The 71324-nt window shown below is 46.5% G+C and overlaps 2 protein-coding genes and 1 pseudogene across 4 annotated transcripts; 1 reads left to right on the top strand and 2 right to left on the bottom strand.

Annotated features, from left to right (window-relative positions):
• The first annotated feature begins 5066 nt into the window (after positions 1-5066).
• Positions 5067-27133, top strand: EBS1 (EMS-MUTAGENIZED BRI1 SUPPRESSOR 1). Of its 3 annotated transcripts, none has more exons than XM_048718372.2 (37): positions 5067-5454; positions 6387-6764; positions 6850-7003; positions 8151-8322; positions 9207-9280; positions 9377-9473; positions 9581-9693; positions 9857-9972; positions 10811-10868; positions 13060-13212; positions 13648-13746; positions 13856-13990; positions 14844-14912; positions 16483-16571; positions 16668-16830; positions 17044-17178; positions 17255-17360; positions 17450-17544; positions 17625-17737; positions 17876-18086; positions 19026-19094; positions 19876-20021; positions 20606-20707; positions 21578-21725; positions 22642-22698; positions 22771-22901; positions 22995-23083; positions 23152-23465; positions 23541-23648; positions 24243-24304; positions 24671-24773; positions 24856-25014; positions 25141-25281; positions 25399-25442; positions 25516-25630; positions 26330-26482; positions 26575-27133. In XM_048718372.2, the coding sequence occupies exons 1-37, from the start codon at positions 5276-5278 to the stop codon at positions 26752-26754; spliced, it is 4830 nt and encodes a 1609-aa protein (XP_048574329.1). In that variant the 5' UTR covers positions 5067-5275; the 3' UTR covers positions 26755-27133. The 3 variants fall into 3 exon arrangements, with proteins under 3 accessions (XP_048574329.1, XP_048574338.1, XP_048574333.1); XM_048718376.2 differs by having other exon boundaries at positions 5068-5454; positions 23541-23633; XM_048718381.2 differs by lacking the exon at positions 23541-23648.
• A 94-nt stretch (positions 27134-27227) lies between these two features.
• On the bottom strand, positions 27228-28482 carry LOC125555421 (RNA-binding protein). Its single transcript, XM_048718389.2, has 5 exons — positions 28311-28482; positions 28104-28221; positions 27779-28028; positions 27556-27705; positions 27228-27461 (listed from the first exon to the last, which is right to left on the bottom strand). Exons 1-5 carry the CDS (start codon positions 28397-28399, stop codon positions 27337-27339), a joined length of 732 nt encoding a protein of 243 aa, XP_048574346.1. The 5' UTR covers positions 28400-28482; the 3' UTR covers positions 27228-27336.
• A 498-nt stretch (positions 28483-28980) lies between these two features.
• On the bottom strand, positions 28981-33882 carry LOC147990836 (uncharacterized; annotated as a pseudogene).
• Positions 33883-71324: the final 37442 nt, after the last annotated feature.

The raw sequence follows: 71324 nt of genomic DNA on the forward strand, positions 1-71324 counted from the left end.
GCGGCAAGCTTTCTTGGTATGCCTTGAGTGGTCTTCCCGACAAGCTCCTCTTGCCGGGGCCTTGTTTTGAGTACTTTGTTCTTGAATGGTCTTCAAAGTAGCCGCGGAGGGTCTTGGCGGCCACCGCGGCAAGCCTTGCCGCGGGATGCTGCGACTGCCCGTGCACAAGTTCGGGATACTAGGGTACCCCTACTCTAGTACACCGACAGGAGCCCCCGGGCCTGGGCCAGACACGGTGCCGAGCGCTGTTGGGCCAGGCCCAAAACAGTGCACGGGCACGCGCGGCCTAGGTCACGCCGCATTCCCCGCTTCTACCGCGCACGCACGGAACGGCACGCGTTGAATGCGGCGTCGCGGTCAAGTTCGTGGGTGGTTATTTTATTCGGAAATGCGGAACGTCCGCCCCCCTCCCCTTTTATAAGCAGAGGAAATGGGGGCAGTTCTGCACATTCGCCCGTTGCTGTTTCCAATCTCAGAAACCTCCGCCGCTCCCTCGCCTTCCCAGAGCAGAGAGAGAGAGCACCAGTCCACCCACATATCAAATTATCAAAGTAACGAACGCGAATCATATGAACGTGATGAAAACTAGCTTGACGATAATTCTCATGTGTCCTCGGGAGCGCTTTCCTTTATATAAGAGTTTTTCTAGGCTTGTCCTTTGCTACAAAAAGGATTGGGCCATCTTGTTGCACCTTATTACTTTTATTACTTATTACCCGTTACAAATTACCTTATCACAAAACTATCTGTTACCGATAATTTCAGTGCTTGTAGAGAATACCTTACTGAAAACTGCTTATTATTTCCTTCTGCTCCTCGTTGGGTTCGACACTCTTACTTATCGAAAGGACTACGATAGATCCCCTATACTTGTGGGTCATCAGTGAGCAGCCTATATGATGCAACAACAATAAGCACACAAGCAAGCAAGTGATACAACACAATATAAGCTTGCACAAGTAAAGGTGAGAGATAACCAATAGTGGAGCCGACAGAGACAAGGGTATGTTATCGAAGTTCCTTCCCTTTGAGAGGAAGTACATCTTCGTTGGAGCGGTGTGGAGGCACAATGCTCCCCAAGACACCATTAGGGTCACTGTATTCTCCTCACACCCTCACACAATGCAAGATCCCGTGATTCCACTATTGGTGCCCTTGAAGGCGGCGACTGAACCTTTACAAACAAGGTTGGGGCTCTCTCCACAACCGAATTGGAGGCTCCCAACGAAACCACGGAGCTTCACCACAATGGAATGTGGCTCCGAGGTGACCTCAACCGTCTACGGTGCTCAAACACCCAAGAGTAACAAAATCTACACAAGAAAGTATGGAGGAATCAAGTATCCTTTGGTGGAAGTGTAGATCTAGGTCTCCTCCTTCAATCACTAGCAACTCAACAAGTTTGAGTGGCTAGCTAGAGAGAGAGAGAGATCGGGCAAGAAAGCTTGAAGGGAATTAATAGTGGAGAGAAAGAGGCAAGAGGTGATAGTGGTAGGTGGAAGAACCTCCCTTATATAGCAAACCCTAAAATCCAACCGTTACTGCGAAAACAGCACTGCAGTGGTACAATCGCTCCTCATCCCGGTACAACCCGAACTCACGGGTATACTGCAGAAACCCTACCAAGCGGTACAACCGGACAGACAAGCGGTAGTACCGGTTGTGAAGAACAACCGCTCAGCCACCGCTCAACCACCCCTTTGAAACAGAAGGGAGTCACCCCTGTGAGCGGTGATCGAGCGGTACTGCGTCGGTGCAACCGCCTAGCCCTGGTACCCCGGGTGGCTAAGTCCTTGTGGTAGAACCGCTTAGGGCACCGGTGGTACTGGTGTGTAGAGTACAACCGGAACAACCGGGCCACCACCGCCCGAGTACCGCATCAAACTAGAACCATGTCTGGTAGTTGAGCGGTACTTGGCCGGTTTAACCGCCAATGAGCTCCGCAGATACTTTTAAGCGTGGTGGCGGTACCACTGCCCAAGGGCAGCGGTACAACCGCTTGGTCATATACTGGGAAGTTCAACCCCAGGGTATCACCCCCAGGGGGGAGGTTGGGCCGGTACCAAGGGCCAGCGGTACAACCGCTCGAGCGAGCGGTACAACCGCTGAGAGATCACAACAACGGTTGAAAACTAAGGAGAGCTCTCTCTCAAGCAAGGAACAAAAGGCCAAGGTGGGTGGGGAAAATGTGTACGTGCAGTGATTCACCCAACTCCTTCCGATGTGGATTCCCTCTTAATAGTACGGGTTTCCTACGACCAAAGAGATAAACACATAGACAAACACCGTCTTCGATCTTTTCCTTCCAGAGAGAATAACTAAATGATGCAAGCCTAATCACCGAGAACCTGAAGCACCTAACACAAGATTAGACCAACGGAGAGTTGTCATTATCATCCAAAACACAAAGTAGGGAAATGACCTTACACAGAGGAACAAGACGTTGGGTTTCTCGCATAAAACTAACTTCTAGAGCATCCATGTCCCAAAACCAAGCAAGAAAGATGGATTCCACCTCCTCCATCTCATGATTGAGTTCAGCACGGATCACCAAAAGCTTCGCATGACAAGCAGAAACAATGATCATATCCGCAAGTGGGTAGAATCTCATGGAGAAGCAGATTATAAACTTAGAGATGACTTCTTTCGCATCCAGAGGGACATTGCGACGATCACCATGAAAGAAGTCATCGATGAGAAGGGGATGTTCCACCACGGCCCTATATCGCGAGCTGACGTCCGAACTCGCATAGGCATGCAACGTTGGGACCTCACGCCATTCAAGAAGCTAGGGTCCATCCTCGATGATATGGAAGGATGGAACTACTAGTGATCTACGATGCTGATGATGATATATGTCGGTTGAACTTGTATACTTTCTGCAGCGATGAAACTTTGTGATGTCTACGGTCCATGCCGAACTTGCGTAACACTACTTTGTTAGTTTGGGTACGATGACCTACGTACCTCTAGTTAATTAGTTTGCGTACTATATGTTGCATCTAGTTGCTAACCCTTTCTTTTTCGTGTTGCTCTAGTATTTTTTGTTGCATATGATTGTACATTCTCTAGATGAAGATGCATCTCTAACAAGTACCTAGATTTTTGATGATGAAGAAGCAATGCTATGTTGTGTACAAAGGGAAGGTTCCAGGAGTGTACGACGAGTGGCCTGAGTGTCAGGCACAAGTGGATGGGGTCTCGGGCGCCAGCCATAAAGGCTTCAAAAGCAAATAAGAAGCAGAAGTAGTTACTTGAGGTTCACGCTAGCGCGAGAGAGGACTCATAACCGTCGCCTCATGTACTGCATAGTTTCACTCTCACTCATAGTGATAGCTCTTCTCGCGTATATCATTGTTTAGATGGATGACGATGTAGTTGCAAGTATTCGAGACTTGTATCGCTATATTCGAGATGATGACGAGAGACGACTTTGTGTTGGATGATGATTATGATGATGATATGATTTGATGAGACTATTTGTATGTATATGCTATAGTTACATTTGTATGTGTATGATATGATAGAGATTATTGTATAAAGCCCTAAAAAAATTCAGCAGCACAAAATATGGAGGAGAAAAAGAAAATTCAGAAACTAATAATAGTAGCGCGGGGTATGACTTTAGCAGCATCGAGTTCTTAGCAGTAGCGCTCTTTGTTCAAGGGCGCTACAGCTATTAGCAGCAGCACGTGTTGGAGACCGACGCTGCTGCTATCCCTAGATAGCAGTAGCGCGGGTCAAACCGCGCTACTGATAAGCGTTAGCTGTAGCGCCGTATGAGTAGCATGGCCACCCGCGCTACTGCTAAGCATTTAACCCGCGCTACTGTTAGGCTTTTCACTAGTAGTGCTTGAAGACTTACCTGAGTGATTGGGCGAGAACTAAGTGACCTTAACTCAAGGGGAATAAGGTGAAGACGTGGTCTTCTCAGTTCAATCTCAGCCTCCCTAACCAGACGTATAGTTGTCACAACAGCTGGAATTGGTCTACCAAATCTTTGTCTTCGTCAAGCAACTGGTTCTGTCACTTCACCCTTTACTTACAGTTTAGCTTCGTGAAGTCTATGCTTGTCTGTTCCATTTGAATTCATTGTGTGAAGACTATCATCTCTGTTTGCATAATTGGCTTCATAATGTCTTCCTATTTTGATCTGCCCTACCTAGCTGCTATCTGTCTTCGTGCTTTCATTGTACTGTTTCCTTGACTGTAGCATGACCAGTGTAGGTTATCCTCCGCTGCATCCTGTTTAGGTATTATTTGATTGTCTATCTTCGAAGACATTGCTTGTCTTGAAGACTTTCATAAAAATTGCCTATTCACCCCCTATAGTCGATAACTAGTACTTTCACTTTGCCAGCGGAAGGGCTATGTTTTTCAGATGTTTCTTCGAATTATGTTAGGGTTTGTGCCCTGTTCAGGAAGACGAGACGATGGTGGCTCCCTGAAGATGGAATAAGGTCCTCCCCGTCCAGCTCCGTGCCGGTGGTGTGTCTAGCATTGTCGGTGGGGCGTGTGGAGATGTGTCTCTGGTGGATCTGTCTTTGATGGATTTGCTCAAATCTAGTCATAGTTCCTCTACATTCGTGTGACTTCAGTTTGGATCCTTCCGATCTACACTACTCTTCATCGGCGACGGTTGCTGTTCTGCTGCGCTGGTCCTATGGGGCCTTAGCACGACGACTTTCCGACTGTCTACTACAAACGTTTTGTCCGGCTCCAACGAGGAAGGGGCGATGACGGCGGCGCACCTTCGGCTCGCTTCAGTGATTGTAGTCGTCGCTAGATGGTCTACGGATTTAAATGTAATTTTTATTATTTCTGGTATTCATTTTACTGTTATGATTGAAGATAAGTAGATTGAAAGTTTTCTGTAAAAACATGACATTATTCTGATGAGTTTTTTTTCGGTGAGTTAAGTTTTTTTTAGGAAAAAAGGGTAGTGATGATACGGAGGGTTAAATTTTACACGTTAAATTTAGCAGAAGGGCCCAAGATGCTCTTACCGTCTCAAACTAAAGATCTTCTGTTCATCCTCGATCCAACGGCGGTGGTCAGTCCTTATTTTAAAGCTTACTAACCCCACACCACCACTCCCCAGCCCCCGGGTCTCCGGCGAAGTCTCCTCGCCCCTCGCGCTCTGCATCTCGTCGGCGACGAACCCAAAACCCTCACAAATCCTTTCCTGATGTGCGGTTCACAGTCCGAATCCTCTGTCGTGTAGCAACTCCGATCGAAGCGGCGGGAGGGCCTCGGGTCGAAGCGCACCTCCCCCATGGCGACGACAGGAGGGTCCCGATCTGGGGTTTCGTGGGCGGCGTTCGCTCTGCTAGCGGTGGTGCTCGTGGGATGCCTCGGTGGTGGCGTCTCGGTTGCCGAGATCAGGCGACAGAAGAACGTGCAGGTGGCGCTCCGGGCCAAGTGGGCCGGCACGCCGCTGCTGCTCGAAGCCAGGTGAGTGGTTTCCGGCACGATATGCTGGTATACTTGTCCTTGTTTGATCGAGATTTTTCGTTTTGCACCGATTTAGTGGTCCTCAGTAAGTTCATTCTGTGGTTTGCTGGTTTACCACTGGGACCTGGCGATCCTGGAAACTAGTAGCGAGCCATTCTGCCGATGCCTGGTTAATTAATATGTTTAGCTAATTGTGCTAAGAATTCAGTCGTTTCCTTCTAATTGTTAGAAGCGTATTAGTATAGTATGTTGTCGAACAGTCATGCGCACTATGCAACACACTAGAATACCACTCACCGGTCAGTAATATGCACTCGTGGTTCAGTAACACACATTCACCAGATGAATTATGGTGTTTATAATAAACCGAATCCTACCAAATTACAAAATTATTGCAGTGAGAGATTAATGAGGTTTTATGTTTCATAAACTATTAGACTCTAATGTGACAGATAAGAGCACCATGTCTCTTCTGTTCACTTGAAGGCTGAAACATTTGCTTTCGTTGCGACACTTGAAGGCTGGTAGTAAATTTATTTCATTGTTCTTGACTCAAGATTATCTTTGTGTGCTATTGTAGCCAAATTTATTATATGTAGTCTAATGTGACAGATAAGAGCACCATGTCTCTTCTGTTCACTTGAAGGCTGAAACATTTGCTTTCGTTGCGACACTTGAAGGCTGGTAGTAAATTTATTTCATTGTTCTTAACTCAAGATTATCTTTGTGTGCTATTGTAGCCAAATTTATTATATGTAGCCAGATGCTGTACTGGTACGTTTTAGATCTAATCGAGAAATATCTTTCCATGAGGAAACATAGATAAATGTAGTACATGCTAATGAATATTTGCATCACTATTGTTGTTGGCCAATATTACTTGTTATTTTTTCTGGAAATACCTAATCCTGTCCGTTTACTACTTTGATTAGTGAACTGCTTTCAAAAGAATGGAAGGATTATTTTTGGGATTTTATTGGCCATTGGAAGGAACTGGACAAAGGATCTGAATGTCTGACAGCTAAATGTTGTGCCCAGAAGATTGTTGAGGATGTTCGCTCATTTCTCAGCGAGCCACTGGCTTCAATTTTTGAGTTTTCTCTTACACTTAGATCAGCATCGCCAAGATTAGTGCTTTATAGGCAGCTTGCAGAGGAATCTTTATCTTCAGTTCCTGTCAAAGATGATGCACTAGAGCAAATTTCTGGCAGCGGTGCTGTGGAAGGAACTTGCTGCTGGGTAGATACAGGAAACACTCTGTTTTTCAACTCAGATGATCTACATAAATGGCTCGAGGGATCAGGCGAAGGGTAAGCATCTTCATCTTTTATTTCTTAGTCACTTCGTTTAGGGCTTCTGGCTACAGGGTTGAAACTCAGAACTTATGTTGAACAGAGCTACGGACTCCACTGGACAACCTGAACTATTTGACTTTGACCATGTATATCCTCGCTCAAATATTACTGCTCCAGTTGCTATATTTTATGGCGCTGTTGGGACAAAATGCTTCAAAGAGTTGCATGTTCATCTGGCAGAAGCATCAAAGCAGGTGACATACTCTTGACTTGTTTTCTGGTATATTTCAAGGCATCCGAGGTCTTGAGAAAACAATGAACCATGGAAAGTAAGATACATGGTCTTATACAGGGGCATTGTATATCAAATACCCATTAATATATATGGTGTTAGAGCGATACTTTTAATGAGTGCTTAGCTACCATGTCAACATATGGACTGTTTGTATTGGAGCCCAAGTGCGCCATGCTAGATTTTGGTATTACCAGCCACTTTTTGCTAGGTTTTGCTCTTAAGTCATCGTTCAAGCCGAATATTTAATTGTGCAGCTTCAGTTGAATCAAGGAACAGAGAATTATCTTCCACCAGCCTGTTTTGCTTCCATGTCGGACCTTAAATTCCTTCCCACCTTCTCTTGAATTTGCTCTGTAGCTTCAGATGTAGCTGCCATTCTTTTAGTTGCATGTACCTCGTTGATTTCCTTGCTATTCACACATAACTAACATAGATAATAGAGAGTAGAGAATAACTGTGGTTGTTTTAAGTCCCAGAGTATCTTTGGCTCGTTCATGATTCTATGTTGTAACATGCATGTTGATGCATGGAAATGTTGGTAGTCTATTTCTTTCCAAACCAGTAGCCTATGCAACTTTGCCAAGTACATCTAATTACCAAAATACATGGCTTGCCAATATTTTGTCATGGCAACTTGGGGGTGAACAAACCAAACAGCCTCGTAATCACTGATAGCCTATTGCTTCTTGCTGTTTCTAGTTGATAGTCCTAATAACTGGAAGTTCATCTTCCACATGGTAATAGAACTTAGATGAATGTAGTCATATCACTGGTAATATTTGTGAGCAACTGAACATATATTGTTTCAATGAATCATGTCAAACCTCTGCATGATAGTACTTGGTTATCCTACTATTTGGATCCTGAATAATTTGTATATGTATTAACCTCTTCCTGGACAGCAACCGCATATGTAATGGTTTTAACTTTGAACATGTCTGTAGATAGTCAAATGTGTCTTATTCTAATGGTGAAATTGATTCTGTTTTTATTAATCTAGTTTTCTTTGCCATCATATCACACTTTATGTCTTCTTTTGCTTCTCTAATTTTGCTGCATTGGCTGTAAGCTGCAAATGTCTAATATATAGTATATGTTGTATTCAGGGAAAAGTCAGATATGCACTGCGCCCTGTTCTGCCATCTGGATGTCAGGCTACATCTAGCTTTTGTGGTTCCATTGGTGCTGCAGATGCAGTCACTTTGAGTGGTTATGGGGTGGAACTCGCCCTAAAAAACATGGAATACAAAGCCATGGATGACACTGCTATAAAGAAGGGTAACTCTGCTTGTGCTAGGTGTTTTATTTGCACCGAGCATGCACTCATCTCCACTCAGCTCTTAATAAGCAAGAATTCCAATATGTGATTTAGTAAATCTGCTGCATCCCCTTGAAAATGACCAAGTAAAAATAACTTACACACACCTCTTTGTCTGAAATAAATCAGTTGGGAAGACGAGTTCAACCCTTTTTGTCTTTTGGCTGCTTGATGCTGTGTGCGTACGGGTGGGTGGCTGAGCTGGGCATCGTAGCTGGCAGCTATATATGTTCTCTCTTCTTGTAAGGTGTGAGATTCAGCATGTAGGAGTAACTACACCGGGTTGAAACCTCTGTCCTACAACCGAGTGTAGGTACTCCCACATGCCAAACCTTAGGGAGTAACTACACTCCATTGAAACCTTTTTCCTACAACCAGGTGTAGTTATATTGACATGCCGAATGTCACAACTTAGAGAGTTTGTAGCGGTAGTATGTAAAATCACCTAACCACACTCATTTGTAAGATGCATTTTCCGTATATGTTTGAACATAAAAAGGAGTATGTCCAAAAGAATGCATACCACCTAAAAAATAGTAACTATATACTACCTACATGGCCTTACATACTTTGTATTGTGGCCCGCACTCCACAGTGTGCTATATACTCTCTAGTCTCTACATTTTTAGAGTCGTATCGTGGGCGCGCACTCTACAGTGCGCTATATACTCTCTACATTGTTAGAGTTGGCACGTGAGAGTAGCCACACCTGGTTGTAGGAAAAACGTTTCATATATATATGTATGCATATTTCAAATCTTAATGATCCTTATTTTGTTCTTCCGTATAACACACACTCAGTCACAAATTTCATATCTTAATGATCCTTACTATGTTTTTCCAGGTGTTGCACTGGAAGATCCTAAAACTGAGGACCTCAGTCAAGAAGTCAGAGGGTTCATATTTTCCAAGATTTTGGTTCGTTTAGTTTAGTCATAACAATAACTATGGTGACTATTTATTGCATATGGAGAAAGTATTCATCTTTTTTTATCCTCGTCTATTGTTCTCTAGGAACGCAAGCCAGAGCTAAATGCTGAGATAATGTCCTTCAGGGATTATCTATTGTCATCAACAGTATCAGACACACTTGAAGTTTGGGAACTCAAAGGTATTGTTGGCCATTGTCTTGATTCTATCTGTCCTACAAGTTATAACTGTGCATCATGTGATGACATAGAAGCACCTCTTTTATATATGTTCTTCTCCACACTACAGATTTGGGTCATCAAACAGCACAGAGGATTCTTCATGCATCAGATCCTTTACAGTCAATGCAGGAAATCAATCAAAATTTCCCAAGTGTAGTTTCTTCACTATCACGAATGAAGGTAAGTGCCATATCTGGAGCTCCCTTTTAACCTTCAGCTATGCACACAAGTAATGACATTTGAAAAAAAGTGAGTTGTAAAGGTGTTGTTTGTAAGGAAGTTCATATGAACTACTTCCACTGTTCCAGGTTCAGATTATTAACAACTTTTTAATATCGTACAGGTTGACGATTCAATCAAAGATGAAATCATAGCAAACCAGCGAATGGTGCCACCTGGCAAGTCATTAATGGCTTTGAACGGTGCTTTGATTAATATCGAGGATCTTGATCTCTACCTGTATGTTCTACCATACTTCCTGGATAATGGTGTTTCTGATTATTTACTTTGTTTCCTCACCTTGATGAGCTAACTTCAACTTAATTTGCCTTTGTGTTATGCCCAATGTGGATTTTAATCAGTGTATCCTGGCAACAACTGACAACTAATTTTTTGCTTCTACTTGTCATTAGAAACCTGGCAACAGAGCATGCATTATCACAAGTGACAGTTTCGAAATCATAATGAAAGAAGATTGTACAAATAATAGTGTGTTGGCTCTTTTCAATTTACTCAGAGAGAAAAATGTCGTGTTTTCTCCCAAAGCGTGGCATACACCATTTATCCTGTGTCTGATAAGCCCCTCTCCAACTGCAACAACACTCAGCTATAACCAAACAAGAAAGAAAGAGCAAGCGCGCAACCAACTGATTAGAGAATTTTAGTCAAGAAGATTATAACAAATATGGCTTTTATTCCTATGATTTTGGGAGCATATGAAGACAATGATGGACATGTGATTTGCTAGTTGCAATTCCGGTTCACTTATGTAGCATATAGGGGTTTGCTAGGTTTTGCGGTGGGGTTGGCATAACCGTATAATAGTTATTATTATTGAAGCAGATCAATTTGGGATTCATTTCATTTCTCTACTGGTCTACTTCCTTCTCCATCAGCTCTTTGTATTTCCTGACTCTGGCCCTTTTTCTTTCTTTGCTCTGGTTTTGGGCTCTACTTGACATTACATCACTAACTTCAAAAGTTTGTGTTAAAATGCTCATTGATTTTACAGTTTGACATAAATATATTATATATAATAACTAGCAAAATAGATATTTAACTATGATTTATCTGGCAGGTTAATGGACATGGTCCGTGAGGAATTGTCTTTAGCTGATCAGTTCATCCGATTAAAGGTGAATTTTATTTAAGTGTACTATTAGATGTGTTACCTGGCTAGTTCTTTTTGTTTGTTAGTATTAGTAATGGACAGCGCATCAGCACCTATCTGTATATTATTGGAGAAGCTAGTTGAATCTCGTTGTTGAAAAAAGGAAATCTAGTTTGGCCAACTTGATTAGGGCATCTCCAACGTTATCCCCCAGCAGACAACCCCTAATTGTCTGCGGACACGTCAACCGCTAGGAGTGCAGTTACCCAACGCTAAACCAATTTTTTTTACCCGGTATCCGGACATTTAAACGATTTCAAACTAGATTCAGATATAGTTCGGATATATTACATCAAACTTAGTTCAAATTTACATAAAACTTAGCTAAGCTACTCTAATCTACCTAATGAACTGAACTTGGATCTCCAACACCATCTGGGTTCTGCCGTTGCCGCCAACGCTGCCGTCATCGTTGCTCCAGTCGCCGCGGCATCCGTCCTGGGCTGCGGCGACACGCTCGTGGCGGAGCGCCTTGGCTTTCTCCTCCGCCCGCCGGCCGGCCTCGCGCTCGGAGATGAGGATCCCCTCCCGTGGCGCCTCGGTGTTGAGCCGCCGGTGGCGACGGGCGTCATATTCCTTGGTCATCTTCGAGTGGTCGAGCGCCCACTCGATAGCACGCTGTGGGTCGGCGAGGATGTGCGGCGGCGCCACCTGCCACATCGCGAAGGACATCGAGTGTTGCGAGGATGTGACCGCTCCGCGCTACGAGCTGCTTGAGCCGTCGAGGACTATTTCACGGCGGCAGGGAGGGTAGGCGCTGACTCTGAGGAGGTGGGGGGCGCGGCGGCTGGGACGACAATGCATGAGAGGAGCCGCGGCCCTGTGGGGGCGGCGTGTTGAGCAGCGAGGCCTGTAGCGCCTCCGAGAGCTGCTCGCTGACCTCCCTCTCGATGTCTGACCAGTTGATGTCGTCCTCCTCCTCGCCGGAGCTTGATTCAGCCCCGTCCAGGGACGCGGGCGCCACCTGGGAGGAGGATGGCTGCGGGATAAGGACAACGATCGCGCGGACGAGAAGGGTCCCGGTGACAGGCGGCGGCTTAGGGGTGCGGACAGGGTCAACCATGTTGGGAGCCCGATCCGCCGTCGCGTCGAGGCGGCAGCTGATCGGACCGGAAGGTGCCGAGCAGCCACGCCATCTGGCAGCGCTCCCGCAACTCCTTGGTTATCCGGCGGGCCATCGCAGGGGTACACGGGGTGGTGGTTGGCCGCTAGGGTATGGGTGGGCGGTGGAGAGTTGAGAGTGGGAGTGAGGGAGAGGGGCCGGGTTAAAGAAAGGGGGGAGGGGACTGGGCTGACGTGGCGGACAGTCCGGACCCCCCCCCCCCTGCGCCCCCAACACACACATTTGGGACTGGACATGGGATATCGTACTGCCCGGGCTGAAATGGTGGAGCCCGTTGAATGGCATTTTTTGTCCGGACCGGACAAATAGGGGCGGAATGGGGGAGCCTGTTGGAGATGCGCTTATAGTTTTCTTGTGAGTTGTGAAGCCTTCACATGAAATGCCGAGTAGAAATGCAGAATGAAATATGTGGGTTATATACTTCCACCTTTGTTGCTCATTCTAGAACCTTTATACCACAAATACTTTTTAGCATTGCTGTCTATATACATTTTCTTACCGTAGCTTCCGGCATTTGATTTTGACTAAATAAAAGGCTATCAGAGCATTTCTGCTCCACAGTTAGGTTGTATGGAGTATTTCTTGGCGATATCCGAATGACACTTTCATTTCAGCAGCTGTCCTTTTATAACCAATATTTACCAAATGCTAATACATTCAACCTTTTAGATTATTACCGTGTTATGAGTCAACAGAATTATATTATCTAGCTAATGATTAAATAGATGTGCCATATCCCTCTATTCTGAACATGTGATTGTTCGGCTGGTGCCTGGGGACTCCGTGAGCTGCTCCTAAGGTCGCTCACCCCAGACACTTAGTCCTTCTCCTGGGCGAGCTGGTCATGTATATTTGTGTCTGTGTAACAATCCTTTACTAGCTTATTTCAGTGTGTGTGGGTGTGGCGTGTGTGTTTGAGGCGAGGGTCTTTATGCCCTCTCCTCTGTACATTTCCTTCAACTTAATGAAATAACAGGCAGCTCTCCTGCTTGTTCTATTATTTACTTTGCTATTGTTGTCAAATGCCTTCCAGTTGCCTCAAAGTGCTGCCCGCAAGATCCTGTCAGCAGCGCCACCAGCAGAATCTAATTCATTCCGCGTTGACTTCCGGTCTTCACATGTTCACTACCTTAATAACTTGGAGGAAGATGCCTTGTATAAAAGGTGGCGAAGCAACCTCAATGAGGTCTGTTCACTTATCTTTTATCAACATATTGAACGGAGATTGTCATTTGACCGTTGCTTCTGTGGCAAGTCAAATGAGGAACTTGAATTCAAATATATTATTTTCATGCTTTAGGGGCATAAGGGAATTGCATGTATGTCTTTAAATCTTGTCCATAAGATATCTTAAACAGCAGTATCGCCATGGTTTCACTTATCGTCAATTTTTTCTAGCATGGTTGCTATTGGTTTGTTGCAATGCTGTTACGTTTTTTAGTTTTCTCTATCATCTATGGAAAAGTTCATTGACTATCTCTGTTGGGGTTCTAACTGTAAGTAGTTTATGCAATACACCATTTATTTGGCTGTTCCTCCCCATACCCTGGTTAAATTGTATCACATAACTACTTGCAATCTTTAATGATTATCTCTTCTTTTTTTACTTCTTTCTTTGTAGCTATTGATGCCAGTGTACCCTGGTCAGATGCGTTACATCCGTAAAAATTTGTTCCATGCTGTGTATGTGTTCGATCCAGCTTCAGCCTGTGGTGCAGAGGCTAGTCTCTTTCTTACCTTTTCTCTTAGTACGCATTTGTTTTTCACACACTCTTTATGCTGTGCTCATTTATTGGCTTGGTATTTCCATTTCACTTGAAACTTTACAGACTATTGACACAATCCTGTCTCTGCACCAAGATAGTGTCCCTGTAAGGTTTGGTATCATAATGTACTCTTCTAGACTCATAAATGTTATTGAAGAAAATGATGGATCCAAGAGCGATGAAGACACTTCCACTTTGGTAATCATGTTTTCTGTATTTCATTACTGTGATTTGTTGGGAGCTCTTTGCTTGGATGTATACAACAGCAAATTGGTTTTACATCATTGCTACCTATGTCTGGGACAATTTCTACCTCTCTTTTTCTAGCCCTTGTCATTACTAGTGCTTTTTGGGTACATGAAATAATAGAAGCACATAATTACACTCGATTGCATATTATCATCATGATGTCCAGCTTTTTCACAGCAAGGATTTGTATCATAATACTATATATTAAAGCAACATTAATATGGTCTTCCAGCTTCACATAGGTTCCTTTCTTACACTTGTAGGGTGATACTAGTGTAAACTTGATATTTGGGATAACTACCTTGCAGAGGATGGCTACACACCCTCATAGAATGAGGAGATAAACTAAACTGGGATGATGAAATTTAGATGGGATATGGATAATTCTTTTTGCTTGATCTTGTAAGTTGCCATAGCCATTATAGGCATGCTTGATTTATCCCTTAGGACTGAACTTGATCTCACTCAAAACTCTCAAGCATAACTTTGTAACCAACTAATAACCTATCCCTTTAACCATCTAATCAACTAACTAATCTATCCCATTTCCGTGCATGCTATTTTCACATGTGCAGCACATGGCACATGCTGGACTTAGCACGTAACTAGAAAGGAAGAACATTGGGCCAGTGTAAAACTTATTAATCTATGTTATATTCCTGTGACACAATTCTCTAAAACTTACACTGGATTATGACTACTTAATTGCATAGCGTCATTATTCCTGTGACATAATTCTCTAAAACTTGCTCTCCTATCCATTCATACCGCGCCCCCAACTAATGTATTTTCTTTTGTACAGATAATGAGGCTTTTCTTGTACATCAAGGAGACATACTCGACACAATTGGCATTCCAATTCCTAAGCGATGTGAGTTAGCTCACCAAATTGAATCAGTTATAAGCTTAACGATTCTAGCCTGTCTGCTGATAATCTTTTGCGTTGCTGGGTTATGTGCATTTTTATTATTCGCAGCGCTGCTATCTGTTAGACGCGTGTATATTAGCTGTGTGATCACCATTGTATAAGGGGTTTCTTGCATACATGCCTTGTGTCATTTATACATTTTGGTCTAGAGCCACATAATGGATGAAAATGCTATTCATAAGTTATAACATGGTATTGTAGAAATGTAGAATTGCATGCACCAACCAGTTCACCCAAAAGTTCAAGCTGATGGTAAAAGGTGGGCACTGCGCTTATACTTCAACACCCCCTCTCATGTGTGGCTATGTCAGGTCTAAACGCGGGTACCAGCCAGTTCACCCAAAAGCTCAGGCTGAATAACTGATGGGAAAAAGCGGGCAATGTACTTATCCTTCAACAGGTATAAGAGGGAAACTAGGGCTTTCTCCCGCCCTAAGGTTTCCTGATGGCAGCCACGGATGCTCCTCCCACCACCATCATCATTACACTTGCGCCGCTTGTTTTTTTGGCCACTACCATCAGATCGATCTCCGCCGCCTTCATTGTTTTAGCCTCGCCAATCTCTGCTGGCTTTGTCTGGCCAGGCTCATCCCCAGCTGGTGCTCTCCCCAACACCATTGTCCTCTCATCCTGCAGAGCTCCCCCCCCCCCCCCCCCCTCACTAGTTTCGTCCTTGCTAGCTCCAGCTCCTAGGGTTTTATTGTTCTCACCCCCACTGGCTGCCTCCATCAGTCCGTGCCACCTGCTGCCTCCTTCTCAACGGAATACATCTTTTGTTGTATTACTAGATCAGTGCTTGTTTTGAGCACGCCGCGCTACTGTTTGTAGTGGTTTCATTCCATATCTTTAGGCATGCAAATTTGGAACCTTTAGGGTACCCTTCGGCCCTACTTAGTTCAACCAAATGAACTAAAATTTCAAAAATATGTGAATTCCGAAAATTTAATTTATTTAGTTGAACTAAGGAGGGTCGGAGGGTACCCTCAAGGATCCAAATTTGCATCATCACATATCTTCCTACGAGTACTGAAACCAGCATTAATATTGCAGATTCTCGATCTCATTAGGCTGACATGGCAAAGCTAAAAAATGTAGACCAGGCTCCTGCATTGCGTTGATTTTTTTTGCTGACATGGTTCCTTTCCTGATTTTATCGCTGAAACTAAAAGTTGAGATTTGTTCCATATATCCTGTCAATGATTCCTTTGCATAGCTATATATTTGTTTCTTCAGAATTTTTTGCGATGGGTGGTGGACTTATGTCAGGCATAGCTTCTTAGAAATTAGAATATAATGGCATAACTTTAGGGTCATGTTGAATGTTTTTCATTGTTCCCTTCAACAAGGTAATTGCAGTGTGTTACAACTTGAAACTTGTCGTTATATGGTTAACATTACCATGATCATGGCCTTTGTATCCTTTTTGGTTAATAATCTGGCCGCCAAATGGTACTCTGTCTGTAGATATCCTGAATTTCATATAGCTGAAGTGCAGTGATATTTTCTTGTTCAGATACATAGATTGAGGAATGGTGGTGATGACTATAGTGAAGAGCCCGTAGAAGTTCATCATGTGGAGGAAGCATTTGTTGACTCATTATTGTAAGCATGTTCACTAAATTTTATATATTGTTGGTTCTAAATGCCCAAACAAAATCAGTGTATTTACTTATGTTACTTGTATTTTGTAATGCGCAGGTCAGGTGCAAAATCTCACCCTCAGGATGTGCTGCTAAAGTTGCAAAAGGAGAACTTGTACAAGCAAGATGCTGAAGAAAATTCTCGTTTTGTTCACAAACTGGGCTTGTATAAGCTCCAGTGTTGTTTATTGATGAATGGACTCGTTCATGATCCTAATGAGGTAATAATTGGCTATCTAACTTAAAAATTGTCAAAATTGGAGAAGCATCAAGCCTCCATAATATATAAATTTAAGACGGTAAATTCATCTTTTCTACATTAGAATGTTTCTTTAACAGCAGTAAATTCGCTGGTACTAAGGAAATTACACAAAAATGCTGAAGCAATAGTAGTAGCTAATGTCGTGCCTTTCTACTACTCTTATATTCTAAAGGACGCGACCATGAATGCTATGAACGATGAGCTTCCTAGGATACAAGAACAGGTCTATTATGGGCATATCCAGTCCCATACAGATGTTTTGGAGAAATTTTTGTCGGAAAGTAGTTACAAGCGGTACAACCCATCGGTAAGTACCAATATTTCTAAAAAACTGTGGCGGCATTGGCTCTTGATTTACTTAACCATATAATATTTACCCTCAGATTACTGGCAAGAGCACAGAGAAGAAGAGATTTGTCTCGCTGTTTGCATCGTATCACCAGGAAGATTCTGTACTTCATGATATCAGCTACTTACATTCCCATGGAAGTATGCTTCCTACTATTCTGTGCCTGTACCTTGTCATCTATCGTCAAAGTTCGCTGGTGTTGAAATGTAGTTGTTAAATCTATTTGCAGGCGGAGATGATGTGAAGCCCGTAACTCATCTACTTGCTATTGATCTTTCTTCGGTGACCGGGACCAAGTTGCTTCACGAAGCCATACGTTATCTGGTAGATGAAGCAATTGCCTATCTAACATGCTATTTATATTGTTTTCTTCTGATTATGTCCCTTTATTCAACACGATGCAGATGGACGGGTCTAATAGAGCTCGTATTGGTCTACTACTTTATGCCCGCAGTGATAGTATTTCCACTATTTTACTTATGAAGGATATCATTGATAGAACCATTTCTTCTTTCAGGTTTGTTCCTCTTTTTCTTTCCTTTTTTTGTCCATTTTCCAGTAGAGATTCAGAATGGTTTAGTCTATCACTTTTTCTTTCCTCTCATCATTGAATACATCAAGCTTGTCTCTGATCTTGTGAGTCATCTTGTTCTAGTGGCAAGGAAAAGGTACTGGACTTCCTATATGGGCTCTGCAAATATTATGAAGGTCAACATATGGTTGCTTCTTCTGCTGCTGGTGATACGCTTAGTTCTATTAAGGACAAGGTGTATAGCTTAGCTGCTGAGACTGCCTTGCCTGTTGATGATTATAAAGCATGGCTTACAAGTTTTTCTGCTGATACAATTCTCGAAGGGATTGATAAGGTCTGCATCTGAGGACTGAGCTTTCTTGACCTCTTTGTGAAATTCTCTCTTTGCACTGTTAGTATGTGTACTTTGTAGTTTTAACCTTTAAGTGTCTTTGAAACTTAACATACATTAAGGGACTGAGCTGGGTTCAAGCAAACCCTATCAAGACTTGATTTTTATTCTGCTCATTTCATGTCTCAGTTTAATTTGTCTATGAGATTGATTGATCATGTCAAGCTCACCATTATGGAAATTGGAGCTAGCTAGAGTTTGGCTTGAACGAGCATATCAGCTGTAGAATTTCCAGAAGTTTTAGCCATCATAACTTAATATTAGCTTGGCTAACATAGTAACATTGTGCTTGGCTTTTAGCTTAAGAGCCCCTAGAAACTGCAATGCATATGTACTTGTTGGTTGTAGGTGTTTAAGTTAAGCTTGAATTGAAATTGATGTTAGACCCAGTATTAACTCAATTTCTGTAAGAAACGAGCCCAAATTTGAGCAGAAACCAGACTATATTTTAGTACTCCCTCCGCCTGGAATTACTTGTCGTAGAAATGGATGTATCTAGATGTAGCATCCTCTCAGGACTCATGACAAGCATACTAGGTCATCACTACTTGCTTTGTGCCAGTTGGCCACTGTCTCACTCATTGTTCAAGACGAGTTTAGCCTTTCATATGAAAGCCACTGTTTATTTTTTTCCCATTTCTTTATACCTTAACACACACACACACACACACACACACACATGCAGCGCTCCTGCATGCTCTAAAAAATAATAACAGACAAAACAGTACAAGGTAACCTACTGTAAACAGGCAATTTTTCGGTAAGAACCACAAAAATGATTCACAATCTTTTCCTATGTTCAGTTTTCAAGTCAATACTTTTCTGCCAGTTTCCTAACAATATTGTTCAGAACTTCTCACGCATATTTATTCGGTTGTGCAGTTGTCAGACTTTTTATTTGGGCAACTGGGGCTTGAATTCGGTAGCAATGCTGTGATCACCAATGGACGAGTAAGACTATGTTTCCCTCATTTTGTTTCTGTTCATATCCAAACTAGTTCCATGGTCTTTGTCCTTTTGGTGTCTGGCAATGCATAAATACTCCCTCTTTGTCTCAGTACAAGTCATCAGCACGGTCTCCAACTTGACTCTTTCACCCATCAATTTCTTTGATGGTGCTTCAAATAAAATTTGTTATATTTTTAGTAGGGGGGAGCCTGACTGACCATATATATATTAAATAAAGAGACAGAAAACGTATTTTGATGCGTAGCAGTAAGTGCGAGCTCGACTGAGCATGCATCAAATAAGGAAAACAGGAACAAATCCATAACAATTATACATTATGAAAGTATATTTTTTTCATCGGCCTTGTAATATGAATTTGATTTTGTCAATGCTGTATTATTTTGTTGTCTGAAATTTGAATATGAGAATAATGATCGAGAATATATACAGTATAATTTATTGTATTGGAGTATTATATAATTGTATTTTTTATATAAAATATAAGCAATATTTCTCGTGCATGTTGAAAGAAATAAGAAGTAGTGGGATTGGTGAAGTGAGATGTGTGCATGTTGAGAAAATAGTATAAGTAGCATTTTCCATGTTGAGAGAACAAAAGTAGTGGAGTTGATGAGGTGGCATGTGTGCATGTTGAGATAAATAGAAGTAGTGGGGATCAACTACTTAAGCATACTAGATGATAAGAATGTTTGTGTCCTCAAGGTTATTTCCACCTGATTTGTAAGCTGCTTCTGTAGTTTATGACTGTTATTCCACCTTGCAGATTTTTGTTGTGGATGATGGTGACTCGTTTTTAAACGACGATTTAGGTCTCCTTGAGTCTATGGAGTATGAGTTGCGAACAAAATACATACATGAAATAATTGAGGAGGTTGAATGGGGAGGAGTTGACCCTGATTACCTGACAAGGTAAGATGTAAGCGTGCAATGGTTTCATTGGCTTTCCTATAGGGGTTTAATTATTTACAATTGAATGATTAGTGTGAGGTACATATTTGCACTAGCAGTAGTGCCTTTATCTGTTCATCCCTTTTAATATATTAGACGACAAGCTCTGGATAAGCACATTTTTTAGGTGACAGCTAAATACGGATATATATATTTAAAAGTTAACAGGTTATGCGTCTGAAGTAGTAATATTTTTCCGACAAAACCCAAAAAGCTTTGCATCTCAATGTATTGATAGAAGAAAAGTTATGTACAAGCCCAAGGAAGGGCAGAATCCATAATCACAATGCTGCACTAGTGCTGGGCGCCACTAGGAGCAACACTGCTAGACCCACCGCCCCTGTTTTCGCCCACAATCGAACTTCGGCCTGATTGTGTCGAGCAAGCTTGCAATGTTGGGCTGCACGTCGTCGAAGATACACATTGCCTCGGCTCTGATATGTGCCTGAAGGAATAGTTATATCCAAAAGGCTTATAATAAAGATATAATGCTAAAACCTTCCATTTTTATTTAAAAAATCCTAACTGATGCATCCTATTTGCAGCAAATTCTACAGCGATATTACCATGTTGGTCTCATCATCAATGTCTATACGTGAAAGGCCATCTGAAAGAGCCCATTTTGAAATTTTAAATGCGGAATACAGGTAAACTACCTCTTCTTTTACATGTATAAACATTCTGCTGGAATATATGTTGCTATGAGGTACCAGGCACATTACACATTCTGGCCATTGTTCTGCACTACAACTGACCTTCTATTGACTAAAACTACACTTTAGGAAGGAACTTATAACTTGGCTACAGATAGTTTCTGACTAACTCTGGAATCGTCAGTGAGAAATTTACCTCGTCATGGATCATTTTAGCTTGGAGTAATAATCCTGCTTTAAAGTCTTAAACATCTCGTTTGAAATAACTGGGTGTAAGTATTTCTTGCTGCCTGCAGTTTAATGTGCATGCCAGAAGAAATAATGTGTGCGAACACAAGTTTCATCTATCCTGGTTCATATTTTAACTGATCCATCCCATTCATTTGTCAATATCATGGCCAGATATTATGCTGTCATGCTGGGTTTTGTAACTTTGTTGTTTTAATAATAATATATGCTGATGCTATGATTTGAAATGCTAGGAGTATGTTCAAACTTTATTCAACTGTTTTGAGCTTGGGTTTTAATTCTTAAGTCACCCATCACATTTATGATTTATCTATATATGCAAGGAATTTTCAACTTGAAAGCAGTGAAGACAAACACAAAATGTTGGGTCTTAATTCTTAAGTCACCCATCGCATTTATGATTTATAGATATATGCAAGGAGCTTTCAACTTGAAAGCTATGAAGATAAACACAAAGTAGTCACACACACGGCTCAAATGCATGTCGCGTCCCTGTTTAGCTAACTGTAAATTGCAAGCACTGAGTTTTCACTTGAACCTACTTAAAACTTGGACTATTCTTGGATTTATGATAACTTCAGACAGTTTGATCTCATTTTGTTCTCTATCATGCAGTGCAATTAAGCTGAATAGTATGAATTCAAGTGTTCACATTGATGCTGTCATTGATCCTCTAAGTCCTGCTGGGCAAAAACTTTCTCCACTTCTACGCATTCTCTCTCGACAGATTCAGCCGAGCATGAGAATTGTCCTTAATCCAATTGTATGTATATTTTATCGTTGTTATCAGTTAGCATATGTTCTGCATCTAAAATTAATTGATATCTGTACCCACTGCTGCTGGGTAATTTTATTGTTTTGAAGTTCTGAAATATCAGTATGAGAAATGAACCAACTAATCTAACAGGGCATCTGATCTTTTTCTACCTGTTGAGGCTACTGAACACATTAAGTCTTTTAACTAATTATAGTCATTTAAATGACTCAGTTGTTGCCAAGGTTAGATGATGCACCTTAATAGTCCAGAGGCCTATCTCTGTTCTTGAGCTATCTGGTTGTGGTCATACTTGCAATCAATTGATTCAGTTCAACAATTGGAACATTTTAACCAACTTCACGAGCTAGAGATTTGCTGGCATGATCCATTCATCATTGTACGCAATCATATTTTTACACAATTTCATGTTATTGCAATGACATGCCTCAACTATAGCAAAAATTAGTCTGGTATGCATCTGTAGTGACCACAGCCCTGTAAAACAATTGTTTTTATCCTGTTAATTATTCAGTTCTTTGTGTGTCTTGATTTGATTAAATCATGCTCAGTTCATCTCCATGAGCATTTTTTTCATGTTTTTTGTTTGTCCTATTGATCGTAAGAAAGTACTCCCTCCGTCCAGAAATACTTGTCGAAGGAATGGATGTATGTAGACGTATTTTAGTTTTACATACATCCATTTTTATTTATTTCTCCGACGAGTAATTCCGGACAGAGGGAGTATGATTTACCATCTCTATTTGAAATTGAAGTCTATGAGTAGAGAAACTATGGTGTGATGTATTGTTTGAAGCCTTATTAGTATGTCTAGGTGGATCATGGATGGAAATGCTTCTATTCTTGAGCTTGTGCTAGCTGCAATCCTACAAATTTCATGCTAACATTTTCTGATTATTTTCAGAGTTCTCTTGCGGATCTTCCTTTAAAGAACTACTATAGATTTGTTCTTCCGTCGATGGTAAGAGTACACATATTTACTAGCCAGAACGTCCCCACTACCTACAATGATGCTTGACCATTTGATATGCAGGATGATTTTAGCAGTACAGATTTTTCTGTACATGGACCTAAAGCTTTCTTCTCAAACATGCCGCTATCTAAAACACTTACAATGAACATCGATGTTCCTGAGCCCTGGCTTGTTGAGCCTGTCGTTGCCATGTAAGCCAGCCACCAAGTATTAAGAAAAATATCAGAATTTATATTCTACAGTAGAGTCTAATCACATTATTGTGGTCGTTTTCTGTGTTTCAGCCATGATCTGGATAACATTCTGTTGGAGAATCTCGGTGATGTTAGGACATTGCAAGCAGTATATGAACTTGAAGCACTTCTTCTTACAGGTATAATCATTTAATAATCATCTCTTTGATTGTGGTGGATTATTTAGCGAACAGAATTTGTTTTTCAGGTCATTGCATGGAAAAGGATCGAGAACCTCCTCGTGGTCTGCAGTTTATCCTTGGCACCAAACAAAGACCACACCTGGTAGACACACTTGTCATGTCCAACTTGGGATATTGGCAGATGAAAGTCTCCCCGGGGGTGTGGTACCTACAACTCGCTCCTGGGCGGAGTGCTGATTTGTATGAGTTACCTTCGAAACTCATTGCCATAGATAGCCTGAGGGGCAAACTTTTACATATTGAAGTGCAAAAGAAAAAGGGCAAGGAGCATGAGGACTTGCTAAATGCTGATGATGACAACCATGTCCAGGAAAAGACGGTCTGTTTTTATTAATTTAGTTGTAAAACATATCAATTCTAGACATTCTTTTTTCCTAAATGCTTTTTAATGCAGGATAATAAAGGGTGGAATACCAACCTTTTGAAATGGGCTTCTAGTTTCATTAGTGGGGATGCCTCGTTAAAAAAGAAAGCTGAGAAAAACACTGTTAGTATTTCTTCTGTGAGTTATTTAATTCCACTGCATGTTATTCCGATCAGGCTACAGAAACAAGCTTTGGTCTAGGAAAATTTGATTGTCCAATTTTTCATGATTTTCTTGCTGGGGTGGACCCAAAACTTCCAGGAATATTGTGTAGAGATCTACTCTAGTGTTATGTATGGAAGTACTTTGCTACGGATTCTAGACCAGCCTATAAACTGTACAGTGATTCCTTGGGGAAAAACATGACTGAAAGAATGAGATAGTTTCTGAAAACATAGATTATGTTACACATTTAATTTTACTGAAAGGGAATTACACTGCGCATACAAAAACCTAAAACACTTGGGAAAACTGAACTTTGTTAGGAAGTCTGAATATATCTGTTTGATGAAAGGTATCATGGAACTGTTCCTAGTTACACCTTTGCTCTTGCTAATGCCGATGAAGATATTTTCTGTAATACGCATATGTAGTAATTTGAGTAGAATAATGGTTCTACATGTAAAAGTTACAGGGTAGTTCATGCATGTTTGTATCTTATGTTACTGGTTACATACTCCACATTAGTTGCTTAGAGAAAATCCAACGGTTTTGCTTTGCACTTCTATTCAGGACCTTAAGGATGCAAGACAAGGGGAGACAATTAACATTTTTTCTGTTGCTTCTGGTCATCTGTAAGTGTCCATTTCGTGAAAATATGAATTGCATTCTCTGTGGATGCCTATGCTGTTCATTGTTGGTTATAGTTTATCGTGCTGACACTTCTCACTTATGCGATTAACCTTGAGAGCCATGTTTCGTGTTAGCTGCTAGCACTGTTGCCTTTCTTTTCCTTGAACTACTTGCTGTCGTTATTAGAATAACACATGTTTTTTGCAGTATTCTGTATACTGCACAAATAGCTATTCTTGCACTCTAGTCTAATGTTGCTGCAGCAAATCCTAGTTACACATCATACACCATTTTACTCTTGGAAGAATATCATACCGAAAGGTATGACTTGAGAACATGTGATTTAGCTGCAAATTTTCATGTTGCAGGTACGAGCGTTTCCTAAAAATTATGATCTTGAGTGTTTTAAAGAAAACACAAAGGCCAGTGAAATTTTGGTTCATAAAGAATTATCTATCTCCACAATTTAAGGTAAATGAGCTGCTTTTGAGTCGATTAATTAATGAGCAGATGGAAGGTGTCTCTGCTGTTATCTAACCAGTAATCCTGCCAGGATGTCATACCCCACATGGCTCTGGAATATGGATTCGAGTATGAGCTTATCACGTATAAATGGCCAACATGGTTGCACAAACAGAAAGAGAAGCAACGAATTATATGGGCATATAAAATCTTGTTTCTGGATGTTATATTTCCACTTTCGCTGAGGAAGGTACTTTTGTCTATATTACAATTACCTTATGATCCTGCTTCATGTAACCATGTTCTTCAGTAGGTAGAAGCAGTTATAGCCTGATTGAGTTCTAATGGTATTCTTTTTCTGATGCTTTGTAAATAGGTTATTTTTGTTGATGCTGATCAAATTGTGAGAACAGACATGGGAGAACTGTATGACATGGATCTGAAGGGCCGTCCCCTTGCGTATACACCATTCTGTGATAACAACAAGGAGATGGATGGCTACCGATTTTGGAAACAAGTTAGTTACCAACTTAGCACAAACCATACTACTGCTGTAGACCCGATTATTCATGGCAGGTTAAAGATGTTCTCAAGTTGTCTGCTGACTCCTGTTCTTTTTCCCGTGTGTTTAAAGGGTTTCTGGAAAGATCATTTGCGAGGAAGACCATACCATATCAGGTTGTTGATCTGTTGCATCAAGTATGCTTAAATAGATTATTGCTGTTATTTTGTAACATGATCGTTGTTTCAGTGCCCTTTATGTTGTTGATTTGGCGAAATTTCGACAAACTGCTGCTGGGGACAATCTACGAGTTGTTTATGAAACACTCAGCAAGGACCCCAATAGTCTATCAAACCTTGATCAGGTACATCTATTTGTTCCCCTTTACGCGTAACATTTGATGGAGTGGGTCACAGCCTCACAGGCCAGTGCTGCATGATTAGTGGCTTCACTGCTACAGTCTACAGACCAGAGTTCATGTTGCTGATGAACTGGATTTCTTGGAAAGGCCCAATCTTGAAAGATATAACTTCATTATTTGATTCAAACATGATTTCGCGCAATATGTATATGTGCAATTATCGTTTTTAATTGAATTTATATTGATAATTCAACAACAACAACAACAACGAAGCCTTTAGTCCCAAACAAGTTGGGGTAGGCTAGAGGCGAAACCCATCAGATCTCGCGACTAACTCATGGTTCTGGCACATGGATAGCAAGCTTCCACGCACCCCTGTCCATAGCTAGTTCTTTGGTGATACTCCAGTCCTTCAGATCAATTTATATTGATAATTCAAATATTTAATTTGAAAGTTAAAAAGCTGCATTGCAAGAGGCAAGTTCCGTAGCCATATCAGTTCTTTGTATTCATGAAAGCTCGAATAATAATAATAATATAGGTGCAATATTTTTCTAGTGGTTACCATTTTCAACTTGCATCGGGATGAGCTGGTTTCTGTTTCCAACAGTAGAATGCTATATGTAGAACCAAGCTCCAGACTACAAAATAGTCATATAAGTGAAGATGAGTGCAATGCTTACTTGTAGCACTTTTATCCAGGATCTCCCAAATTATGCTCAACATACTGTGCCCATATTCTCACTCCCACAAGAATGGCTATGGTGTGAATCCTGGTGTGGAAATGCCACAAAGGCAAGAGCAAAGACCATTGATCTTTGCAACAATCCAATGACAAAGGAACCAAAGCTTCAGGTAAAATTGTGATTTGCCATGATCTGTTCCCTATTGCTTTAGTGTAGCACTAAAGGTTTGGCTATTCATAATATTTTCCTCGCACTCTCCAGGGTGCTAAGAGAATAGTTCCAGAGTGGGTTGATTTCGACGCTGAAGCTAGGCACTTCACCGCGCGCATCTTGGGGGAGAATGTGGAGGAGATTGCAGAGGCCACTCCCCCATCCTCTGAGTCTGATGCACCAAAGCCTGATCATGAAGACTCAAGCCAGGACTCGAAAGACGAGCTATGAGCACCAGCTGAAACCTAGCTTGATCATTTTCAGGAAAGAACAAAACTATACTTACTGGTTTGACGCCCCAGCAGAAAACATGGTGCAGAGGATAACCAAGCACAGGCGCAGGTATCAACCCAATTGTAGACGGGCCATACCCGGAGGCCGGGGCATATTGACTGCGTCCCTGAGGAACTCTTCAACATCAGTAAAGCTTTTTGATACACCCGTAATCCCGTAGGGATAGGGGTCTAGTAATCAATAGCAAGAAAGCATTGTAACAGTCGACAATTTATGTACTTTATGATTATGTTTTCCATGAGGCACCATAAACTATTTTTGGCATCTGATTGATGATCGAGAATGTACTTGGAAATTTTTGACATGATTTTTCTCACGAGCCATTCTCCAAAGCCACACGGTTTTCAACTCTGCGTTCCGTCTTATTTCCATAATGAATTGCAGGAACATTTTAACGCAGGATAACGTCGTCTGGAATTCGAATAAACTAGACTGTTTTCATGGAATTTTACATTACACATCACATCTTGCAAACTGGGGTCTGACTGACATTCGAGTCGAATGCAAGCTCTGCGGCGGCTAGTGCCACTCCATGCCGCCGAGCGTGATGGAGCCCATGCCTTCCCACATGTCATCGGTCCACCCGACCTCCTCGCCGTCGACGCCCTCCTGCTCGCCCTCCCACAGCCCACCGCCGCTCGCGTCTGGCAGGCAGCCAAAAGCACCACCAATCAGCTCAGCTCATCGCTCCCCACCGTTTACTCGACACAGAATGAATTCGGCGAGAGATCATCTTACAGTGGTTGTACAGGCCACGGCTGCCCTCGCCGCGGCCAGCGAGCCTTCCCCTTCCCCTCCCCCTCCTCGTCGCCGGCGGCCTCGGCTTCGGGTCGTCCCCGAGCACCACCACGTGCCCGGCGTTGCTGCTCGTGCGCCCCTCGTTGCCTCCTAGGGAAGAGGCGAGTGAGATCAGTGCCGTGATAGCATGAAGAGTAACTCTGCAAATGGAGGGCGCACGCACCGAAGGGGCTCTTCCGCTTCCGCGACTCCCAGCGGCGGCCCCCCGCCGCGATGTCCTCGACGTCGAGCCGGACGCCGCCATCGCCGTCGTCCGCGTCGCCCCCCGCCTCCGCAGCGGCGGCGCCACCGCCAGCTCTCGCCGCTGGGGGCGACAAGCCGTTGAACCGCTTGAACACCGCCGCGTCCAGAGCGCTCGCGCCAGCCCCGCGCTTCGCCGAGGAGCCCACCGACGAGAACGCGCTCGCCTTCTCCTGCCAGGTCCCGCCGCCATCAAGAACGGAGAAGCGTGAAGTAAGGGGGAAGAACAAGGGCAGAACGATTGATACCCTGATGGTCTTCTTGGTGACCCTGACGATCTCCCGCTTCGGCGGCGCCGGCGGGGAGTTCGGAATCTCACCGTCCTCCGCTACCGGCGGGTAGGGATTTTGTTCCCCATCGGCGACTCTGGAGGATCCAAGAAACGAAGGCAAGGGTTAGAGAAGCAGAGATCCAAGATGGAGCAAATTTCGGAAGAGGAAAAGATTCCCCTCCACCTGGGCTTGACGAGGAACGATTGCAGGGTGGTCTGGCCGCCGGACGATCGGATCCTGCTCGGGTACGTCTTCTTATTCTGCTTCCTCATTCCGCCTCCCCAAGATTTTGGTCCTCTGTCTCTCTCCTTTCTCCTTTCTCTCGTAGATAGAGTACGAGTGCTGTACTGGACTAGACGAGACTAGAGTCCGCCCAAATTTGTTGGCGCCAAAGTTCTTAAAAATGCAAGCGCTCCCGCCAGAATTTTTGGGGATAAAATCACTAGGCGCAGCCCGCTACCGCCTTCTTGCCAAAGGCCTGCTCTTACGAGTTAAGACTAATATCCACTAAAAAAAGGTTAAGACTAATACGACATAATGAGGCTACGATTAATCATACTCCTACATTCCAAATCTTAAGAGATCAATCTGATGCAAAACCGCAAGAGCACAAGATAGTACTATTAGCATTTCTTGGCAGGAATGTGTTTATACTTTATCCTGGACAATCGCAGCAGCGTTGCTTGCTTCCAATCAATTAAGCGAATTAGCGTGATGCAGCCCCAACGGAGTTCAACACAAACAAGCAGAAAGCAAAAGATAACAACAAGTGAGACACCAGAAAGGAGCAAAGTATTAGCATTTCTTGGCAGGAATGTTACAAGTGCAGAACTGGAGTTAACATGTTGGCCGCCTACTTTTGGTTCAGGAGCCTGCGGTACATCCAGATGATGAACAGAAGCTGCGCCACAGAGACGACAAGGAGGACGATCACCAAAACCGGGCTGATGCTCCACGTGTTCCCAGAGCTGTGCTTCGCCCTACGGTGGCGATGACGACGGCGGGAGGCCATCCTGTGGTGGTGCTGCATCGAGCTGAGGAACCGAGCTCGCAGGGTGTCCGTGTCGGTGTCGGCCCAAATGGCGGTGTACACCTTTGGTGCCTGATGCGAGTCGTCGGCCTTGATGTCGATGGAGAAATGAGCATTGTCGTTGTCAGCGTAGCTGCTGGTGTGGTGTCTGTATGCCATGGTTGCTTCAGTTGTACCAATGGCACAATACGGTGTGCACGCGGGGTTCGAATGTGGATCGGTGTTCTTGGATGCTCCAGTAGATGGATGTTCCATTGGCCCAGCCTTGCTTTTGTAGGTAACTTTCTCCGAGGTTTTGTTTGTCATGCGAGGAATTTTCTTGATGGATGCGCCTATGCCACCGCCTGCACCTGCGAAACTGGCTTCTTGCTTCTTCAGTCCCCGTTGCTTGCGCCAGGCTAAACTTGCAGGCAACATGCAAGGCTCTGAATCGCACGTGGTTTCAGTAGCGCTGCATGCTTTAGATTCTTCATGATTTGGATTGGCTGGCAAACTGATGCTCCTGTCCTCCATATGACCACCAGTGTTATCAACACCAGTACAAGTAGAATCTTTAGTAATACTTACTGTGTGATGAACTTCAAGGATTAAACTGCTATCAATAGTGCCAACAGATTTTGGTGCCACTTCTCTGTCTGCTGGAATTTCTGGCATTGTTGTCGCATTTGTGCTTGCACTTGCAGAAGTTGTTGTCACTTTTACCTTGCCGACATTCTTCTGATTAATTGTGTTCGGTGAATGTACATCGGCGTCAGCATGATCGTCTTCTCTTATGTTGAATGTTACTTGCCTGGAGCGAGCCATGATAGCAGGTGAACTATTTTCAGTTTTATCATTACCAAATACTTTAGAGTCACTGCCAACTACTTGTGTTGGCACCTTACTTGCAGTGTCATGAACCCTCCTGGTCTGTTTACTGATGTTAGCAAAGTCCTCTCCTTTATTCAATGTGCATTCCTCGCTTTGACGTACACTGATGTTTGAATTTTGATCAGTTTCAGTACAGTTGATTACTCGAGATCCTTCACGGACCAAGTTATGACCAACTGCAGCAGCAGATTTGCTAACAGAAGAATCCCCAGCAGCGCCAGCATCAGTATGAACATCCTCTCCCATCTTTGACCTTCTTCGCCTAGTTGCATCAGGACCAGTTTCTTGAGGGGTAACTTTTGACAGCAAGCCTGTATCGTTATTGCCACTACGATCATCTTTAACAACAGGACGCTGTTTCTCCACTCGTGAATGTGATTTAGCTCGATGATCAGGAAAGAGCACAACTGAATCTGCATCTTCCTCAGCTTCACCCTCCTCAGGAATAACTTCTGCCAGCTTATGCATGCGACGTTGGCTATTTCTCCTTTCTGTGTTCCTATGGGTCACATTTCCTTCAGCCATGGGAGCTCCTTTTTTCACTGCTTTTGAGTCAAAGAAGCCACTGATGTGCATATAACCAGTACCTGAAGCTGTAACCCCAACATCTTGATTGGCATTTCTGTTTTCTGCCGACGCCTCGTCAGCACTATCAGAAGCAGCAGTTTCAACGTTTCCTTGAGCATTCACATTGCTATCGAAGATGTAAGGGCTCTTGGAATAGTATATGTAATCACCGGAACCAGTCGTCGACCCGTGTACCTGTACAATGTCCTTGATCAGGGGCCAGTCTGGGCCATCCACCAGGCACCTCTTGAGCAGTTTGATCGTGCTTGTGACATCCAGCGAGCGCAGCTTTGCCGCACGTGCCTCGATCCATCTTGGGATCTCCTGCAACTGATGATCAAATATGTGCACTGCTCGCAGGCTGTCGACGTTCTCCAGAGTCTGCAACACTGGGCAGTGGGATATGCTAAGGTCTTCAAGGGAAGGCATGTCTGATAACTTCTTCAGATCAGGTGCGTTCCAAACGCTCAATTCTCTCAGTGCAATAATGTCCTCCACAGCCTCGAGACTCGCCATGTCCACTATGCGCAGCTCCACCAAGGATGTCACGTGTCTGAGGCCGCCAGGCAGGCGTCGCAGCTCAGGGCAGCTCTCGAGTTGCATCGCCTGCAAAGAGGGCAACGTTCCTGCCTCGATATCCATCCATGTTTCAAGCTTAGGTAATCCTTGCAAGCGCAGGTTCTCGAGCTTTGGAAAAGGTACCTCAGGGTGGTGGCATTTGCCCATGAACTCTGCATCGATTGACGTGAGAGCTGAAGAATCGACAATGCTCAACGATCTCAGCTCTGGCATCAGGCCTAGTGGAGGGAGGGACTGGCACAAGTTGCACCCGATGATGTCGAGGCGGCGAAGATTTGGGAGGGAAATGTCTGAGAGCCAGCTGGGGAACTTGGCTCCAAAATAGCCAGCAATCTTTAGCGACTCGAGGCACGGTGGAGGGTTGAGCTCTTCCAGCACATCCTCAATCTTCCTGACCGCCGTTGGTGTGTGCGGCAGACTGACAGTGTCGTCGCTGGATGACAGCGCGAGCTCCCTGAGGCTCATCTTGCTGGCAAGTGCCACTTCAGCCGCCTCAGACCGACCGGGAGCCCTCTGGAGCTTATGCACATGGAGTATCCTCAGCTGGCACAAGTGCTTGAGCTCAGCCAGAGGCCACCCACCCCGGTCCTCTTTGCTGGCCACGGCGAAGCACTGGAGCGACGTGAGGCTTCTCAGCTGGCCTACCCTGAACGCGGCAATGTCGATCGTTGTTCCAGCAAGATCAAGGTCTCTGAGCCCCCTCAGGTGCTTCATGCCTTTGGGCAGAGCATGCAGTGACTTGCACTCCCTCAGCAGCAAGAATTTCAGGCTCCACAGGTTGCTGATGGACTCTGGAATCGCCTGTATCCCTGTCCGGGACAGGTTGAGGAGCCTCAGGTGAACCATATTCCCCAGAGTCTCTGGGATGAGCTCAATTCCTGTTTCACTCAGGTCGAGGACTCGCAGTTGATGATGCAGCCTCGTGAAGATGTTTCCTTCGGTTGCCAGTGGGTTCCTGGGAAGCAGCAGCGTCCTTATCATCTCCGAATTCAGGATGCTCTCTGGTATCGTAGCCATGTTTCTTCCTGGAAGGGAGACGCGCCGTGGCCTGAAGGAGGTGTCGCCGTCGTCGGGCAGCCGGTGGCCGTCGCCGGTGAAGCCCTCGCCTTGCAGGAGCAGCTGCGCCAGAGCATGCAGCGCTTCGTGCATCGTGCATCCGCGCACGTCTTCCTGCGTCGTCTGGAGAAGGTTCCTGCCAACGAGCTCATCGTAGTACCCCTCGGCTACCTCCTCGACGGAGGCGCCGCTCCTGGTCTGCACCAAGCGCTCGGCCATCCAGTGCTGCACGAGCACCCGCCTCTCGACGGCGAAGCCCGGGGGGAACAGCGAGCAGTACAGGAAGCATTGCTTCAGGTGGTGCGGCAGGTCATCGTAGCACAGGTACAGCGCCTTCATGGCGTCGTCCGGCAGCCCCTTCACCGACCACGCGGGGCTCGCGAGCACCTCGCCCCACACGTCGGCGCTGGCCTCCCGTGTCCTCAGCACGCCGGCGACCGCCTTGATGGCCAGAGGGATGCCGCCGCACTTCTCGACGAGCCTTTCGCCGACGCTCTTCAGCTGGCTCTCGTCGTCAGCCACGCACGCCGCCGTGCGGAGCAGCAGCCAGCCGTCGTCGGTGCTGAGCCTCTTCACCCGGTGGACAAGGCTGGCGCCCATCTCGCGGGCAGTGCTGCCGCGCCGCGCTGTGACCAGCACCTTGCCGCCGCGGCCCAGTGGGTTCTGCAGCACGTCCTCCCACACCCCGCCGTACCACACGTCGTCGACCACGAGCAGGAACCTCTTGTTCGCCACCAGGCCTGTCAGCATTGCCTGGAGGTCGGCGACGCTCTCGCCGCCCTTGGTGTCGCCCCCAAAGGCGTCGATGACCTGCGAGAGCAGGCCGGCCTCCGTGTACCCTCTGGAGAGGCGAACCCATGAGGTTGTCCCGAAGCTGCAACGCACCCTCGCGCTCTCGTATACCATCCTCGCGAGCTTGGTCTTGCCGAGGCCGTCCGGTCCGACGATGGCGACGACTTCGCATGTGGCTGGCCTGCCCGTCTGCGTCAGCCGATCGACGAGCAGGCGGGCGTCGTCCTCGATCCTTGTGCCGACGATGCCGGGATCAGTTGGCTGGCGCCTCAGCAACGTCCGCGTATGGACGGTGGGATCGGCCGCGTACGCCGCGTGGAGCTGCAGCCGGCGCTGCTTCCTCAGTATCGCCTGCAGGTTCCGGTTCACGCGCTTGAGGTCGGCGGCGATGTCGCCGTGGGGCTCGGCGTCCTCGCAGCAGGAGGATAGCAGCCAAGGCAGAGCCTGCACGCCATGACGAGAGCACAAGGTAATAATTAATTAACAAAACCTGCAATGCAATGCAACAGTGTGATCCTAGTTTGTTCAAGTCAGAGGCAGTAATCTCGCCTGCTGCTGCTGCGGCGGCGGCGGCTTGGGTTCCCTGGCCCCGAGCCGGCGCGCGGCGACCCTGCACCGGTCGACGGCGCCGTCTGCCTCGTAGGCCGCGGCGCGTACCTCGGCGAGCCACCGCGCTGTGGCCTCGTCCCCGCCCGCCGCCTGCGCCTCGGCGTCGCCCAGCACGGCGGCCACGCTCTCCAGCCTCGCCGCCAGCTTCCTCGCGGCCGCCGCGACGCCCAGCTCCTGCGCCACCCCCCCTTCCACCACGCCGCGCCACCGCGCCGCGGTGTGCGGCACGAACGCGCCGAGCACCACGGCCATGTCAACCGCCTCCGATCACGACGTCGTCTACCCTCGCCGAGACAGTTGTTTCGTTCGTTCGTTTGTTTATTATGGAATTGATTTGTTCATTGGATGGAAGAGAATAAAGAGGATCACCTACGCACGAAGTCAACTACTAGGAACTAATAATTCAGAATGTAATTGCGCCCCGGGGATCGCGTCATGATGAGCATACACTTGGAATAGTTCCAGCCTACCAAGATGAGGGCCACGCTGTATACAAGGAAATGACCTTTATATTAAGGGACTGGATATGTGCGAGTCGACTGAATTTCAGAATCGGGTTAGTCGTCAGAATTGTAAAGAGGAAATAGAAACCGTCTGACCCCAAATTCAGAGGTAGTCCATCAAACCCAGGCAACTTCTGCGCCCTCTAACTTTTTATTTTCTTTTGCATTTCGGCTTTCTTCTGCCTTCTTCTTTGGAGTTAACGGGCTCGACCCGTTAACCCACTTGGATCGGGAACTCAGCTTCAACACCGCACGCGCCTCCATTTCCTTCCTTTTTCCACCATACGCCTTTTTTGTTAGAGAAATTTCATAGAAATTCTAGACGATAGGATTTTTATAGAATTTTTTTTAGAGCCCTTTGGTTCATAGGAATGGATTCCTATTCCTACATAGGATTGATTCCTATCCTCCACATTTCATAAGAAAATAAAAAAGAGCCTAGACTCAATGGAAAAATTCCTTTGGTATCAACCAAATGACATCTTGTTTCCTATTCTTACTCATAGGATTTGAGATACATGTCATCTCATTTCTTACAAGATTCATATTCCTATGATAATCTTATCCTATGAATCAAAAGAGGCTATCCTAATAACGCTGCCATGGAGAACTTAGATCCAAAACAGAAGAACAAGATCTCCGTACTACTCCGCCCCTGGTAAATCAACTTCTTCTCCTTCAAATTTTGTTCCCATCTGTTGATTTCCTTCTTGAGATCATTTCAGGCCAGGAAAAAAAAGGTTTAGTTCAACTATTCCAGATCTTGAAATCAAAAACATATAGAGTAATCCCTTGAATTGCACACATTATTAGAACAATAATATCATTCGCAACGACCCTAAAGAAACAATTAAATCCTGAAACTAAAAAAAGATAAATGTTTTATAGAGTTGAATGAATTGTACCGAAACCTGTTAAACGTCCTAAGTACAAAAACAGTTACTGAATTCAGAATACAATTTTTTATAGAGTTGAATGAATTATATGGTAACTTGTTACCCTTCCTAAGAATAAAAGCATAGACTGAAACTACCTAAAGACAGGGAACCCTGTTCAACAAACTAAAGACAACATAAATAACTAAAACTAAAGTAAACATAAATGTTTTCAAGAGTAGAATGAATTATAGGGAATACTGTTACCCTTCCCAAATACAAAACCTTAATCTGAAACTAAACAAGACAGAAATGATTTATAGAGTAAAATGAATAACAGGGAAACTAGTTACCATACTTAAAACAAAATCCTAAACTGAAACTAAATAGACAGAAATGGTTTCTTGATTAGAATGAATTAGAGGGAAACTTGTCACCACCTAAAGAAAAAATCAGTAACTGAAACTAATAGTACAGCTACAAGAGGTGCTTACATGAATAGTAGACGAATTTGGACAAAGTGCAAAGCACAATTGCCCCAATGAAGTGCTCGCAAGCACACTGCAAAAAGAAAGCAAAATTATGCAACTCAACAATGAAAAACATTTGCAAAACAAAGCAATGATAGAAACTAGAGAAGTAATATCATTTTACAATTTTTACCTGTTATTGTAGAAATGTTATCATTTTTAGTTGTGTCCCACTAAACAATATTTACTTTCATTGCTTAATTGGCAGATTCCAGATTTTGCAAAAAACAAGGGACAAACAAGCAGCAGTACGGCATCAAGATTAATAGGCTAATCGTCTGTTCATGGGCCGACCATAACGGGCCGTTAATAGGCTGAGGAGTATAACGGGCTCGTTTCTATCGACAGGCATAACGGGTCGTTAATGGGTCGTATTTGATGATTCTATGAAAATGGCCCAACGGATTAACGGGCCACCAACAGGCCGACTTAAACCATGTGCTGAATTTGGCCCACAATCGGAACAGGCCAGTAACAGATCGTAAGTAATCGAATGCTGCAAATCAGCCCAGGAATAAATGGGCCCTGAGAAGGCCGAAAGATAACACGGACTAGAAACGGCCCAATGGAATAATGGTCCGTTAATGGGTATGAAGCGACACACTGTTCATTACGGGCCAGTTTCACCACCGGTCGTTAATGGGCCAAGAGTTACAAAGGGCCTCATATGGACCGAAAGACGTCATGGACCATACATGGGCCGGAAGTTACAACAGGCTCGAATCATATTGGACGGCCCAGATGACGCTACTGGGCCTAATTCGGATAGGCCATAATGGGTCGTGAGTTAGCAGGCTGTAAATGGGTTATATGCGAACATGTCGCTAACATGCGTTAAGTGGGTCGGCCGTTACCTTTTGACCAGGTCAAACGGGACGGCCTTTTGACCTGAATGGGGCACTGTTGGGTCGAGCCATGTGTCAACGTATCATAGGCGCGTCCTGTCCATTCGCTGGATGACAACGGTCCCAACGCTGAGCCGACACGTGGATCCGCCGGCGAATGAGAATTTTACACGTGAAAAATCCCCATTGGTCCGGGCTGTTAATGGGTTATCGGATCCTAACCGGAACCCGATAGCTTAACGGTGAATTGTTACGGTGGATGCCACATGTCGGTTACCGTTGACGAAAGCTCTTCCATGACGCGCCATTTATCGCCATGGAAGTGGACACTTCTGTGATTATATTTTTGGTATTGTCATCGAACACTCCTGGTGAGCGCAGCCAGCTCGACATGCCCGATGGCGTTTGTGTCGACGCGCTGCGCGACGGGGAAGCCGCTTGCGCCGCAAACTGCCTCGCTAACCTCCGCCTTTCTGACAAGCTTGCGCCCGACGCGGGAGCAGCCAGCTCCGAGAGCTGCCTCATCGACCTCCTTGGCAAGCTCCACATCACCAACAAGCCTGCCTTCGACCTGGAGTCCGTTGGCTCCACCGACCCGATGCTCGTCGACTTCGACGCGGCGTCCCCTGATTTCTTCCACAGCAACGTGGTGATCATCGACGACCCACTCTCTCCTACGGTTAGTAACGCAGCGCTAGAACCGTCATGGAGGTGCTAGTCATTAGCCATGATGGAGCCTCCGACGGGGCTGGCCACGACCCGCTGCAGGCGGCAATGCGGGGCTTATCCGCGCCCATGGCGGAAAACGCCAACGGAGCAACGTTGGAAACATTCTGCGTCTCGCTCCTCGACATCGCCAACAAGCTGGTGGCCATTAAGCGTCTCACTGAAGCCTACCAGCGCGAGATCGATCGCGTCGTCTACGGCACGCCGGCTGCTGGCGAGCCCAGTCGAGTGGGCACTGTTCGGCGGCGTGGCGCGACAGTCGCCAGCATGCTGGGGGCCGACCGTCCTATTTAGACCATCCCGATGGAGAACCTGTGCGCCGCCCAGGTGGCGGCAGACGAACTGGACCACCTGAAGGGCGAAGAGCATCGCTGCATGACGGCGCGCCTCCAGCAGCTCCTCGACGCGGCCACCACGCAGCAAGAAGCCGGCCGCCGCGTGGTAGAACCCGGCGTGCAAGCTGAGAACCACCCCCCGCTGTGAGCATGGGGCGACCTCCCGATCGCCGATTGGCGGTGCCCGTGATCGACGGGACCAAGAGCCGGCTGCTAGCCGCAGCCACACACACATCACGATTGAGTGCGACCAAGATGGTCGCCCACGAGCAGTGGAATGACGGGGCGATCGACCGCCTCCCCCGCGCCGGTAGAGGCGCGCCTCCTTGCCGCCTATTGAGCATCCGACTCTCGGAGGCCGGCTAGGCCCCCATGAAGGAGTCGGAGAGAAGGACACCTGCCACCGGATCGACCGACTGGCTCGATCCTTGGCAATGGAAGAAGAAGATGCAATCGGCTCGGCCTGTTTTGGCCCCCGCATTCGCGACAAGCCCTTTCCCAAAGGGTTCTCACTCCCTCGAGACACTCCCAAGTACAACGGCTCCGTGAAGCCGGAGGATTGGCTGGTTGACTACTCCACAACCGTCAGCATAGCAAACGGCAACAAGCGCGCTGCCGTGAAGTACGTTCCGCTCATGCTCCAGGGCACGGCACGAACATGGCTGAACAGCCTCAAGCCTTACAGCGTCAACAACTGGTTGGACTTCGCCGATGTCTTCATCTGCAACTTCACCAGCACCTACAAGCGGCCGCCCAAGCCTCGCCATCTCTCCCTCTGCGTCCAAGGCCCGACTGAGTCCACTCGCGACTACTTGACGCGGTGGGCTGAACTGCGCAACTCCTGCGAGGGGGTGCACGAGGTGCGAGCCATAGAGTATTTCACTGCCGGGTGCCGAGATGGCACCCTCCTCAAGCACCGACTCCTCTGCAACGAGCCGGCTACCCCGGACGAGCTGCTAATCATAGCCGACAAGTACGCTACAGCCGACTCCTCGATGAAGTCGGAGCTCCGAGTGGACGCATCTGGAAAGGTGCTCCCGCCGGCTTCTCAGACGCCGGCTGGTGACTCCACTCGGCGCCAGCAGCCTAACGACAACAAGCGCAAGGCCCCGCAACTGACTTCCGCCAGCCGGCAGGTGGCGACAGTTGAAGACCAGCAGCCAGAGGGGCAGCTCGGCACCAAGCGTCAGAAGGGCGGCAAGCCTGCTTGGTTGCCTGCCTTCTCCTTCGAGCAAACCCTTGATGCTCCCTGCAAGTTCCACAGCGGCGCGAAGCCGTCTAATCACACCACCCGGAAGTGTCACTGGCTCATCAGGATTGCCAAGGGCTAAGGCCTGCCGCCTCCAGCAGTCGGCCCGGCCCTGCCACCTCCTCCAGCGCCGGCTCCCCGTCCAGTCGGCGCCGTCCAAGATGAGTTCCTCAAAGAGCACGGAGCCTGGGTCGTCTTCACCAGCATGGCCGATGACAGGCACAGCCGGTGTCAGCAGCACCGGGAGGTGAACGCTGTTGCTTCAGAAGCCCCGGAATTCATGCACTGGTCTGAGAGGTCCATCAACTGGAGCCATGCTGACCACCCGGGCGTGATGCCATTGCCGGGTGCCTATGCCATGGTCTTTGACTCAACCTTCTCAACCGAGAGGCGGGCCTGCCGTTTTTCCCGGGTCTTGATAGACGGCGGTAGCAGCATCAACATCCTCTACCGCGGCACCATGGAGAAATTTTAGATCAAAGAGAAACAGCTCCAGCCTAGTCGGACTGTCTTCCACGGCATTGTACCCGGCCTTTCCTGCTCTCCAATCGGCAAGATCAAGATAGACGTCCTCTTCGGAGACAAAAATCTCTTCCGCCGCGATCCCATTTGGTTCGAAGTGGTCGACCCGAAGAGCCCTTACCACGCGCTCCTAAGCCGGCCTGCTCTGGCCAAGTTCATGGCGGTACCTCACTACGCCTACCTCAAGATGAAGATGTCGGGTCCCAAGGGCATCATCGTCATCACAGGCGACTACCAGAAGTCGGTCGCATGTGCCGCCGCCAGCAGTCGACTGGCCGAGTCCCTCGTCATCACCACACAGAAGCGACTCCTTGACCGGGTTGTGGCCATGGCCAGCAAACAACCGGACATGTCCCCTGACCCCCAAGAGTCGGAAGCACAAGCCTCCTTCCAGCCGGCCAAAGAAACCAAGAAGATACCCTTGGACCTGGAGCACCCGGAGAGGCACGCTGTCATAGGGGCCAACCTTGACAGCAAATAGGAAAGCAAGCTCGTCGATTTCCTCCATGAGAATCGGGACATCTTTGCATGGTCTCCAAATGACATGCCCGGTGTTCCAACGGATTTCGCCGAGCACAAGCTACATGTCAGGCCGGATGCGAAGCCGGTCAAGCAACCCCTCCGCCGCCTGTCAGAAGAGAAGAGAAGGATTGTTGGTGAAGAGATAGCCCAGCTGCTGCAGCCAGCTTCATCATGGAAGTGTTCTACCCAGACTGGCTTGCCAATCCAGTCATTGTGTTGAAGAAGAACAATAAGTGGCGCATGTGTATTGACTACACCAGCCTCAACAAAGCCTTCCCCAAAGATCCGTTTGCTCTGCCTTAGATAGATCAAGTGATTGACTCCACAACCGGATGCGAGTTGCTGTCCTTCCTTGATGCCTACTCCGGCTACCACTAGATCAAGCTGAACCTGGCCGATCGGCTGAAGACCGCCTTCATCACACCATTCGAAGCCTTCTACTACCTGATCATGACGTTCGGCTTGAGAAATGTCGGTGCCACATTTCAGCATTGAATGCAGAATTGCCTCCTCAAGCATCTCGGCAGAAATGCCCACGTCTATGTAGACGATATTGTGGTGAAGACGAAGAAGCGTGACACCCTCCTGGACGATTTCAAGGAGACCTTTGATAATCTACGCCGTTTTCAAATCAAGCTCAACCCAGAGAAGTGTGTCTTCGGAGTCCCAGTCGGCCAGCTCCTTGGTTCCTTGTCTGTGAACACGACATCGAGCGCAACCCCATGAAGATCAAGGCCATTGAGTAGATGCAGAGATCTACCCGGCTGCGAGACGTCCAGAAGTTCACTGGGTGCTTGGTATCCTCAACCGCTTCATCAGTCGGCTGGGCGAGAAGGCTCTTCCCCTATACCAGTTAATGAAGAAAACCACTTGCTTCGAGTGGAACGACAAGGCGGACGAGGCTTTCCTCCAACTCAAGAAGATGCTGACCACGCCGCCTGTCTTGGCGGCTCCGGCTACCAAGGAGCCCATGCTCCTCTACATCGCCGCCACCAGCCGGGTGGTCAGCACCATCATCGTCGTCGAATGCCCAGAAGATGGCAGAGCACAGCCGGTCCAGAGGCCTGTCTACTACTTGAGCGAAGTGTTGTCGGCCTCCAAGCAGAATTACCCCCACCACCAGAAGATGTGTTACGGCGTGTACTTTGCCGCCAAGAAGCTCAAGCAATATTTCCAAGAGCACTCCATCACGATCGTCTGCACTGCCCCACTTGCCGAGATCATAGGCAACAGATATGCATCAGGCCGGGTGGCGAAGTGGGCCATCGAGCTAGCTCCCCACACCATCCTCTACCAACCCCGCACCGCCATGAAGTCCCAAGCACTGTCCGACTTCCTCGTTGACTGGGCCGAGACCCACCTGCCGCCAGCGCCAGATTCCACCCATTGGCGGATGCACTTCGATGGCTCGAAGATGCGTACCGGTGATACGTCTCCAACGTATCTATAATTTTTGATTGCTCCATGCTATATTATCTACTATTTTGGACATTATTGGGCTTTATTATCCACTTTTATATTATTTTTGGGACTAACCTATTAACCGGAGGCCCAGCCTAGAATTGTTGTTTTGCCTATTTTAGGGTTTCGAAGAAAAGGAATATCAAACGGAGTCCAAACGGAATGAAACCTTCGGGAACGTGATTTTTGGAACGAACAAGATCCAGGAGACTTGGACCCTATGTCAAGCAACCAACAGGGAAGCCACGAGGTAGGGGGGCGCGCCTACCCCCCCTAGGCGCGCCCTCCACCCTCGTGGGCCCTTTGTTGCTCCACCGACGTACTTCTTCCTCCTATATATACCTACGTACCCCCAAACGATCAGAGACAGAGCCAAAAACCTAATTCCACTGCCGCAACCTTCTTTATCCATGAATCCCGTCTTGGGGCCTGTTCCGGAGCTCCGCCGGAGGGGGCATCCATCACGGAGGGCTTCTACATCAACACCATAGCCTCTCCGATGAAGTGTGAGTAGTTTACTTCAGACCTTTGGGTCCATAGTTATTAGCTAGATGGCTTCTTCTCTCTTTTTGGATCTCAATACAATGTTCTCCCCCTCTCATGTGGAGATCTATTCGATGTAATCTTCTTTTTGCGGTGTGTTTTTTGAGACCGATGAATTGTGGGTTTATGATCAAGATTATCTATGAACAATATTTGAATCTTCTCTGAATTCTTTTATGTATGATTGGTTATCTTTGCAAGTCTCTTCGAATTATCAGTTTGGTTTGGCCTACTAGATTGATCTTTCTTGCAATGGGAGAAGTGCTTAGCTTTGGGTTCAATCTTGCGGTGTCCTTTCCCAGTGACAGTAGGGGCAGCAAGACACGTATTGTATTGTTGCCATCGAGGATAACAAGATGGTTTTTTTATCATATTGCATGAATTTATCCCTCTTCTTCATGTCATCTTGCTTAAGGCATTACTCTGTTTTCATGAACTTAATACTCTAGATGCATGCTGGATAGCGGTCGATGAGTGGAGTAATAGTACTAGATGCAGGCAGGAGTCGGTCTACTTGTCTCGGACGTGATGCCTATATACATGATCATACCTAGATATTCTCATAACTATGCTCAATTCTGTCAATTGCTCAACAGTAATTCGTTCACCCACCGTAAAATACTTATGCTCTTGAGAGAAGCCACGAGTGAAACCTATGGCCCCCGGGTCTATCTTCATCATATTAATCTTCCAATACTTAGTTATTTCCTTTCCTTTTTTACTTTGCTTTTATTTTACTTTGCATCTTTATCACAAAAATACCAAAAATATTATTCTATCATATCTATCAGATCTCACTCTCGTAAGTGGCCGTGAAGGGATTGACAACCCCTTATCGCGTTGGTTGCGAGGTGTTATTTGTTTTGTGCAGGTATGAGGGACTCGCGCGTAGCCTCCTACTGGATTGATACCTTGGTTCTCAAAAACTGAGGGAAATACTTACGCTACTTTGCTGCATCATCCTTTCCTCTTCAAGGAAATCCAACGCAGTGCTCAAGAGGTAGCAAGAAGATTTCTGGCGCCGTTGCCGGGGAGTCTACGCAAAAGTCAACATACCAAGTACCCATCACAACCCTTATCTCCCGCATTACATTATTTGCCATTTTCCTCTCGTTTTCCTCTCCCCTACTTCACCCTTGCCGTTTTATTCACCCTCTCTCTCTATCCTCCCTATCTTTCTCTATTTGCCTCTTTTGCTTGTTTGCTTGTGTTAGCATGTGCCTTCCATTTGCTTGCATCTTTGATTGCTAATAATCTATTGATATGGATCCACTTAAAATGTTCTACTTGGATCATCTTCGATCCTTATGCGCTCGTGCTGAAACCCCAACTAGCCTAGTTGACGGGAAATCTTTAGATGAGCATGCTCATTTTGTGCGTCATCGTTTGTCTGAAAAAGGGAAGCTCTTATGGTATCATATAAATAGTTTGCTATGCTATGCTTGGAATCTTTGTGAAATGTGTGATTTTACTTGTTGCTCTAAGAACCCTAAAAAACACCTTCCGTACCTATGTGAGTTCAATGATAATGAAATCTTATCTTCTTATGCAAAGGGTGTTTATAGTTACTATGATATCGAACAAATTGAAGAATTTGTTGTTTTTAAGGGTGCTCATGAAGTTGCTTCTTTGATTGAAAAGTATGATTTTACTCTCAATAAATCTGAAAATTCTGTCATACTTAAATATTGCAATGAAAATTTTGCTCATAATGTCTATATCCAAGAATTTATTGAAAGAATGACCGTTGCTTTGGAAGAAAATAATGATATGCATGAATCTATAGATAATGATGATTCCAATGATTTGAATGAAATATCCCTCGATGAACATGATGCTTGCTATTCTTGTGGCCATGATGCCAATATTTATGAAGAAGAATTTGCTATAGTTCCTTATGTTAAACATGAGATCGTTGCTATTGCACCCATACTTGATAGTTCCTTCGATGAAAAGCATGATTGCAATGATGTTATTAAAAATTCTCTTAATGTCAATTGTGTTAATGATATGCAAAAACCTAAGCTTGGGGATGCTAGTTTTGCTATGACTACTATTTGTTGCAATGATCATGATTGGGGTGATTCTTCTTTTGATCTTGAAAATCTATTTAAGCCCCATGATGAATATGAGATTGATAATAGTGTTTGCAATATTATTGAAAGTGGGTTTGGAAGAGTGTCAATTTAGATCACACATATTTGGAGAATGTTCAATCTTATGAAGTTTTTAATAAAAGTGGGTTTGGAGAGGTCATGACTTTAGTTAATGTTAATCCCACTATTTTGGAAGAGTGTCAACTTTGCATGCCTGTGGATCGTGTTGAAAATATTTTATGTGATAGCTATTTTGTTGAATTTGCTTATGATCCTACATGTAATTATTATGAGAGAGGAAAATATGGTGGTAGAAATTTTCATGTTACTAAATTACCTCTCGTTATGTTGAGATTGCTATTGTTTCTTTCCGCTTCCTTGCATATGCTAGTTTTTGCTTGCCTTGATAATGTGTTTGCCTATAAGATGCCTATGCATAGGAAGTGTGTTAGACTTAGATGTGTTTTTCATGTGTTTTATGATGCTCTCTTTGTGCTTCAATTCTTGTCTTTCATGTGAGCATCATTGAAATATTATGCCTAGCTAGGGGCGTTAAACGATAGCGCTTGTTGGGAGGCAACCCAATTTTATTTTTATTTCTTGCTTTTTGATCATGTTTAGTAATAAATAATTTATCTAGCCTCTGGTTTGGTTGTGCTTTTTGTGTTTAATTAGTGTTTGTGCCAAGTAGAACCGTTGAGAAGACTTGGGGAAAGTCTTGTTAATCTTACTGTAAAAAACAGAAACTTTAGCGCTCACGAGAACTGCTGCCATTTTTATTTGGAAAGTTCTATTTAGTTAAATATTTTTGCAGATGATTAATAGATAAATTCCTCACGTCCAGAAATTTATTTTAGAATTTTTGGGGTTCCAGATCTTGCGCTAGCTACAGATTACTACAGACTGTTCTGTTTTTGACAGATTCTATTTTTCGAGTGTTGTTTGCTTATTTTGATGAATCTATGGCTAGTAAAATAGTTTATAAACCATAGAGAAATTGGAATAAAGTAGGTTTAACACCAATATAAATAAATAATGAGTTCATTACAGTACCTTGAAGTGGTCTTTTGTTTTCTTTCGCTAACGGAGCTCACGAGATTTTCTACTTTAAGTTTTGTGTTGTGAAGTTTTCAAGTTTTGGGTAAAGATTTGATGGATTATGGAACAAGTAGTGTCAAGAGCCTAAGCTTGGGGATGCCCATGGCACCCCCAAGATAATATAAGGACACCTAAAAGCCAAAGCTTGGGAATGCCCCGGAAGGCATCCCCTCTTTCGTCTACTTCTATCGGTAACTTTACTTGGAGCTATATTTTTATTCACCACATGATATGTGTTTTCCTTGGAGCATTTTGTATGATTTGAGTCTTTTCTTTTTAGTTTACCACAATCATACTTTCTGTACACACCTTTTGAGAGAGCCATACATGATTTGGAATTTGTTAGAATACTCTATGTGCTTCGCTTATATCATTTGAGTTATATAGTTTTGCTCTAGTACTTCACTTATATTTTTTAGAGCATGGTGGTGGATTTGTTTTATAGAAACTATTGATCTCTCGTGCTTCACTTAGATTATTTTGAGAGTCTTAAATAGCATGGTAATTTGCTTAAATAATCCTAATATGCTTGGTATTCAAGAATAGTAAAAACTTTCTTATGAGTGTGTTGAATACTATGAGAAGTTTGATGCTTGATAATTGTTTTGAGATATGAAGATGGTGATATTGAAGTTGTGCTAGTTTAGTAGTTGTGAATTTGAGAAATACTTATGTTAAAGTTTGTGATTTCCGTAGCATGCACGTATGGTGAACCGTTATGTGATGAAGTCGGAGCATGATTTATTTTTTGATTGTCTTCCTTATGAGTGGCGGTCGGGGACGAGCGATGGTCTTTTCCTACCAATCTATCCCCCTAGGAGAATGCGCGTAATACTTTGCTTTGATAACTTGTAGATTTTTGCAATAATTATATGAGTTCTTTATGACTAATGTTGAGTCCATGGATTATACGCACTTTTTCTTCCTTCCACCATTGCTAGCCTCTCTAATACCGCGCACCTTTCACCGGTATCATACACCCACCATATACCTTCCTCAAAACAACCACCATACCTACCTATTATGGCATTTTCATAGCCATTCCGAGATATATTGCCATGCAACTTTCCACCGTTCCATTTATTATGACACACTCCATCATTGTCATATTGCTTAGCATGATCATGTAGTTGACATCGTATTTGTGGCAAAGCCACCATTCATAATTCTTTCATACATGTCACTCTTGATTCATTGCATATCCCGGTACATCGGCGGAGGCATTCATATAGAGTCATATTTTGTTTTAAGTATCGAGTTGTAATTGTTAAGTTGTAAGAAAATAAAAGTGTGATGATCATCATTATTAGAGCATTGCCCCAGTGAGGAAAGGATGATGGAGACTATGATTCCCCCACAAGTCGGGATGAGACTTCGGATGAAAAAAAGAAGAAAAAAAAGAAAGAAAAGAGGCCATAAAAAAGAGAGGAGAAAAGGCCCAAATAAAAAAATGAGAGAAAAAGAGAGAAGGGACAATGTTACTATCCTTTTACCACACTTGTGCTTCAAAGTAGCACCATGATATTCATGATAGAGAGTCTCTCATTTCGTCACTTTCATATACTAGTGGAACTTTTTATTATAGAACTTGGCTTGTATATTCCAATGATGGGCTTCCTCAAAATGCCCTAGGTCTTCATGAGAAAGCAAGTTGGATGCACACCCACTTAGTTTCTTTTGTTGAGATTTCATATACTTATAGCTCTAGTGCATCCGTTGCATGGCAATCCCTACTCAATCACATTGATATCTATTGATGGGCATCTCCATAGCCCGTTGATACGCCCAGTTGATGTGAGACTATCTTCTCCCCTTTTGTCTTCTCCACAACCACCATTCTATTCCACATATAGTGCTATATCCATGGCTCCCGCTCATGTATTGCATGAAGATTGAAAAAGTTTGAGAATGTCAGAAGTATGAAACAATTGCTTGGCTTGTCATCGGGGTTGTGCATGCTTTAAATACTTTGTGTGGTGAAGATAGAGCATAGGCAGGCTATATGATTTTGTAGGGATAACTTTCTTTGGCCATGTTATTTTTAGAAGACATGATTGCTTTGTTAGTATGCTTGAAGTATTATTATTTTTATGTCAATATTAAACTTTTATCTTGAATCTTTCGGATGTGAATATTCATACCACAATTAAGAAGAATTACATTAAAATTATGCCAAGTAGCACTTCGCATCAAAAATTATCTTTTTTATCATTTACCTACTCAAGGACGAGCAGGAATTAAGCTTGGGGATGCTTGATATGTCTCCAACGTATCTATAATTTTTGATTGCTCCATGCTATATTATCTACTGTTTTGGACATTATTGGGCTTTATTATCCACTTGTATATTATTTTTGGGACTAACCTATTAACCGGAGGCCCAACCCAGAATTGATGTTTTTGCCTATTTTAGGGTTTCGAAGAAAAGGAATATCAAACGGAGTCCAAACGGAATGAGACCTTTGGGAACGTGATTTTTGGAACGAACGTGATTTTTGGACTTGAGCACCCGGCCAAAGGGCCGCCAACACCTCTGCTCCAACGCGCTGCAGGCGGCGGAGTGTATGATGAGCCGGCTGCAGGCGAACCTTGACGGCCAGAAGCTGCTCGCCAAGATTGCGAGGCGCGTTCGGCGGAATGTCAACAACCGCCCTCCTCCGCTGATCGTGTCGCGCCTCAATGGCCTGACTAACAGCGACGGAGTGATCAGGAAAGAATTTTGTACAAGAAGAAACATCAAGAAGCGTAGAAGCCAGAAGCCGTCTCCTGCCTCAACCGGCAGCTGTGTAAAAGAAGAAGCAACTTATCGCCGATCATGTCCTGGATCTTGTCGTAGCCGTTGGACAGGAACTTCTCCTTCTCGGCCCAGTTCGAGCGCTGAGTCTTGAACTCGGCCATGAGGTGAGTCTCGTTGTCCTTCAGCTGCTGCACCTCCGCCTTGTGCCACTCCACCTGGTCCGCCAGCTCCTTCGCCAGGCGGTCGCACTCTTGAGCCGCCTGGCTGCACTCCTACTCCTTGGTGTGGAGCACGGACTCAACCTCACCCAGGCGCTTCCACAGATCAGTAGCAGCCTCTGCCAAGACAGGGAAAAAGAAAAATGTCAACACCAACCAAAGACAAGTAGTTGCCGGAAGATCCGGCCCGACTGCTCAGGAGTCGGCCCGAATCTCAGGGGCTACACCCAGCGGGTGCGCTGACGCGCCCCCGTGTGAAAGAAGACGGAATGCTTACTCCGGCTCTGATTCAGGTAGGTGGTCCGCTTGGCCAGCTCCTGGACCTCAGAGTTGTAGGCGGCCGCGCGGATGTTGTGGTAGTCCTGCAACGAAGACAACAGAAGAAAAAAACAAGTCAACACTCAGAACTCACCTTGAAGTTCCGAGTTGCCTGCTCAGCAGTCGGCCCGAAACTCAGGGGCTACACCAAGTGGGTGCGCTGGCGCCCCCCCCCCCCCCCCCCCCCCCACGGAAGATCACAAGAAATGAAAACAAGAAGTAAGAAGCGTACCCGGACGACCGTCCGCGTTGCCAAGAACTCCTGCATGTATTGCTGGAGAGCGGTGCCTTGGGCGTTGAACTGGGCCATTATGTCTTGCACGGCCACATTCAGAACACCCGAGCCATCCCCAAATGTCCAATCCGGAGGGGCGGCACTAGTGGCATCTGTGTCGAGCGCCCACGAGCTCAATGCTCCGATCTCCAACGGCCTTGGCGCTGAGGCCGCCTTCACCGGGCGCTGGCACGCCGGAACATGGACCGCGGGAGTCAGGCCCACCACCAACTCGCTGCCAGATGGCGGCACCGGCGGCGCTTCAGGCTGACTACCTGCGTGTCAGCAGTCGGCACGCGTGGAGGCACCTCCGCCTCCAAGACAACGGGGTCCCCTCCCCTCTCCAAGGCCGGCTGGTCGACACCAGCACCTCCAGTCAGCGCCCACCCTTTTGGCGCCGCTGGCTCCGCAGATTGCGAACCGATGGACTCCGGAGCTCGGCTGCGGGACGGCTCCTCCTCCCGCGCCTTGGCGGCCGCGGCCGCCTGCTCCTTGGCCACCGCGTCGGCCTGCGCTTTGGCTGCTGTGTCGGCCTGCGCTTTGGCTGCCGCGTCGGCCTCCGTTCATGCCGCCTCCGCCTTCTCCTGGGCCGCGGCCTCCCGCTCCTCTTGTGCCTCCCGCACATTCTTTTCCGTCGCCTCCCGGAGGGCGGCGAGCGGGTCTGCTCGGCGGGCTCGGCGGAGCCGTCTGCCGCCCCAATCACCGAGCCGGACGGGGCTCGCGACAGAGAGAGCGGGGCTCTACGCACCGAAGAAAAAAGAAGCTAAGAAGATTGCAATAAAAAATGAAAAGCAAACACAAGACAAAACAACGAAGATGCTTACACGGACACCGTCGGGCGCGGCTTCGGGATCTTCCAGAAGGTGGCTACCTACAGGGCCTCTTGCCACTTGGTCGCGGCGGCGGACTGCTTGGCCTTCTTGCTTAGCCGGGTGTCGAGCATCCCGGCGTCAGCTCAACGCTTCGAGGAGCCGGCTGCTCCAGATATCGGCCCCGCCGCCGAGAAGTCGACCCCAGTCTTGTCAGCGCCCGCGACACGGTGTGGCTCGTCGCTGCCTTCGTCATCGTCTGGCCACCCCCGAACGTCTCCTACCCCGCCGTCTGCTCTGCCGCCACCTTCCCCGGTGTCGTCGTCCTCCTCCAGCGCGGCCGCCCCTAGCTCGGGGTCGCCTATGTCGCTGACCTCCCGGTCCGGAATCCATCGGTGGTCGGGACTGACGACGCGCTATGCAGCACCCGGACAATCAGACTCGACAAAGGTCATCACAAAAACAAAGAGAACAGAGAAGAAGGCCGGGTTCTGACCCCAGGCGGCGGGTTGGCCCGTCTGTAGGGCTCCTTGACGAAGCTCCAGCTTCCCACATCGAGCTGGCTGCCGGAGATGAAGTTGACACGATGGGCGTCCTCATCTGCCGGCATCTCCTTGGTCGACGTCCGACTCGGATCTCGGCGGCCGCCCATTTCACAGATCAGGTGGGGCCAAAATTGTAGCAGCAGCACCCGACGCTAGATTAAGGCGGCCAACAGGTCCGCCGGCTGGAGGCCCTCCACCTCTGTCATCACGTCCAGGCATTCGAGGACGCGGGTGACACCAGCCGGCAGCGGCCTCGGCAGCTGCTGGCCCCAGTTGGTCCGTGGCTCAGCAGGCGGCCCGACCACGAAACCCGGCAGGTTGATGTAGTTGCGAGTCGGATCCAAGTTGCGGACATAGAAATATGATTTCTGCCACAACTTGTCCGACTCCAGTATCACCACAACCGGAAACCGGGTTCCACCGCCTGTATGCCGCACGGCGATGCAAGCGCCACACTGAGCCACATCGCCCTTTGCTGCGGTGCCAAGCTTGAGGTAGAAGAAGCGCCCCACAGCTCGAGCGTGGGTAAAACTCTGAGATAGCCTTCGCAGAAAGTAACAAAGGCAGAGAGAAGTACCACAATGTTGGGGGTGAGGTGGTGCGGATGCAAGCCGTAGAGGTTGAGGAAGGCACAGAAGAAACCGCTCGCCGGCAAGCCAAAGCCGCGGAGAAAGTGGCTGTGAAAGACCATGAACTCGTCGGGCTCCGACGCCGGCGAGATCTCCTGCTCCAGTGGAATCCGCGCCCGCACGCACTCTTTGCCGGGAAGCCTCCGCGTCGTGCGAAGATACTCGACTTGGACGTTGGAGCCATCCCAGTCGCCGGAATGCCCGTCACGCGCCATGGCCGCGGTGGCTCTGTGGCGCGACGGTGCGGCAAGGACGAAGGCGCGGCGGCGAGCTGCGGTTGTGCTCCGGCGACAGCAGGAGAGAAGAAGAGGGAGGAGAGGATGAAGGGCGAGGAGGGCATGCGTGCGCTCTGCCGCCCCCTCCTCCCCCTACTTATAGGCTGTAGCGGCAGAGCCGAGGGGGCGAGATGTGGGGGAACGTGGGATTAACTGTGCCCACTTCCCGCACGCCCCCGCGCCTTCCGCGCCATAACAGCGCAGAATTACTGCACCCCAGAAGGGCAACCGCCAGCCTCGCCACAACGGATCTGCGCGCGCATCGATGCCCTATAGTGGCGATCCCAGGCCTACGGCAACGTCCCGTCATGCGCGTGGGTTGGAAGGCCGGCCTGAACTGCTGGGGCCGTGTGGCAAGCGAGCAACGGGCGGCAAGCCTACCACCCGAATGGCGCACCACCCGGCCTCTACCCCGATGTTTCGAATTCACCAGTCGACCGACCGCTCCTTGGGCGGCTCCTAACAATTGGCGTTACCAGACCACTTAGAGTAGGAAGCTGCTGAGGCTCCTCGATTTTCATCTGTAGTGCCCCACCAGCTTCGGGGACTATTGTCGGAGTAAATGACCACGGGTAGACTCATCATCCCCCCATGGTATTTCAAGACATCGGGGCCGGCTGCGCCCCTCACACCTCACGCATGAAAGGCCGACCCTTCGGGCCGTCTGGTCTAACGATCGACTGTCAGAAGACGGCGTGCCCCCAATAGACGGGCCCCCATGGGGCCGGCATCTAGTATGCGGCCCCGTGCCACCTCAAAGTTTGCACCCATTCATAGCAATTAGACGGGGCATGGCTACAATACAACCTGCCACCCCCGAATATAGGGCTGAGCGTGGTCACAGTAAGAGTGTACCATGCAGACACCCCTCACCCGGTGGGGCACTATTGCCACGCAGCCCGTGACATCACCTACAACATAGGGAGCAATGTTCCCACGATGGGCGATCGGTACGGCCCGTAGGCACTGGGCCCTACCTATCCGCGAGCCACCAGAAGGCGGCAAACCCCTAGCATGCGACGTCATGGGTGGGCCGACTCCTAGCAGGTGGCCCTCCCTCCCCTCAAAGTCTATGCGCCATTAACCAGATGAGACGAGGTGTGGCTACAGTGAGCGCCCGCCAGGCGGCGGGTGTGTAGCCATGCTCCCCCAGACAAAGCCTCCATCATCAGTAGTAAGGCTACAGGATAAAGCAATCAGCAAGACCCGCAAGCAGCGGGCCCGGCCTGTCGGTCGAGTACATGACAGCCGGCGGGACCCACCAAGAGGCGGGCCTGAGCAGCCAGCGGAGAAGTCGGTGCCCAGAGACGCTGACGGCCAGGTCCTACACCTGGCCGGATTACCATTGTATCCCTGGGGGTAGGCCTATATAACCCCCTAGGCTTCCCCATGCAAGGGGTTTAGAACCCTAGCCATTAGACACACACCCATAGAAGGAGAAGTTAGGGCTAGCCTTGCTCTTCTTCCTCCTCTAGCCGAAACAGTTCAAGGAGCAAACTTGTAGCTACTCTATTGACGATAGTCACCATGTAGAGACCCCGCAGATCAGGACTAGGGGTGTTGTCTCCACGGAGAGCCCCGAACATGGGTAAGATTCGCAGGCGTATGTGGTCTCGCTCACTCCCGCTTCTAGAGCCCGGCGACGTACTCTTGTCCCTCTCCATGATAAGCCACCCCCTGGCATATGTTGCTACATGTCCCCGACAATTGTCACCACAGGTATCCACATGCAAGACATGCATCAAGTGATCTCAAATCAATATTCAATGCGATAATAATGAAACCTCAAAGGGAAAGACTCAATTCATCACAACAAGATAGAGAGGGAAGAACACCATATGATCCAAATATGTAGATAGAGAGAGAGAGATCAAACACATAGCTACTAGTACATACCTGAGCCCTGAAGGTGAACTACTCCCTCCTCGTCATGGAGACCGTCGGGACGATGAAGATGGCCTCCGGTGATGATTTTCCCCTCTGACAGGGCGCCAGAAAAGGAATCCAGATGAAATCGCTTCGAAATAGAGGCTTGCGACGGCGGTGTGGGAGTTCTAGGTTTGTTTCTGGGGGTTTCCCGATTTATAAGAATTTTCAGCATTGGTTTCACGTCACGGGGAGTCCTGAGGGACCCAAGAGCTTAGACGGCATTCCATAGGGGCGCCATCCAGGCTCGTGACTCCCCTGGACTTCGTCTGGCCCTCCTCCGAAGCTTGGTGGGTCTCTTGTTGTCCATAAAAAGTCACCATAAATTTTTATCGCGTTTGGTCTTCATTTGGTATAGTTTTTCTGTTAAACAAAAAAATAGCCAAAAAACATAAACCGGCACTGGGCACTAGGTCAATGGGTTAGTTCCCAAAAATCATATAAAAGTGCACAAAAACCATATAAAATTGTTGTAACATGACATGAATACTTTATAAATGATAGATACGTTGGAGATGTATCATTCCAACTCCAATCGGCCGACCCAAATGGACATGCAATGTATCCGCTTTTTAAATGTTTGGGTCGCCAGTTTGCCGACGTCCGCCTTTTGTCCGTGTCAATCTGATAGTGTGCCCAACTGGCCAACCCAATTAGTCCGCCTTAGACGTTTTTCCACAAAATCATCCCATAGCATGTAGATAGCAAAATAAATTTAGCATTTTTGTATAGTACCATATGCCATGCTAGCATACAACATTCTACCAAATGGATCACTGATACATCTCCAATGTATCTATAATTTTTGATTGTTCCATGCTATTATATTATCTATCTTGGATGTTTTATATGCTATTTTATATGATTTTTGGGACTAACCTATTAACCTAGAGCCCAGTGCCAGTTTCTGTTTTTCCTTGTTTTTTGAGTTTCGCAAAAAAGGAATATCAAAAGTTATGTTTCTCCCCCTCTACCTTCTTGTAATGGATTGAGTTTTTCCTTTGAAGTTATCTTATCAGATTGAGTCTTTAAGGATTTGAGTACACTTGTTGTATGTCTTGCATGTGCTTATCTATGGTGACAATGGGATATTTACATGATCTACTTGGTGCATGTTTTGGTGATCAACTTGCGGGTCATGTGACCTTGTGAACTTATGCATAGGGGTTGGCACATGTTTTCATCTTGACTCTCCGGTAGAAACTTTTGGGCACTCTTTGAAGTTCTTTGTGTTGGTTTGAATGGATGAATATGAGATTGTGTGATGCATATCGAATAATCAAACCCGCGGATACTTGTGGTGACATTGGAGTATCTAGGTGACCTTAGGGTTTTGGTTGATGTGTATCTTAAGGTGATATTTTAGTACGAACTCTAGGCTATTTGTGACACTTATAGGAATAGCCCAATAGATCGATCAGAAAGAATAACTTTGAGGTGGTTTCGTACCCTACAATAACCTCTCCATTTATTCTCCGCTATTGGTGACTTTGGAGTGACTCTTTGGTGCACGTTGAGGGATTGTTATATGATCTAATTATGTTATCATTGTTGAGAGAACTTGCACTAATGAAAATATGAACCCTAGGCCTTGTTTACAAGCATTGCAATACCCTTTTCACTCACTTTTACCACTTGCTACCTTGCTCTTTTTATATTTTTCAGATTACAAAAACCTACATCTACTATCCATATTGCACTTGTATCACCATCTCTTCGCCAAACTAGTGCACCTATACAATTTACCATTGTATTGGGTGTGTTGGGGACACAAGAGACTCTTTGTTATTTGGTTGCAGGGTTGTTTGAGAGAGACCATGTCGGTGTCAAAACCGGCGGATCTCGGGTAGGGGGTCCCGAACTGTGCGTCTAGGCGGATGGTAACAGGAGGCAGGGGACACGATGTTTTACCCAGGTTCAGGCCCTCTTGATGGAGGTAAAACCCTACGTCCTGCTTGATTAATATTGATGATATGGGTAGTACAAGAGTAGATCTACCACGAGATCAGAGAGGCTAAACCCTAGAAGCTAGCCTATGGTATGATTGTTGTTCGTCCTACGGACTAAAACCCTCCGGTTTATATAGACACTGGAGAGGGCTAGGGTTACACAGAGTCGGTTACAATGGTAGGAGATCTACATATCCATATCGCCAAGCTTTCCTTCCATGCCAAGGAAAGTCCCTTCCGGACACGGGACGAAGTCTTCAATCTTGTATCTTCATAGTCCAGGAGTCCGGCCGAAGGTATAGTCCGGCTATCCGGACACCCCCTAATCCAGGACTCCCTCAGTAGCCCCTGAACCAGGCTTCAATGACGACGAGTCCGGCGCGCAGATTGTCTTCGGCATTGCAAGGCGGGTTCCTCCTCCAAGTACTTCATAGAAGATTTTGAACACAAAGGTAGTGTCCGGCTCTGCAAAATAAGTTTCCACATATTGCCATAGAGAGAATAATATTTACACAAATATAATCTGCTGACGTATTCCGTAGCGTGACATCACACCACGGCCAAGTGTTTATTCGAATCGTTTTACTGTCCCACCTCAGCTCGTTTAGCGAGGCGGTTTCCTTGGCACGTCTTGTTAAAGCAGAGATCGTGTCCCCTTATTCCGGGATTCTCATCAATACGGGCGTGGGTAACCCAGTCGTACCCGTTGGTATGTTTTCTCGATCAAAGGCGAGTCCCAAACGGTCACGGGGAGGGCCCTTGGTATTCAACCTCTTATAAAGAGACCAAGGCCTTACTCCTTTCTTTCAATCTCAAACGAGTTCGCCCTTCGCCTCGAGTTCCAACACCCAAGGCTCCAGATTTCAGGCGCTTCGGACCTTCGACAATGTCCGGTTCTGACCTTCGAGGCCGATGGATGCCCTCCTCCGTCATGGAGGAGGACGTGCTGAAGTTGAGAGAGGCCAGGTTGTTGACCGGCAAAATCTTGCATAGGCTGCCTGCTCAAGGGCAGGTCATTCCCACTCCCAAGCCTGGTGAGAGTGTGGTGTTCATGTCTCACTTCCTTCGGGGGCTAGGCTTCCCGACGGATCCCTTCGTGAGGGGGCTCATGTTTTATTATGGGCTGGAATTTCATGACTTAGCTCCGGAGTCCATCCTCCATATTTCCTCATTCATCGTCGTGTGTGAAGCCTTCCTTCGTATTACTCCTCACTTCGGACTATGGCTCAAGACCTTCAAAGTAGAGCCAAAGATGATCGAGGGACGGCACGCGGAGTGCGGAGGTGCTTTTATAAGAAAGAATGCTGGTGCTCCATGGCCCGAGGGCTCTTTTCAAGGGGAGTCCAGCTTATGGCAACGAGAGTGGTTTTATATCACAGCTCCGAGGAGCACCAAGTGGGTGGCGCTGCCTGCTTTCCGCTCGGGTCCCTCGCCACGACTGGCGTCATGGGTTAATAAGGGGCTGGACTGGGGGTCGGCAAAAGATGTGCCCCTGTTGCAGGGCCGCATCCGAGATCTCCTAGAAAGAGACATCAGTCTGGTTGTGGTGACGCAGGTTATGTTAATTCGCCGAGTTCTTCCCTGCAAACGTCGCCCCCTTCGCCTGTGGGAGTTCAACCCGGAGGGACCACGAGTTCTCCAACATTCTCTTGGCATGATGCCCGTGGAGATGTACAAATTGTTCTTCGGACCACAAGTAGTGTGTCTGGATTCTACGGAGGACGCAGGTCTGAGCTGCAATCGTCCGGATACTCAAGTAAGTAGCCTTGTGCCCGGACTCGCTATCCGTATATTTATCATAAAATTGCCCCTAAAAGAGCTGTCCTTTAAACAGGAGTGGATAGCAAAAGCAAAGCTAATCAGGTGTCCGGCCCCCCTCCCCGAGACCATGTCGGATCCCGTGCTAGTCAGGATGTTGGAGGTTGTGCCTTCGGAGGAAAGCGAGGGAGGGGACAAGGAAGCTACGGCCTCCTCGAAGGAGGCCATTTGGAAGGGAGGAATCAAAAATTCCTCTCCTCAGGGGAAGAAGAGGACCGCCTCTGACGAGCCGGAGACCATGGCCTCAAAGCGGGGGAAGAAATCTTCGTCAGAGGATCCTATGCCGGGGGATACTTCGGCCGAATTATGCCCTCAAGGGGATCAGCCCTCCACCAAGCCGTAAGTAGAGAGGAGTTTTTCTTTTTAAGAAATGAGAGAAATCCTTGCATTATATCTGAGAAGAGTAATCGAAAATTTACCTTGTAGCTCGGACCTTAGCCCTTCTCAGCAGAGCTCATCTTCGGGGGATCTTCTTCCGGAGATGATGGAGAGCGGAATGCCTCCCCCTGCCGTACCGCCTTGCGAGGCGGGTGACCCTGAGGTATCGTCGCGGAGGGTTTCTCCGAATCCAGCAGGGCCGGAAGGTAGTCATATGGCCCCCCAAAGCCCTCCATGTCCGGCCTTCGAAAAAGGCCATCGGACGAGTCCGGCACCGTCTGGTGCGCGGTCGGAGGAGCTGAAGGATCTGCTAGGGTGAGCATCTATCTCAGAGGAACACTGTGCATTGATGGGTACGGTGATTGAGAGGATTTCATTCGCGGAGAGCAGATTGCACGAGGCCGTCAGGAGTTTACTGACAGGTTTTGAGGTACGCGAAATAATGTATCCTTTTTGGACAGTTGCGCATAAATAAGATGCGCCCTGTGTAGATAGTAGCCCCTAAGACTCTATGCGTTGTCAAAAGTGACGGCGCGCAGAGGATCATCATCCCAGGTCTAATATGCCGCCTTCATACGTAGGTGGCGAAGTGTCGGGTGGCCAGCCGGACTGAAGAATTTGCCGAGCTAAAGCGGCAACTTGACGTGGCAGATGCCGACATCGCGCTTGTCAACAAGCGGCTTGACGAGGCACAAGGTATGTAATTACTCCGGCGGCACCTGGTAAGAGGAGCTTTATGCCAGTATCTTACAATGTGTGCACTTGATGCAGATGGTGCTGCTGCCATGGAGAATCTTTGGGCGGAACTTGCCCGAGCTAAGGAGCAAGCCAGGAAAAGTGATGCGGCTGCCGGAAAGGCAATTGAAGAGCTGAAAGCCGAACAGGCTGCTCACTGCCGAAGCAAGAAGGAAATGGCCGAGATGGCTGTGAAGCTGAAGAGCGCTGCTGACCGTTGCAAGCTTCTTGAAAAAGAAGATCAGGCGAAACAGACGGACCTGGAGAAGGCCGTTGCCGATGCCAAGGATGCTCGCTCTGCGATGAGAGCTATGAAGGAGGAGCTGCGTCAGGCCGGAGAGATCGCGGCTGGAAAGCCCTTTATGCTGTGGAGGAAGTTCTTTGATCCTAAACATGCTCTGTTAGACCGGATGTGGAGTACGGCGGGCACCTATCTGGATTTGGCAGCGAGTGCCGCAGATGCGGCCGAACACTTCTGAGATCAAGAAGATCGCGAAGTGGAAAAGCTCTTTTGGTCGCAGTTCCACAATCCGGAGCGTCCACTGTCATTAGCCGATCATTTGGCCGAATGGGCCGAGCTAAATAGGTTGTCCGGACTCGCCATGAAGTATGTCATGAGTCATCTGTGGCCAGAGAGGCCAGAGCCGAAAAGTTATTTCAACTTGGTGCAGTAATTCCTTGGTGCGGCACCGCATATCAATGCGATGAAGAGGTCAGCGTGCATAGAGGGTGCGCGGATGGCTCTTGCCCGTGTCAAGACATACTGGGCGGAAATGGAGGCCACCGCTGTTGCATCCCCAGACTCGGATGGAAGCCGAGTACCTGCCGAGCACTATTTTAAGGAAGTTCTGCAAGGCGCTCGTTTAACAGAGACGCAGTGCTCGAAGGATACTATATTCGAATAGCATATTATTATTGTAAAACAATATTTTGATAAATTGTAGAAGCTTTTTATACTTGTGCCTGCAAGTATTATAATACCTCATGTGCGGCCGTTTAACATATATGTATATATAATCTGAAAGATGGCAGTCGTCGGCTTCAGCCCCCACGCACATAATGCGAGGGTGTTCGCAGAAGGCGCATTTTCACACTTGATCCAACGTCTTGGTCCTACAAAGGAGGTGATAGCACAGTGAACTAGGCAATCGGACTATGATGCTTTATCACTTTCACTTAGCCATAGGAGTTTGACAGTGAGGCTACTTATATAGCCCCTGGTGGCGCCTGCGCTCGCCCGAACTCGGGGCGCGTATGTGCCTGGCCGGGAAGCGGCCCTTCATTAATGCAGAGGAATCCTAAAGATTCCGGTAAGTCATCGAGTGGTTGACCAGTCTCACGCTATATCATGACAGTCAGTTTTCGGCTTTCTCTACTGAGGTGCTCGCCTGGCCGAACCGGGGCACAATCGCAGTAGTTCTCTTGGTGCCGCCTTAGCCGATAGAGCGGAACGTAAGGTAGCAAAACACAGGAGCCGGGCAAACCCAACATTTGACCAAAGACATGATTCGGAGCTGATGCATATAAGGCCAAACTCGTGACGCCGAACACTCCCTAAGGTATTCGGTCTTTATGAGGGCGGGCGGGATAACGCCCTTAGTAATAAGCCCCTAGTGTGCAGGTACGCGCAAAACTCTGACGTGGCCACATGCCAAAACGCCAGCCTCCTCCTTGGTTATACCAAGAAACCAGGGGATGTGTGTCAACAAGAGACAGTAAAAAAGGTTTACGCAGGGTCTTAATCTGAAAAGAATCCTTGGAACGGGTCCCTGCTGCACGTCTGCGCGTGTGTCTCCGTTGTGCCGTATCCTGGACGGGCGTAGCACGGTGTTCATCTGTAAAAGAGAGGAACTTAGTTGAAGAAAGATCATGCCGAACATGAGTTATACTAAATAAACAAAATATAAATCGAAATGGGTAAAATTGAGCTTTATTGTCTCTTGTTTTATATGTGCGGATCCCCTGGTACAGGGGTATACGGCTATTAAGCCTTTATCAATTGTATGTTTATGCCGGACTCGTCTAGCCGTGTCCGTGGTCTTGACGACATGTTTAGGTGCTTTGGCTGGTGAAGCCGCTTTATTGTGGGGCTGTCAAGGCAGCCGCACTGTCTTCCGCGCGGGAGGAACACTCAATGTTTTCCCTTTAATGAGATGATGCCTCGTGGACCGGGCATCTTAAGCGTAAGAGATGCATAATGCGGTATTGCGTTAAAGCGGGCGAAAGCTTCACGTCCCAGCAGTGCTTGATAGCTACTTGAGAATGGGGCGATGTGGAAAGTTAGCTGTTCGCGACGGAAGTTATCGGGGGAGCCGAATATAACTTCTAGCCGGAGAGAACCCATGCAACGGGCATCCGGGCCTGGCGTTACCCCTTGAAAGGAGGTTTTGCTATGGCGAATTTTTGTTGGGTCTATCCCCATGTTGCGGATTGTGTCCTGGTATAACAGGTTTAGACCACTGCCGCCGTCCATCAGGACATTTGTAAAGTGGAGTCCGCCGATTATTGGATCTAATACCAAGGCAGTCCAGCCCGCGTTCCGGATACTTCTAGAGTAATCCTGATGGTCAAAGGTGATCGGTTTTAACAACCATTGGCGAGACTTCTTTGGGATAGGCCGTATGGCGCGTATCTCTGTTGGCGCCATTCTGTTCGTCACGTGAATAAGTTTACTGTTTTGACTTCTTGTGGGAAATCCTTTTGTTTCCTGGTGCTCTGCTTGTGGGGTTCGTCGTCGTTCTCACTTGGTGTGTCGAGCCCCTTGTGTTCGGTGTTGAGTTTGCCGGATTGCTTGAAAACCCAACAATCTCTGTGGGTATGGTTCGTAGGCTTCCCGGGAGTACTGTGTATTTGACATATCTTGTCCAAGATTTTGTTTAAGTTGGATAGCTCGTCCCTGTTATCCTTGAGGGGCGGCTTTTTCTGATTATGCCGCGAGCTTTTGAATCCGGTGTTGACCGCCATGCTCTTTGGGCTGTTTTCCCTTATTCCGGCGCTGGTCCTTGCTGCGACGGGGTTTTTCGTTTCCATCCCTAACTTCGGATGTACTTGGGTCGCTGGTGCTACATCTTGCCAACCAGCTGTCCTCTCCTACGCAAAAGCGGGTCATGAGGCTTGTTAATGCGGCCATTGTTCTTGGCTTTTCTTGGCCGAGGTGTCTGGTGAGCCATTCGTCTCGAACGTTATGCTTAAAAGCTGCTAGGGCTTCGGCGTCCGGACAGTCGACTATCTGATTCTTTTTGGTAAGAAATCTGTTCCAGAATTTCCGGGCTGACTCTCCGGGCTGTTGAGTTATGTGACTGAGATCATCTGCATCCGGAGGGCGGACATAGGCCCCTTGAAAATTTGCCCGGAAAGCATCCTCAAGCTCTTCCCAACTTCCAATGGTGTTTTTGGGAAGGCTTTTGAGCCAATGCCGGGCTGGCCCTTTAAGCTTGAGGGGTAAGTATTTTATGGCGTGGAGGTCATCTCCTCTGGCCATGTGTATGTGGAGGATATAATCCTCGATCCAGACCCCAGGGTCTGTTGTTCCGTCGTACGCCTCTATGTTTATGGGCTTGAATCCCGCTGGAAATTCATGGTCCAGCACCTCATCGGTGAAACATAGGGGGTGTGAGGCACCCCTGTATTTGGGTGTGCCGTGATGTTCGAATATTTGTTGTGTTGCATTGCTTACTAGAGCTTGCTTTCTTGGCCCGTAGATAGATCTGGCTGGGCCATCTTTTTGATGCGAATCCTTTGGTGGATCGCGTGCCGGCTTGTGTGTGGCGCCGCTTGCCGCTCCATGCTGGCCATGCGGTCATCTATCTGACCGGGTGGCTTTCCTATTTTTTGACTGCGGGGGCTCTAAGGCCTCCTCGTCAAATTCAGGTGGTAGCTTTCGCTTTGGATAGCTTTTTGTGCGGCGACTGCCGCCATATTTGTCTGCGGTGTTGCGTACTTTGCTCCATCTGATTCTGAGTGCATCTTCCATAGTTTTGAGCTTCCGCTTCTGCTTTTTCAGGCTACACGCAGTGGCGACGAGCCTTTTGTGGAGGTTCTTCTGCTCCATGAGCCTATCCGGCGTAAGGTCGTCCGGACTGTTGTTTTCGCCGGGGACGGGGTGTTCGGTTTGTTTATCCAAGTTGCCCTGTTCGGACGGTTGCTCGAAGGCATGTTCGTCATCCGCCGGCTCGTCCTGCTCTATGGCTGGGTCTGTATGGCTGCTGTCTCTGTCGAGGCGGGGCTTGGAGCGGCGCTTATGTCGCCGCTTTGATTGCTTTCCGAGTGAACGATCCCTCGTTGCATCCCTGTGTTCCTCGCCGTCGCTTCCTTTGGGTGTGTCCACCCTGTATACATCATGAGATGAGGTGGCTGTCCAGTGCCTTATAGGCGTTGGTTCATGTTCATCTCCTACATCATCATCCATACCGTCGATGTCTTCGGAGTCGAAGTCGAGCACGTCATTTAAATTATCGATAGTGGCTACGAAGTGGGTGGTGGGTGGGCATCGAATATCTTCGTTGTCCACATCCCAATCCTGCCAGTCATAGTCCGGCCAGGACTCTCCTGACAAAGAGAGAGACCTGAGTGAATTCAGAATGTCGCCGAAGGGCGAGTGCTGAAAGATGTCTGCGGTGGTGAACTCCATGATCGGCACCCAATCGGATTCGATCGGTAGGCGCGCGGAGGGCTCGGAGTCCGGAGAGGAGTCCGACATCTTGGACTCATGGGCTTCACAAAGGACAAGGCTGGTGTTCAGCTTGATCTCCGTAGAGATTGCAGCCCCCGAGGCGGTGTCTAACCACCCATCCTCGATTGGCGTGGTCGGCTCCGAGCCAAGGGTCGGAGCGGACACAGGTGCGGCCTCCAGGGCACTGTTCGGCGGCAGAGCTAGATCATGCCCATCAGGACAGTGCGGCACGCTCGGCTGCGGCTCAGATCCATCGAAGATCAAGTCTCCGCGATCGTCCGCTATGTAGTTTAAACTTCCAAGTTTGACCTGACGGCCAGGGGCGTAGCTTTCGATCTGCTCCAGATGGCCAAGAGAATTGGCCCGCAGTGCAAAGCCGCCAAATACGAAGATCTATCCGGGGAGAAAAGTCTCACCCTGGATCGCATCGTCGTTGATGATCGGAGGAGCCATCGGGCCTAAAAGTGACGACACAGAGGAACTCTCAATGAAAGCACCAATGTCGGTGTCAAAACTGGCAGATCTCGGGTAGGGGGTCCCGAACTGTGCGTTTAGGCAGATGGTAACAGGAGGCAGGGGACACGATGTTTTACCCAGGTTCGGGCCCTCTTGATGGAGGTAAAACCCTACGTCCTGCTTGATTAATATTGATGATATGGGTAGTACAAGAGTAGATCTACCACGAGATCAGAGAGGCTAAACCCTAGAAGCTAGCCTATGGTATGATTGTTTTTCGTCCTACGGACTAAAACCCTCCGGTATATATAGACACCAGAGAGGGCTAGGGCTACACAGAGTCGGTTACAATGGTAGGAGATCTACATATCCGTATCGCCAAGCTTGCCTTCCACGCCAAGTAAAGTCCCTTCCGGACATGGGACGAAGTCTTCAATCTTGTATCTTCATAGTCCAGGAGTCCGGCCGAAGGTATAGTCCGGCTATCCGGACAACCCCTAATCCAGGACTCCCTCAGACCATCTTCATCCTACGCCTTCCACGGATTGATAAATCTTAGATCATCCACTTAAGGGAAAATTTCTATTGTCCTACAAAGCTCTGCGCTTGGAGGCCCAACACGAGTCTATAAGAAGAAGGTTGTGTAGTAGACATCAAGCTCTTTCCTGGCGCCGTTGCCGGGGAGGTTAGTGCTTGAAGGTATATCTTTAGATATTGCAATTGAATCTTTTAGTTTCTTGTCTTATCACTAGTTCAGTCTATAAAAGAAAACTATAAAAAATGGAATTGAGGTTGCCTCATATGCTTCATCTTTTCAATGTCTTTTATGAAAATAAGGATTCTGATAATTGTGCCAAAGTGTTAGAAGAAGAATGCAATAAAATGTTTGGCACTAAATATTTGAATGAAGAGCATGATTGCAATGTTGTTAGTATGAATTCTTTAAATATCCATGATGCTAATGATATGCAAAGCTACAAGCTTGTATCCTGATCGAAGATCGATCTTGGAAAAGACTTTTGCTCCTTGCAGCTGGTCAAACAGATCATTGATCATCGGCAGTGGGTACTTGTTCTTGATCGTTACTTCATTCAATGCCCGATAGTCAACAACCATTCTCAAAGACTTATCCTTCTTCTCAACCAAGAGCACCGGGGCTCCCCATGGTGACGAACTTCGTCGAATGTAACCTTTCTCCAATAACTCCTTAATTTGTTTCTTAATCTCCTCCAAATCATTTGCGGGCATCCGGTATGGTCTCTTTGATATTGGTCCGGTGCCTGGCAGTAACTCTATCAAAAATTCAATATCTCGATCTGGCGGCATACCTGGTAACTCCTCTGGAAATACATCTGGGTAATCCTTCACTACGGGCACTTCTTCCTGAACAACTCTCGTAAGAGAATTTACTTGGGCCCTGCTCGGTGCATGCCTCGAAACATACTTGATTCTTTTTCCCTCCGGGGTGGTGAGCAGAATTGACTTACTGGCGCAATTGATGTTTCCTCCATACATCGATAGCCAATACATACCGAGTATCAGATCCAATCCTTGGGATTCCAAAATTATCAAGTTTGAGGGGAAAACATGCCTACCTATGGTCAATGGCATCTGAAAACATCCTTGACTTGCCATATACTCCGCTCCTGGTGAGCTTACTAACATAGGTGCCCTAAGTACTTTAGTGGACAACTTATATTTATCCATGAATCCCCTTGAAATGTATGAATGCGATGCACCAGTATCAAAAATAACTACTACAGTAAATGACTTAACCAAAAACTTACCCATAACTGCATCTGGCTGCTCCTCAACCTCCTCCACGTTCACGTGGTTCACTTGCCCCTTGTTGAAAGGGTTGGTCTTCTTCCCAGAGCTTCCATTGCCATTTCCATTCTTTGCTTCAAAACACTGAGTGAAGTAGTGTCCAGTCTTCCCGCACTTGAAACAAGTGATGTGACTTAAATCCTTCTTGGCGGGCGTGCTTGGGTTAGAGTGGTTCTGATTGCTGATTGCTGCCTGCTCCACTCCCATTTCCATTCCTAGGGCCATGGTGGTTATGCGGAATTCCTCCATTGTGGTTATAGCCTCCATGGCTAGGGGTAAATCCTCCCGGGTTCGGGGTGAAACGGGGTTTCTGCTGAGCTCCTGAATTGTACTTTCCTTGCCCATACTTCCTCTTGCCGCTCTCAATTTGCTGTTGCTTCCCTTCAATCATAAGAGCCTTATCTACCAACTCCTGGTAGTTGTTCAATGTTGCCACCATCAACTGCATACTCATATCATCATTCAGCCCTTCCATAAACTTCTCCTGTTTCGCGGCATCGGTGGCCACGTCATCTGGGGCATAACAAGCTAGCTTGCTAAACTCCTCCACGTACTACCCTACTGTACGGTTTCCCTAGCATAAGTTGCGAAACTCACGCTTCTTCGTACTCATAGATCCAGTTGAGACATGAGCAGTGCGGAATGCTTGCTGAAACTGCTCCCAAGTAACATTGGCTATGGGGAAAGTGGTTGTGTAATTCTCCCACCATGCGGCTGCGGGTCCATCCAATTGGTGTGCGGCAAAACGCACCTTCTCCGCATCTGTGCAACCGGCAGTGGTTAACTCCCTTCCGATCCTGCGTAGCCAGTCATCCGCAACTATGGGCTCGGTGCTACTAGAAAACACCGGCGGCTGTAACCTCAGAAAACGGGCTAAGTTGTCAACTGGAGGTGGTGGTGGTGGGTTTTTATTGTTGTTGTTGTTGTTGCCCCGATTCTGAACTAGCAACCGCATTAGTGTATTCTGCTGCTGGATCAACTGAGTGAGCTCCGGTGGAAAAGCAAATCCGGGGTCACGTCTCAGAGGCATCTGATGGGTTTAGAGGGGAGAGATTAGAATAGAATGAGGTCTAATGAGAAAGCACTACCCATATGCACATGAGACAACACACAATCAATAGCACACCAAAACAATATCAAGCAAGGGCATACATTTGATCTAACTATCGTTACAGTGCTCGGGCTACTAGTATATACATGGGGGGAATACTGCTAATCATATGGTGGTCATCTAGAAATTTTGATCGGTGCAAGACTCCATGATATCTGCTCCAACTTCATCTTCATAATCATCATCACTACCATCAGGGGCGGAGTCGGTGTCGTTGATGATGATGTAGTCTTCAGAACGAATCTCCTTGGGTTCGTCGTCTTCTCCTCCTGGCGCGGGGTCTCCCATGAAAACTCCTAGCTTCCTTGTTAGGTCGTCATTCTTCTCCACAAGTATCGTCATTTCCTCCTCATATCCATCGCGTTTAGACTTGAGTTCCTCTTCTAGCTCTGTGATCCTGGTCATCGCCTTCTTCAAATCTATCATGCTTGCGCACATCTGGTTCTCCTGGCGATGAATGTGCTGGTTTAGCTCCTGGATGAAAGCTGCAATGGACCTGTCCTTCCTGGTGCTGATCATCTCCCATTGCTCATCTCGGCGCCCACATATCTGGTAGATAGTGTCCTTAAGATACTTGTGATAAACTTCGCCAATGCGTCCCATGGCGATGTGGGCTGCCATGCTCTTTCCTAGACTCCATGTGGGTGCATCAAAAGAAAACTTTATGGGCTCCGTGACTGGCGTGAATGTTCTTCCTGGAACTTGAACTCGAATCATCCAACGTTCCTCTTCTGGTAAGGTGGCGGTGTAGTTCCCGGTGAAGCCTAGTATTCCGATGTTCAGATACCTAGTGACTTCCTTCAAGTGTCGTCCAAAGGGCGTGTCTTCATCCGGTTGTGTAAACTTGTTCCTTGAGTCCGCCATCCTAAAGAGTAGAAAATGGAGAGGAGTCAGAAATGAGTAGAGAAGAGTGGCCTATGGCTCATCTTAGTGGTCGTGTCCTACATTCAACGTGTGCTCTAATACCATCTTGTAGTGACCCAACCTCCGACGGTCAAGTCTCTGTGTTCAGTGTCATCCCTGGATCGGTAATGCTGACACACACAGTACTCGAAGGATTTATAACAGAGTAGCAATCACACACTTATTACATCGAATGTCTCAAAAGAGAACTTATTACAATAAATATGGCTTAAGGCCATCTAAATAAGATAAAAGCTGAAGGCTTGGAAGATAAAGTGAGTCCATCAACTCCAACGGCATAGCTGAGTGCACGACAAACGACCTATGGCACCTTACTCGTCGTCTGAAAAGTCTGCAACATGATATGTTGCAGCGCAAAATGGGTCAGCACATGGAATATGCTGGCAATATAACACAGTAGAGCAATGAACAGATAAATGCTATCACTACATGCATATATGGCTAGTGGAGGCTCTATGGTTATATTGTTTTGCAAAAAGCCAATTTTTCCCTACAACAAAGGAATATGTTTTATTTAACTATCATGGTAGTTGAAACATCATTGAGAAGGTTCCTCCAACTCAATCCCAATTAAAGTAGTCATTAACACCCTTCAAATTAATTTAGAGTGATGAGATCAAATCAATAATTCAAGTACCAGATACTCAAGATGTCCATAACCGGGGACACGGCTAACCATGATTAGTTTATACACTCTGCATAGGTTTCCGCACTTTTCCCCACAAGACTCGATCTCCTCTGTTTGATTTCTCGCACTACATGGTGTTTGAGAAACGGATGACCGAGACACAGTCTTTCAGAAGCATTAACTCTTTGCCCTGGGTGGACAGTTACACCTACTTTCCCCTACATCTGCTAGCCCACCACTGAAAGAGGTCACACAACATACTCAACTATGCCATAGCACATAATGGCTTGTGGCTGCACATGGAAGTTTCTAGCATGAATAATCTTATGATCCCTTTGAGCCCGGGTGGCGGATCGTAGGATGATCACACGGGTACTCCGGGATATCCTTAGACAACATTGGATTCTCCAGGTGCCCACAAGCAATCCAACCAGATGTGTGTTAAAGTTGCCACCTAAAGTTGAACCATTAATTAACAACTCACATCTGTCATGGTTACACTCAAACCCAACCACGTCTACGGGCATAGCATGGCAATATAAGCATAGCGTAGAAGTAACTCCCAAGGGTTTGATAATAAAACTTGTAATAGGTTCTACCTCATCATCTACTTCCCAGACACACATGTTAAGAGATCCTACTCATGCAATGTGTGAGGGTTGAAACTAATGCATAAAAACTGGGTAATAAAGGGGTATGATCAAAGTGTTACTTGCCTTGGTGACGATCTGCAAATCCTAGTGACTCGTAGTAGCACGCTTCGCACTCCGGGAATTCTAACATAAAAAAACAATAGTATACATAAGCACTCAAGCAAAGATGCACGGGTAAAACTCAAATAACAAGATCTAACCAGAAAGTTCAACTGAAAAGATTCGATTTTGCAAAAAGAATCAAATCAAACGAAGTAACGAAACTCAAACTACGAAAGAAACAAGATCCGTTTACTAATCTGGACTAAAGTCAAATTTTACAGTACCAAAATCTTGTTCAAGCTGGTTAAACAGAAAGAGGACTTCGAGACAAAGATCTAGGTGCTTGTTTCACCTGATTTGGATAAACGAGCGAAAAGATATACTAGAACGAAGATTAGGGTAGAAATCGCGATAAAAAATAATCATGGAAAAACCCTGGAAAATAAAATAAGACGAACAGGCTAACGAACGAACGTTCGTTGTCTGCAGCTAACTGACGAACAACGTTTGTTAAAACAAACGTACGGACGAACGTCCGCTAAATAACTAAACCGGAAAAAACTGAACCGATCTAAAAAACAAATCTAGGGTTTTATAAAAAAACGAACGGTTCTCAGAGAAAAACCGAGGCGACGGTGGCAGTTTCTACCTCCGGCGAGTGGCGGCGGCGGTGGTGGGATCGGTGGCGGCGGCGACTCCGGCGGACGGGCGGTTGGCGGCGGCTCCGGCGGGCGGGCGGTCGGCGGCGACGGCGTGACGGGGAGGCGGCGGCGTCGGGCGGCGGCACTAGGGTTTCCGGGCGGGGCTGGCGACGCTGCGGGCTTCGAGCCTCGCCCTTTAAAGGCCGGCCGGGCGGTGTCCGGGTCGGGCACGGCCCGGTTAGGTCGGTGCACTTTTTTTTAAAATAAATCCTGACGCTGAAAAAACAAATAAAATAAATAAAAGAAATACTAAACGGAGTCCAAAAGTTCTGAAATAAATTTTCACGGTCCTCTAATAATATTGCGGACAAAGTGAACATTTATTTGGGCCTCTAATGCAATTTTGAAAAACGCATATTTTTCCTAATTCAAATAAAATAGCAATAAAAGTCCAAAAGAAAATATTTATTTGATTTTAATATTTTTCCTCCAATATTCCCTTTATTTCGGAGAAGTCATATTATCTCATCTCTTATATTTTAATATGAAATATTTTCGGAGAAAAAAATAATTAAAAACCAAAGTGATCCTTGTTTCGATATTTGATAAAATTCAAATATGAAAAACGTGAAATCCCCAACTCTCTCCATGGGTCCTTGAGTTGCTTAGAATTTCGAGGATCGCAAAGCAACAATGTAGTAAAAATATGATATGCATGAATGACCTATGTATAACATTCTAAATTGAAAATTTAGGATGTTACACTCCTCTTTCTCTTGGCGCTTCCTCTCTTCTTTTTGGGTCATGAATCTTTATAGTTTCTTACAAGACGATTGTTGAAGCATCACGCTTTGCATCCATCTTGGAATTGGTCTTCCTTCTCATGGATTTTCGTCCAACAATGATTCGGGAAGGAACTCATATACCAATGGCGTTGTTGACATGTGCGGCGACACCGGAAGCCTAGGCGGTCGAGCCGCCGCTGATCCCGTGTTGGCCATCATAGAGACGGCAACAAGAAGGGTCGGCTCATGGTATCCTAGCAAGAGGAGGGCCTGTTGTGCGAGCTTGGCGACGTCGGCGTCTTATTTTCCTTCTCCTTATTCATTCAACCGGCTCGCTTCGTTCGCCTGGGTCGCTTTCTCCTTCGGGGTGATCTCCTTCTTCGCCTTCTTTAGGGCCATGGCATGGACGGAGTTGGCGGGGTCGGCCATGGCGGGAAGGTGGGAGGGTTTGGGGACATAAATGGTGGGAATGGAAATGGTATGCCATAGATGGACAGGCCAGGGGAGGACGTCGCGGGCGTCCGTTGTGTGTCTGCGCGGACGCAAACTCGTCCAAATTTGGACCAGAAATGAACCCAAACGGACAAGAAAACGGATATTCATCCATTTGCATCGACGCATTGGGCCGTGTTTTTTGTCTTGGCGAACCCAAATGGACCAAATGCATGGTGGTCCTATACGCTGCTCACTTCGAGTCCTGCCAAGGCTCGCCTGCAGGGTGCACAGGTTGGGCCGGCCGAGTAAGCACATGCCATCTGATGTTGTGCTCTTTTTTGTTTTTTCTTCCGTTTTTATTCACATTTTTTGTTTTTGTTTCCTTTTACTTTCTAAATTACATAAAAGTTAGAAAAATGTCAATCATGCATTTCAAAATGTTAAAACGTGTATAGAAAAATCTTAATCATGTGTATGAAAAATGTTTTGACATTAAAAAATGTCGCTAATTTAAAAGAATGTACATGACAATGTAAAGTAATGTTCACATAATTTAGAGAAAAAAATCATACATCAAAAATGCACTTTGTTTTTTATTATTGTTCACAAGTTTCAAAAATTGCAGTTGTGTCATCTTTTAAAAAATGTATACAATGTAAAACAAATATTTGCATAATGTTAGAAAATGTTTCATACCTTTTAAAAAAGGTATGTGGCATTATAAAGGAAAAACCAAAGCTTCAAAGAAATGATAATGACATCTAAAAGTTGTTTATACAATGTAAAAGGAAAAGTTCCCGTAGGTTAAAAAAGTTTATTTCCATTGAGAAATAGAGGTGTCATTTTAAAGATATATTCACATGTTTCCAAAACATGTCCATGGAAATTTTAGAAAAATTATACAATGTAAACAAAAGTCATGTAGTTTTAAAAGAATATTTATTGCCATTAAAAATGTACAACATGCATTTGGAAAATATTAACGTGTATTCGAAAAGTGTTCAAAACATCTATATCATTCATCTGGAAAAATGTTAAAAGTGTATTAAAAATATCTCACGTGTGTGCGAAAAAAAAATTGTGTGATGATAAAAATTAAACATGTGTTAACAAAAGAAAACCAATAAAAAAACATGAGAAGAAAACCAAAAAATAAAGAAAACCATTATAAAAAAACTAAAAGTATAAACAAGAAATGAAAAATTGACGAAAATCATTGAGAAAAAATGTATAGTAAAAGAAAAAAACAGAAGAAAACCATTGAGAACACAGAGAAAAAACAAAGAAAACAAAAAAATAAAGCACAAAAATCGATTTATGGGCACGCGAGCGCTGGCGAGCGACTGCCCCTGATGGGCCGGCCTGGTTCAGTTACCTGTAGGCGATGCCTATTAAGAATAGGTAGGGGCGAAACATAGCCACCGTGTGAAGTGCGTTTTTTGGGAGCATGGAATAAACCCCTGCTGGGTGTTACAGATTCTTTAATTGCTGAAACATTGGCGGTACGCGAAGGCGTGCGGTTCGCGAGTCTAAAAGGCTTTCAAAAGGTGATCATTGAGACGGACTATCTGAAGGTTTCAGAACTTTAGGGAAATCGCCGCAAC

This window comes from Triticum urartu, chromosome 1A (genome assembly GCF_056163025.1).
Source record: "Triticum urartu cultivar PI428250 chromosome 1A, HENAU_Tu73, whole genome shotgun sequence".
NCBI lineage: Eukaryota > Viridiplantae > Streptophyta > Magnoliopsida > Poales > Poaceae > Triticum > Triticum urartu.

Coding starts and splice junctions, on each gene's coding strand:
- EBS1 (XM_048718372.2), top strand. CDS start 5,276: ATGGCGACGACAGGAGGGTCCCGATCTGGGGTTTCGTGGGCGGCGTTC. Junction 6,765..6,849: donor CTCGAGGGATCAGGCGAAGG/GTAAGCATCTTC, acceptor TATGTTGAACAG/AGCTACGGACTCCACTGGAC. Junction 18,087..19,025: donor TTCTCGAAGGGATTGATAAG/GTCTGCATCTGA, acceptor TCGGTTGTGCAG/TTGTCAGACTTTTTATTTGG.
- LOC125555421 (XM_048718389.2), bottom strand. CDS start 28,399: ATGAGGAAGCAGAATAAGAAGACGTACCCGAGCAGGATCCGATCGTCC. Junction 27,706..27,778: donor GAAGCGGAAGAGCCCCTTCG/GTGCGTGCGCCC, acceptor CCTCTTCCCTAG/GAGGCAACGAGGGGCGCACG. Junction 27,462..27,555: donor CCGTGGCCTGTACAACCACT/GTAAGATGATCT, acceptor GCTGCCTGCCAG/ACGCGAGCGGCGGTGGGCTG.